At 44.5% G+C, this 71548-nt stretch overlaps 2 protein-coding genes and 2 long non-coding RNA genes across 7 annotated transcripts; 2 read left to right on the top strand and 2 right to left on the bottom strand.

Moving 5' to 3' along the window:
* Positions 1 to 21704: 21704 nt before the first annotated feature.
* On the bottom strand, positions 21705 to 37721 carry Thap12 (THAP domain containing 12). Of its 4 annotated transcripts, none has more exons than XM_042279978.2 (5): positions 37500 to 37721; positions 32479 to 32599; positions 29124 to 29231; positions 26478 to 26514; positions 21705 to 24656 (listed from the first exon to the last, which is right to left on the bottom strand). In XM_042279978.2, exons 1-5 carry the CDS (start codon positions 37586 to 37588, stop codon positions 22738 to 22740), a joined length of 2274 nt encoding a protein of 757 aa, XP_042135912.2. In that variant the 5' UTR covers positions 37589 to 37721; the 3' UTR covers positions 21705 to 22737. The 4 variants fall into 4 exon arrangements, with proteins under 4 accessions (XP_042135912.2, XP_076404075.1, XP_076404083.1 ...); XM_076547960.1 differs by having other exon boundaries at positions 26420 to 26514; positions 37500 to 37619; XM_076547968.1 differs by having other exon boundaries at positions 26420 to 26514; positions 37348 to 37501.
* Positions 37722 to 38084: 363 nt separating this feature from the next.
* Positions 38085 to 40889, top strand: Gvqw3 (GVQW motif containing 3). The gene is given in 4 exon segments (XM_016000672.3): positions 38085 to 38694; positions 38697 to 38915; positions 38918 to 38961; positions 38963 to 40889. Coding segments are annotated over 4 exon segments (624 nt in total). The 5' UTR covers positions 38085 to 38573; the 3' UTR covers positions 39203 to 40889.
* Positions 40890 to 45965: 5076 nt separating this feature from the next.
* On the bottom strand, positions 45966 to 70116 carry LOC143267826 (uncharacterized). Its single transcript, XR_013043394.1, has 3 exons — positions 69662 to 70116; positions 69399 to 69523; positions 45966 to 46399 (listed from the first exon to the last, which is right to left on the bottom strand). It is a non-coding gene; the product is annotated as an uncharacterized LOC143267826 (long non-coding RNA).
* Positions 65492 to 67640, top strand: LOC121830360 (uncharacterized). The gene is made up of 4 exons (XR_006073565.2): positions 65492 to 66203; positions 67005 to 67085; positions 67299 to 67407; positions 67514 to 67640. It is a non-coding gene; the product is annotated as an uncharacterized LOC121830360 (long non-coding RNA).
* Positions 70117 to 71548: the final 1432 nt, after the last annotated feature.

Raw genomic sequence — 71548 nt, 5'->3', positions numbered from 1 at the left:
CTCTGGAAATAAGCCCCATAAGCTCATTGGTTCCCCCAGGGTGCACTTCAGTGAAATAAAACTTTTTTTCATCATCTTAGAGGGATGGAGGGAGTAGACATAATTTATGGAATTCTAACAAGGACTCACATGGTAGAAGGAGAGAACAGAGTCTAAAAGTTGTCTTCTCACCCTCACTGGAGCCATGCTTTAGAAGAGATGAGCAAGTAACCCAAGGTAGAGGAAGATACAGCACTCAAGGAAGGATGCAGCCAGGAGAACAGGCAAAGGATGCCCGGGGCCAGTGTCCTTGCAATGGAAAGTAACTCATCCGGATGGCACAGGATAGAAGGCTGGGAGAGCCCTTCAGTGAAGTCACTGCCCACTGATACATGCTGAGACGACGACACTGTGGCTGCTGTGCAGGGAAGGAAAAGTGGCCACAGAACATTGTCGGCAGCGTTGACTTGATCTGGTGCTACAGGGACTTCTAGCCAAGGCTGTGAAGTAATCACGCGGAGAGGTGGGGAGACACAGACTGTACACATGGGGAGGGATGACACATCAGGAAGCAGCTGGGAGGGCAGGGACAGGGCAGCAGATCCCTGAGGCTCCCTGCTGGCCCGCCTAGCTTAACTGGTGCACTTCAGCTTCCCCTGAGAGATCCTATCTCAAGATGGACAGCTCCTGAGGAATAACACCCAGGAATAACGCCTCTCTCTCTCTTTCTCTACACACACACACACACACACCACGGTAACAAAATTATTTAAAGTTGAAAGCAGTTGTCTCCTTAGAATGAAAAAGGATGTTTTAAGGTTTCTAGACTTTCTAAAAGCTATGCATGCACAACAAAACTTAAAAAATTGCATGCCTACATGTCCCTAAGCTGGGGGGGGCATTAATGGCCTGGGGCCAGTCATTTTCAACTAAAGTCCTACATTAACACGGACCAACATCTCAATGGCAACAGGGGCACTGTGGAGGATTCGGGGAGCTAAGCCAACTAAGTGGATCACTTTTGAGATGCCTCCTGTGGTGCCTGCTACCTCTAGTGATGTTTCCTTCCCTCTCCCTGTATCAGCTCTTGTTACCTCTATGAGTGTGCAGTTTCAACTGCCTAGTAGATATTTATGGGGTCTCGTCTCTCCCACATCACAACTTTGGCTAGAAGAATTCTTTGCGGCCCCAGGTCAAGTCAACACTGCCGACGCAGCCGGGCAATGTTCTGTGGTTACTTTTCCTTCCCTGCACAGCAGTCTCAGCATGGGTCGGTGTGTACTGGCTGTTTACTGAAGGGCTCCCCCAGCCTCCCAGCCTGTGCTCTGAAGTCTTCTAAGGACAGTGACTTCAGCACAGATTAGCCACTCCTTTGTCCCATGTGTGAATGATCAGCAGCTACTGAGCACCAGGCACACACTTAAGGAACAATATGACCCTTGCTGCTTCTCCTTATCCAGAATGATGATTCTTAGTCTCGCCCTGCCTTGTGGTTCTGGTGCAAAGTAAATGCTCGATAAATCGTCCCATTTGTGTGCCTGAGGCTCCTACACTCCCAGTGTGCAGTAGGATTTGAACAACTCTCAGAACCTTCTAGCAAAGTGCCAAGATGTTCCCATGTATCAGTAGAGACGATATAACAGAGAATGGCCTCTGGGTCTGGGAATTGAGTGTGGGGAGAGAGGATGTGGTTATGGGGTCCTTGGCGGTGGCGGGGGGGAGGGGGCGGGGTTCATGGGTGTCCTGGAGGCCTACTGTAGGAGGGTGGGAGCAGGACGAGGTAGGGAATCAGGGTATCACAAAGCAGCTACAGAACAGCCTGGTTGGAGGAGTGACTCATCCTGGCTTGTCCCACCCAGAGCTGTCTAACTCACTGCCCCCTGGTCTAGCTTCCAGTGTCCAGCTTGCTCGTCTCCATCTGGAAAGACATTTGAGCCAGATTCTTCCCACGCCCTGGGATCGGGTGGGTGGGGTCCCAGGCCAGGCCTGCGTCCCTTGGCTGGTGTATCACTGAAGATGCTAGCTCAAGGACTCCAGAATGGGACATTAGATCATTTAACCCAGAAGGTGCCCAACTTTTATGGATTGGCAAATCCGAACTAAAGAGATGGCAACCAACATCAAGTTATCAATTTTTAAGGACATTCTAAGTTGGATAGTGGTGGCACACACCTTTTATCACAGCATTCAGGAGGCAGAGGCAGGCAGATCTCTGTGAGTTCGAAGCCAGCCTGGTCTACAGAGTGAGTTCCAAGGCAGCCAAAGCTGTTACACAGAGAAACCATGTCTCAAAAAAACAAACAACAAACAATCAAATAAAAAACAAACAAACAACAAACCCAAGAAACCATCTTTAAAAAAAATGTGTTTGTGCACCACATGAATGCGGAGACCAGAATAGGATATCGGATCCTCTGAAGCTGGAGTTAGAGGAGGCTTTGAGCAGCTAGACATGGGTGCTGGGAATCTTTTTGTTTGTTCGTTTGTTTGTTTTTGTTTTTTTGTTTTTGAGACAGGGTTTCTCTGTGCAGTTTTGGTGCTTGTCCTGGATCTTGCTCTGTAGACCAGGCTGGCCTGGAACTCACAGAGATCTGCCTGGCTCTGCCTCCTGAGTGCTGGGATTAAAGGCGTGTGCCACCACCACCCGGCGGGTGCTGGGAATCTTAACAGCCATCTCCCTGGTATTTAAAAATAAATTTAAAGCCCAAATGCAAAGGTGGCTGGGACTTGGCCTGACTGGGGTGATGAGGAAATGAAGAACAGACATGTGTACAGAAAAGCTGGGGTCGGGTGGGCTGTGCGTGCTCCGATGGGGTTCCGCCTACTGTGCAACAACCCAGAACCTCAGCTTCTATGTACAGGGGCACAGGGGGCGGGGTTAGCTAGTCTTGGTAGGTTTCTGCCTGCCAGCCAGCTCAGGCTGTTCACCTCCAGAAGCTGCAGTTGCTAGGTGTTTGCATCCACAGGTCAACTGTATGTAGACATTTGCACTGGCATACACTGTAAGTTCATACTCAGAGCAGAGGAAGGCTTTGCCGTTCCTCTGAGCCTCACCCCAGTGGGTCTGAGGCATTGGGCACTTGGCACGGCTGTGCCCATGTCAAACAATACACAGTCACTCAAGGCTTCTTGGCTCCTCACATACGGGGAAGGCATGATCTGAAGGACACTCTAGTCATCCTAAAAAACGGTACACTAGTAAAGCACTGATAGCTTACTTCATATGTGTAATAGCGAAACCACTTCCAGGGAAAAACGGGCAACCCCCCACCCCCTTCACAGTTTCCCCTCACACCCTGGCTTTGAAATTCAGCACAGCAATTTCACATCCAACCCGAGCTTCCCGAGCTGACACCACTGAGGAAAATCCAGAGCCTCTTGGTTATCTGGGAGGGGAAGCCACACCCAGGATACCTCCACTGAATGTGCACTGTTCTTAAACTGCTTAAGCTGCTGAGAGAGAGGCTGAGAGTCCATTGTCAGCCCTGCAACTCTCCTGCCCCGAAGGCCAGGCCATGTGGAGAGGACTCAGCTGTCACATGCCTTAATCACACGGCAGAATGATCGGAACATGCTCTGAAAGGAATGCTGTAGACCCTGGTCAGTCCCTCCATTGGCAAGCTCCCTTGTGTGAAAACCGAGACCTGGAGAGGGGGTTGGCTCACTCAAAGTCACACAGCCATCGGGGGAAGAACCTGGGCCCTGGGGCCAGCCAGCCCTCTACCATCTACCCCGGGGCTGAAAGGTCCGTTGGTAACCCTCGCCTGGCCCTGAGAGCTGCTCACAGGCCCCACCATGAGACTCTAAACCCTTCAGACAGCCAGGGCTGGTGCTGGGCTGAGGGGAAGGTTTGAGTTACTTGCGTGGAGACTTCCCCTCAGAAGCCAGACAGCACTCTCTGCTTGGCAGGAATACAGCTCAGCGGGGCTGGGCTCCTGCAAGAGGCCGGAGTCGCTACAATGGAGGGCTTCAGCCACCCAACACCTCTTCAGGGTTCCTGTCACCAAGCTTAAGCTGACACCCTGGCTCTGGTAAGGAATGGGTGGGGGCAGAAGGGGCGGTCAGGAAGGCTCTGCCAGGTGGGTTAGGGAGGGATATTTGGCCTCTGCAAAACTGATCTCTTTCCATCTGGAGAGCTTTGCTCAGCTGGCCTCCTCCTTGCTTCTCTCTCCTCAGCCATGCCCAGGCTCCGCTGACTGCATAAAGCCTCTTTGATTAACGAGGCCATGAAGAAGCTGCTTCAGGTTCTGGCCCTCACCACCCAATCTGTAAAATGGCTGGCTATAAGTGATAATCTTTTAAAAAGGATTTGTTTTATTATTTTAAATTGTGTGCATGCATGCGTGTGCGTGTGCGTGTGCGTGTGCGTGTGCGTGTGTGTGTGTGTGTGTGTGTGTGTACAGTGTCCATGGAAGCCAGAAGCAGGTGTCAGATCCCTTGGAGCTGGAGTTACAGGGGGTTGTGAGTTGCCTGTATGGGTGCTGGGAACTGAACTTGAGTCCTCTGGAAGAGCAGTAAGCGCTCTTAAGGGCAGAGCCATCTCTCCAGTCCTATAAGGGATCATCTTCAAGGAGTCCATTGACACCTACCCTGAGTGCCGGGGAGTCTGTCTGCTGGCCCTACCTGCCCTGAGTAGAGGGTCATGACCTTTAAGTCTTTTCACACACACAACAGAGTCTCAAACCAGGAAGATGATCTGCTAGCTACAGGTTCCAGGCATCTTGAAGTTGTAATATTTGTTGAATATATGGAAGAATAATTAAGTTCATCTTAAGATAATTTTATTTTTGTTTTAGAGCACAGGAGGTACAGGCAAGGCAGGCATTTCCACTATCAGCCACACACACACACACACACACACACACACACACACACACACACACACATGCACGCGCGCGCGTGCGCGCGCGCGCTCTGTTTAATATTCTCTTAAACAGGGGATGGAAAGATGATTCAGTGGTTAAGAACACTTGCTGTTCTTGCTTAGGACCTAGGTTTGGTTCCCAGCACCCATATGGTGATTGGCAACTAACTGTAACTCCAGTTCCAGGGGATCTGATATCAGCAGGTACCTGATTGTGCAGGTACCGGCCATACATACGGTATACATAAATACAAGCAGGCAAAATTCATATTCATAAAATAAAAAAAGGATCTTTAAAAATTGCCTTTAGCAAAGAAGCCATTGCCTCAGCAAACCAGAGTCCTACTCTTCCAGCCTGGCTCTGACAGAGAGGGAAGTAAGGCCGGTACAGGGCCCGTCTTGCTGAGGTCACAGGGACTGCACATGGGGACCAGGCATCCTGAGCTTACGGTGTCAGACAGCTACATGCCTGGTGGCTGAGAATCTGCCCCTGACCCGGGCTAGGAACACACGTGTAGCTTCTTCCCATGACATTCGAAGCCTTCAGCTGCTCGAAGATTCCCGTGGTCTAGCCGGTGAGCCCACTCTTCACTGAATTTCTTTTGGTTTTCCTGATGCCCGTGGCCAGCTGTGAGGCTTCAGGAAGCTGCTAAGCCTCTCAAATCTCGAGCCTCCTCTTCAAGAATTTGAGAGGAGCATGACCGACCCCACAGAGCTGCTGTGTGGCTCATGGCTCCAGTCAAGATCCTGCATGGTAAGTCAACCCTGTGTGCCGTGCACACAAGACCCGGGGCCAGTTCCTACCGGAAACAGGGATGCTGAGCTCAGGTTCAGAGGTGGCACGGGTGGCAGCTATAAGGACAATCCTTGCAGCCCTCCAGGACATGGTCCTCTGTCAAGGACCAGTAACTAGTACTTAGGCTTGAGGTCCATATGCTCCCCACCATGATGCTGTGTAGCTCGGTGAGCCAGAGATGAGCATGCTGGATGTGTCCGAGTGTGGCTAGTAAAACCTTATTAAATGTCACACACTTAAAGACACATTTGAGGCGGTGTTTCAGTCTGGCCTTAAGTTCTCTGTGTCGGTGAGGAGGACCTTGAACCCCCGGTCCTTCTGCCTCTCTTTCCTGAGTGCTGGAGCTATAGGTATTCATCACCCGGCCTAGGTCATGGGGTGCTGGGGACTGAAGTCAGGCTTTTCATGAAGGCTAGGCAGGTACACTACCAACTGAGCCACATCCTCCAACTAAAATCCTTTTAAAGCCTAAAAGTCTCCTAGCTTGAGGGCCATACCATCAATCAATCAATCAATAAATAAATAAATAAAATGGATCCAGGGCTAGATTTGACCAAAGCATACCCCACTGCTCTGTTTGAAATTGATTCAAACCATAAGTGCATGACAACTTCCCCAAAACCTGATCCCTTGTTCCCTGTGATGATTTACATTGCCAACTCAACAACGTCTAGAATCACCTAGAAGCCAAACCCCCAGGCACACCAGTGAGAGTGTCTGGATGAGGCTACCTGAGGTGGGAGGACCCTCTCTAAAAGTGGGTAGTACGAATTCCTGGGCTTGGGCCCCAGGCTGCATAAAAAGAAGAAAGCTGGCCAGGTTGGGTAGGACACTTAGTCCCAGCACTCAGGAGACAGATGTAGGAGGATTTTTATAAGTTTGAGGTAGCCTGGTCTACATAGTTTCAGAGAGAGAGAGAGAGAGAGAGAGAGAGAGAGAGAGAGAGAGAGAGAGAGAGAGAGAGAGAGAGAGAGAAGCCAAGCACTACATTAGTCCTTTTCTGCTTTCTCACTGTGAGTGCAAAGTGACGAGCTGTCCCAATCTTCTGCCATCAGCTCTCACCATGATGGACTGTGCCCTCAAACCGTGAGCCAATAGGAACTCCTCCCCCTTAAGATGTCAGGGAAGTCTATCACAGCCACAGGAAAGGAAACGAAGGCGCACATAATGTACCTTATATTGGAGATTTTCACGTGTTGTTTGATCTCACTCTGAAGCTGATTCTGGGAGCAGAGTTACCCCTTCTCCATTTCAGACCCAATTGTGGTTGTCTCAGTGCCCTCTAAGGTCTGGGGATGTGCTGGCCTCTCTAACTGTGATAGGGATGGGACAAAGCTAAAAACAGCCCAAGAGTAAGAGCATTGCGATCCCGAGAGCAGTCAGAACCTAACAGGGTTACTACTGCTTCTCTCCGGGCATTAATGTGTCTGTGGTGGGAAGTCCAGCCCTGGACAGAAAGCTCAGGTGGGAACTTGGTGACTGTCTCCACTTCCCTGTGGGAGTCTGCTGGATGTCTGTACGGCTCCAATTGGATGATGGCACTTTTCTACTGCTATTTGTTTTTTCTTGGAAGTGTCACCTGAGGGGACAGTCTGCTCACCACTGTTAGGAACTCCAGCTGGCTGTCCTGAAAGGGCCTTTTTCAGTCAGTCTCTGCTGGATGATTTGGGTCTCAATGTGGTGATGTTTTGTGCTCTCTTACTCTCTCAAGCCCTCATTCTTTCTGTATTTATTTATTTATTTATTTATTTATTTATTTATTTATTTATTTATTTATTTATTTATTTATTTATTTTCCTTAATAAACTCACTCATTCCAAACCAAAACTATAGCCATCATTCTCTGGACTGTATAAAACACCTCTTCCAAATAAAGATGTTCCTTGAAACAGGAGGATTTACATTAAAATCATTTTGACAATGTCTTAGCTAGGGTTTCTATTGCTGTGATGAAATGCTATGACCAAAAGTAATCTGGGGAGGAAAGGGTTTATTTTGCTTACACCTCCATGTAACTGTTCATCATAAAAGGAAGTCAGGACAGGAACTCAAACAAGGCAGGAACCTGGAAGCAGGAGCTGATGCAGAGACCATGGAGGAGCTCTGCTATGGGCTTGCTCATTATGACTTGCTCTGTCTGCTTTCTTATATACCCAGTACCACCAGCCCAGGGTGACATCGCCCACAATGGGCTGGGTTCTCCCCACAGGCTTGCCTACAGCCCGATCTTATGGAGGAATTTCCTCAATTAAGGCTTCCCGCTCTCTGGTGACTCTAGCTGTGTCAAGTTGACATAAAAATTAGCCAGCACAGATGTGTCCTGGTGCTTTGCGGCACAGTTGGGGCTGTAGTGGCCTTTGCCATGGCCTCTCCACCTTGTGAACCCACTAAAATATCGGTGCTCTCAAGTTTGTTACTGGAGCCATCCTTCCAGGCAGCATCTCTGAGGACTAGCATTCTGTGGAATGGGGTGGAGTCACTGCCTCTAGGAAACCACACATGCCTCCACTCCTGCACACACACACCCTATTCGATGTCACTTTCTGAAGTGCGCCCCTCAGGTCACTGACCCTGGGAGACACTCTGCGGCAGGAAATACTGCTCCACGGAATGGATGACAGAGCGTCCTCACGTCTCCACCTTGCTCAGACTGTTCCTTCCAACGGGACTGCTTTTTTGGATCCCAGTTCTCAGTTCTATCTCGTACAGCCAAGTGTTGGTCTCACGCTTTCTGCACCAAGACTAAGGCCTCTAGAGCTGCTTGACAGGTGCCCCCAGAGTCACCAGAAGCAGGACATTAGCAAGCAGAAGCTGGGGAATGACTGGAGGCACAAGGAAGGGACAAGGGGATGCGGGGTAGGAGGATGCCTGAGACTGGATTCACGAGTAGAGCGTGCAGAATGTTAGACCCATCTCCAGTCCCACTCATGCAGACACTTGAATCTTGCAGGTCTGAGGGCAGTCCCCAGGGACAGATCCTTCTGTCCTAAGGTCCTTCTCTCCTAAGCTCTCCCTTGGGCCCTCACTCCTATCTGAAGCTTCACCCAGAAGACCGCTCACTTCTCTCTGGATGTGGATCTGGAAGCACCTTACCTGGTCTTGACTTTTAGATCATCCCCTTGGGCACGATGGAAGCACCACGTGAGTTGGACTGACCATAGCAACTGGCAGGACTCTGTGGAAAGTGAACTGTCTATGCTTGCACCCAGAGTCAGGGGACACCCAGCACTGCCATCTTCCCCAGCCCCTCAAGGGTGGTGTGGATGTAAAATGACAAGAGGCCAGTTGACATGTGTGACCCGGAGTTTCCTCAGAAGCCATTTCCTACCGGCTAATTGCCTCCCTCTTCCTTACCTCTACAACAAGGGCACCAACCTCTCTGGTTACTTTGGGTGTGGAATTAAATAACACAGGAAGTGCTGGCATGTGGTAGGCACTCCGCAGCATGCTCCTGTCTCCTTTCCCGCCAGTACTGATTTCTGAGCTGCTAGAGAGAAAATATTCCTTTATTTTCTGTTGTGTGGCATCAGGACACTAGATGGAGAAGAAATTGGGAGGGAAGCTGTGGCTCAGCCCACACAAAACCTAGACCCGCCCCTCCAGGGCAGCCTGAACCCCAAGAGTGGCTTTGCTAACCCTTCCCCTCCGAGGTTGGCTTTGACCTTGATGGTCTGGAACTAGCCAGTTCTTACCAGTCTGCCTTCCCCCACCTCTCCGGCAGACACTGAGCCCCTCACATCAAGTGCTAGGATGTCTCAGCCCTGTGTCGTCAAGCCCGTCAAGGGCTTGACCCAGAGTGGGGTGGCCTGATAGGATTATGAGCAGGCTGTTATCTAGAGTTGTTGATGACATGCCCTTGAAGAGCAGCTTCTCTTGCCTCTGAGAGGGTGTCAAGCTCTTGGCAAGAGTGAACGGGCATTGGGAAGCCAGGCACAGGGAGGGGAGGCCTGAGAGGCAGGGATGCACGGAGCTCAGATGAACATGCTAGCTTATCATTTCGCCTTGGCATTCATTCATCAAACTCCACAAGCATTAAGCGCCTAGGCTTGCCAGGCACTTTGGCTTGGGTGCTGCTGGGTGTCTCAGCTGAGAGTGCCATACATCTGGTGCTACACGTTCTTGGGTAAATTATTTAAGGTCTCTGAGCCCTGGTGACATCAACCCACACTCATAATATCCAATGTTCCATAGGGTTGTTTGGTGGAGTACACAGATTCATTTGTATAAATTTCTCGGCACAGTCCTTGCTAAATACATGCTTATTACCATAGTCTAGAGACAGCATTCTTCTTCCCCCCAGAAGGTTAGAGCAGGCACTGGGGTCCTGTCTCCTAATCCAGCATCTTTATCCGATGGTTGAGAAAACTGAGGCTGGAGCAAGGCACTAAGGCACTGCTTTTCCCTGAGTGTATAGAGAGCACATGCTGGCCGACTTCCCAGGCGCTCCTTTGGGGAAAGTGGTATGTGCACAGCAAAGCACAGTTCACATGAGACAGTACAGCCTGGGTGACTCCTAGACACACAGCTGAGGATGTACTTAAGAACAGAACACGATGGACCTGCAGCATGCTGCTGAGAACCCTACCTCTCCCTCGCATCCCTGCTGCTGAGTTACAGCCTGGCCCAGGAGAGAACTGCTTCACTCCAGAACATTCTCTTATAGGACTGAGTCGGAGGTGATCAGAGTGATACAGTGTATTAGAAAGACTTTCAAGTGTTTCCATGGTGCTAGCACACCCTTGATTTCATGGGATCCTCACAGAACTTTTTAAAAATACATTGTGTGTGTGTGTGTGTGTAGTGTGTGTGTGTGTGTGTGTGTGTGTGTGTGTGTGTGTGTGTGTGTATGTGCGCACGCGCACGCAGGAGCACACGTGAGCATGAACACTTGCGTGTGCCATAGCATGCATGTGAGGTCAGAGGATAACCCTTGGGAGTGGGTTCTCTCTTTCCATCATATGGGTCCTGGGGATCAAACTCAGGCTGTCAGGCTTGGCTGCAAGTACATTCACAGTCGGAGCCATCTTGACAGCCCTCTTTTTTTTTTTTTTTTCCAACACACCACAGCTCTATTGTCAGTCCTCTCAACAAAGGCCACTGAGGAACAGAGGTCAAGGAAACAACCCCAAGATACAAAGGCCGGGTCCAATCTGGGCACCTGGGTTCTAGTCTGTCCTCCTTGTTTTAACCCCAGCCTGTACATTTGAGGCTCCCCTGCATTGTAGGATACATTGCTGCCCTCCCGACCCATTCCCTCGTGGTGGTTCTTGTGCCGTTGATGCTGGGAGTCCCCTCCTCTCCATAGTTGTGAGAGCCAAAAATGCCTCCAGACACTGGCCAATACAACAGGAGGGGCAAACCAGCCCCGGGTGAGAGTCCCTGCTCTCCTGCTCTCCTGACAAAAAGCATGGAGTTGTTTTGCAGACACAGCAGCTTCTAATTAGATGAATACTGTTTCTGCAGATCTCTTTCCAAAAGGAAGGGACACTGAGATTCAAATCAGCCTTCACTGCTCACCCAAGCATTTAACCGACCATCATGAGGATGAGCTGGTCAGCGCAATCAAGTTTCCTGCTGCAATAACAAAGCTGGTCTGTGGAAGAGCGGGAAGTGGAATGCTGGCCTTGAATTCCATATTTCTAACTCTAAAGCGACAGATCATTATTCTCTCTGTTCTAAGATACACATTCTCCTTTGATTTAATGGTCTTGGACTTGAGATGCAACTGAAAACCAGTGCAGGTGTAGAAGTGCCTTTTAGTTCCCCTGAAGACTATTATTCAATCAAAAAGGTGTCTCAACTGTTTCTTAGAATCCAGAGTCGGGACACCAGCCATGAGGATTGCAGGCAGGAAAGGAGGAAGACCGGCAGGAGACCAGTGATAGCTTTCCCTGCTCCAAGCTCTGGTGCCTCCCCACCATGCTGTCCACCTCAGCCAGCATCCTGACCTGCTGATGACATCTAGGAAGACTTCCGGGTATCGTGAACCTCATCTTTTCTAATTCCTTCCAGAAGTTTCTGCCAGTGTTTCAATTAAGTACTAGAGTGTTATGAGTGACTGGGCATTTTCTCCTTCATCATGGGGGACGCGCACCCCTGCTTTACAGACAAACAGACTGGGGTCCAGAGAGGGGTTAGCAGTCAGGCTAGCCACATGCTGAGATGATTCACGCAAGGCTCCAGTCTCTAGCATGGTTGAGCTCTAAGTGCCCTACAAAAGCTCATGCATTAAAGGCTTGATCCCAGCAAAACAATACAAAAACTTGATCCCCAGTGTATTGATCCATCTATGACTAGACCTTAGCCTACCAGGCTACTGGGAGGTGGCCAAAACTTGGAGGTAGAAGGAAGTCACTGGGGCCGTGGCCCTGAAGGGGATATTCTACACACAGCGCCTTGCACTCCCCCTGCTTCAGGCCCCCTTATGGGGGGCAGCTTTGCTGCTCCACCCTCTCTGCTACCCTGTCTTCCTTGTCACAGCCCAGGAATGACAGAGCCAGCCAGCCACAGGCTGCAACCTTTGAAACTCGAGCCAAGATCAATCTGTCCTTTATTTTCTCACGGAGTTTTCACAGGAAGGAAAACTGACTAACAGCCCCTCGAGTTAGCACTCAGCCCGGGCTTCATCTAAACTCCTGCTTTCTCCTGTGGCTGTCTTACCCTGACCCTCTCACGAAAGCTCCCAGGCCTGCCTCTGTTCTTCTCAGCAGAAAGGGTCAGCAACCTCTTCCCCGCCTCCCCAAGGATGAGGAGCCTCACAGAGGGCACAGGCCTGTTGTTCCCACATGCTCTACCAGTGCCTCCAAATCTCCAGAGCTACACTTAGACCCCTCCAACCAGCACAGTGGCGTGCAAAGGGCCCTGGTGAGAAAGCCACAGGGACAGAGGAAAGAGACGTGAGGCCAAGTCTCTCAGGGACACTGCCTCCAGCTGAGAAGCTATTATGAGGACTGAGCAGGTATAAGGTCTGTGGTGCACTTTCAAGACCCTTAATGGGGCCGAGGCTGGCCACACAGTAGTGCAGACCATGGCCTCTGGCTTTGCACAGATGCTAGGCCTTAGGTAAATGACCTCTTTGAAATTTGGTTGACTTGTAGGGACAATACATCAACCTCATCGAATTGTGGGCCTCAAATGAGATGATATACCCAACTCATCTCACACTGCCTGGCAAAGAGGAGGCATTTGATAAACATTCTGTCCCTCCTAAATGTGAGCATTGAACATACAAAGGACAGAAGCTGATTATAACTGCTGTGGGATGTGGCTTAGTGGGAGAACACTTAACCAGCCGCACAAAGAATTCAATCCCAGGTTTCTATTATTTAAGCACATGGATAAATCCCATGCTATGCAGAGGAAATTTAACCTTGAGTATCGCCATTGCTAGAGATCTTAAATTTGAATTAATTATCTCTCTTCCCAGCAATGCCAAAGCAAGAAAAGGAGCTGTTATCCTGGGGGAAATGCCATTGTGTGGTAGATAATTTAGAGGACACAGCTTTTCACTCACCTATTTCAGGTCTGTTACGCTTCTCTGCTAAAAGGCAGGAGCTCAGGCAGAGGCCTGCTGTAAAGAGGGCAAAGAAAACTATATGGGCTGTGGTTCGAGAAGGGAAGCAAAGGCCAAGGCAGGGGATACTTGACTAGTAGAGGTAAGATGGTGGTACCTATGAAGCCATCCAATAGCAGGGGAGGGCGGTGAGTCCCATGTCAGGGTTGTTAGTGTGGTGGGGCCTAGGGGATTTGTCTCAAGATCTTGGAACCTTTTGGGAGAGACTTTACCAATCACAAACTTTATTAATGATCATGATGTTTGAGTTTGACTGTGTCTCTCACTAAATAGTCAGGAAACTGCAAGCCAGATGCTGCCGCATTCACCTTGTGTATGACAGTCACTGACCTTGACCAGTTCACACACTTTAGGACTCTAAGCTCAGCCTCTCTTGAATACCCCTTGACCAGAGAGACTGGTGGGCAGCACCTGAGCATGATTCCAAGGCTTTAGATTGGCTTCTGAAATTCTTCCTCTCTTCTAGTCCTCTAGTCCCTCCGAATTTCCCATCAGTCCTAAGACATCCTTTGCTCATTCACTAGAAAGGCACAGAGCAGCTGGTGCCTGCCTGGCTTGGCCTGACAGCTAGGGATACAACCACAGTGAACAGGAGCTGGGTCTAGAACCTGTAGAGAAGAGAAGCCATTTCTAGAGAAGGAAGCCTGGTTTTGGAAGCATCTAGCAGTGGTTCTTAACCTTCCTATTGCTACAACCCTTTAAGACAGCTCTGTTGTGGTGACTCTCCCCAACCACAAAATTATTTCATTGCTACTTCATAACTGTAATTTTGCTACTGTTATGAACTGTAATGTAAATATCTGATATGCAACCCCTAAGGGAATTGCAACCCACTGTGGTATTGTATTCCCCCAAATATTGTGCATGCTAATAAACTTATCTGGGGTCAGAGACAGAGCAGCCACAATATTAAACATAAAGGATAGGCAGTGGTAGCACGCGCCTTTAATCCTAGCATTCCAGATTAATCCATGTGTTCAACGATACAGACAGGCATGGTGACTCATCACGCCTTTAATCCCAGGGAGTGGTGGTAGAAAGCAGAAAGGTATATAAGGCATGAGGACCAGAAACTAGAAGCATTTGGCTGGTTAAGCTTTCAGGCTTCTAGCAGCACAGTTCAGCTGAGAGCCATTCTGGATGAGGACTCAGAGGCCTCCAGTCTGAGGAAGCAAGACCAGCTGAGGATCCAGCGAGGTGAGGTAGCTGTGGCTTGTTCTAGTTCTCTGATCTTCCAGTTCACCCCAATAACTGGCCTCAGGTTTGATTTTTATTAATAAGAACTTTTAAGATTCATGCTACAACCCACAGGCTGAGAACCATGGGAACCACTGACCTAGAGAAAACTCCTCTGTGGAGGTTAACTCAGACAGCAAAAAGGTGAATGATACAAGAAGCAAGCTAAGAGCAGGCGAGGCTGACAGCTCACAGACAGCGTTTGGATTTTATAATACTGGGTATTGAACTCGGGCCTCTTGTACAACAGGAAAGAGCTCTTCCGGCAGCTATCAAGGGGCGTCCTGAACATGCTTCTCTGTATAGACTGGGTGAAAGAGAGAAGCCCAAGGAAATCATTAAAGATGAGGCCATCGGTGGGCACGGAACAGTTGACTTTGGGCCCTCACTCATGATCAGTCGCCTCAGTGTGGAGGGGGAACACTTGTGCTCCAACCACACTGGAAAAGAAACGCAGATGGAAAGGTAAAGTGAAAGATGATGGCAGTTTGGACCAGGGTGGCAGCAGTTAGGGTGGTCACTAGGGGAAAGCGATAGAGAGTCGGCATCTGGGCTTGAAGAATGAGCACACTAGCATGTTGCCTCGAGGGTGGAGTCTTTGCAGACGAAACACCTAGCGTAACGGCTGGCACGGTGTATACTAAGGGCACCAAAATAACAAATATTCTTGAAGAAAAATGTTGTCATAAATAATATTGAAATTTCTCCTTTAGCGTGCTACTGGAGTCTAAGACAAGAAAAACATGGATTATAGAACATAGAGAGTTATAGAAAACATGTAAATGCACCCATACACAAGCATGCATGCACATGCACACTTTAAAAGAAATGCAATCAATATCAAGTATTTTTAGAGCAAACTTGTATGGTAACAAAACCCAGCAGTGTACCAAGCACTAACCCCAGACCCTGGCCTAATAAATCTCTCCCCTGTAAAGCTGACACCCATCCAGGATTACTGTTTACATTAGTAATAGTTGAAAGGGCAGACATTGCTCACCTGCCAAGACATGATTCAGTCTTTCTTCTGTGTGGCATGACAAAACACAGCACCCACAGGACACTTCTGCTCACCCCTGGCCTCTGCCACCTTCCAGTAGTGTGATTTGGAGAAAGCTTTTCCATTCAGTTAGTTCTCTGTAAAATGAATGGCTGTCTATGTAGCCTCCAAGATGCCTCCCAGCTCTCAATCTCTATATGATGGCTAATCTTGGTTGTCAACTTGACTACATCTGGAATCAACTAAAACCCAAACTGCTGGGTTTTCTTAATCAGATAATTTGGAGCAGGAAGATCCACACTAAATCTGGGCCCACCTGGTGCAGCCCAGATAAAGGACATGGAAGAAGGAAACAGTTGCTGTTGACTGCTTGCCCTCACTCTCACTGGCAAGATTATCTTGTTGCTGCAGCCAGAATTAAATTCACCTTTTTCAGGATTCCAAGATAGACTGAAAACCAGCATCTCTCCAGGAATCCTGAGACTCCAGCACCAGATTGGGACTGCTGAGACTTCCAGCTTTCAGGACTGAAAAACTACTGGGTTCTTGGTCTTTCCTTTGAGAGACAGCTGTTATTGGACCATAGCCTGTAAACCACTAATAAATCCAACCCTCCCCCCCACACACACACCGGGTCTCTCTCTCTCTCTGTGTGTCTCTCTCTCTGTGTCTCTCTATCTCTCTCTGTCTCTGTCTCTCTCTCACACACACACACACCTAGTCTCTCTCTCTCACACACACACCAGGTCTCTCTCTCACCCCCCCACACCAGGTCTCTCTCTCTCTCTCTTTGTGTCTCTGTCTCTCTCCCTCACACACACACACCCCAGGTCGGTTCCTTTAGAGAACCCCAACTAACATACTCTCTACTATGCAGAATTCAATGTAACATGGATAATATTGATGTCAGGAAGCAGCATTACATACTCATGGACCTTGCATACAAGGTATCAGTTACCAACATTTTATCTCTTTGGGGGACGACTGTCAAAATAACAGCCCTGTTTTTGCCAGGAAGGAAACAAGAGAAACTTGAAAATATTTGGGGCCATTCAGTTACTTGGTAAACACCACTTTCAAAGGTCCACCTCTTAGCAAATGTTATTTCTCAGTGGCTTCAAACATGTTCCCTAGATCTGAATGCCTAAAATCCTCTTCTCACAACCTGGTTTCCTTAGAGAAGGTGATCTGAAAAGTTCTTCATTGCTCTGAAAAGTTCGTTCATGCTATCTTGAGAGTGTCCTTGCATTCTGAAATGTGCTCCAGTTAGGATGGCCGACTACAGTTATCTACCTGTAGCCCTGAGTGGTCCCCAGCTTGCATGTCTGGCTCCCCCACAAGACTGAGCTCACTGAAGACCTGGATTCCATCTTTTTTTTAATTTTATAATTTAATTTAATTTTACATATCAGCCACGGATTCCCTTGTTCTCCCCGCTCCCGCACCCCCACCCCATCCCCATCTCCTCCAGGGCAAAGACTCCCGTGAGGATTGAGTTCAACTTGATAGATTCAGTCCAGGCAGGTCCAGTCCCCTCCTCCCAGGCTGAGCCAAGTGTCCCTGTATATGCCCCAGGTTTCAAACAGCCAGCTCATGCACTAAGGACAGGTCCAGGTCCCACTGCCTGGATGCCTCCCAAACAGATCAAGCCAATCAACTATCTCACTTATCCAGAGGGCCTGATCCAGTTGGGGGATCCTCAGCTATTGGTTCATAGTTCATGTGTTTCCATTCATTTGGCTATTTGTACCTGTGCTTTTTCCAACCTCGGTCTCAACAATTCTCACTCATACAAACCCTCCTCTTTCTCGCCAATTGGACTCCTGGAGCTCCACCCCGGGCCTGGTCATGGATCTCTGCATCCGGTTCCCTCAGTCATTGGATGAGGTTTCTAGCACAACAGTTAGGGTGTTTGGCCATCCCATCACCAGAGTAGGTCAGTTCGGGCTTTCCCTCGACCATTGCCAGTAGTCTATTGTGGGGGTATCTTTGTGGATTTCTGTGGACCTCTCTAGCACTTTGCTTCTTCCTATTCTCATGTGGTCTTCATTTATCATGGTCTTTTATTCCTTGTTCTCCCTCTCTGTTCTTGATCCAGCTGGGATCTCCCGCTCCACTAAGCTCTCTTTCTTGCCCTTCATTACCCCCACTCACGTCCAGGTTGTTCATGTAGATCTCATCCATTTCTCTGTCATTGGGAAATCCCTGTGTCTTTCTTAGGATCCTGTTTTCTAGGTAGCCTCCCTGGAGTTGTGAGTAGCAGTCTAGTCATCTTGGTTTTACATCTAGTATCCTCCTATGAGTGAGTATACACCATGTTTGTCTTTCTGAGCCTGGATTCCATCTTATTCACCTTTGTATCCACAGCACAGGCGTTGCTCCACTCTCTGTGCCCATGATACTTAGCCTTGTGCCTGAGGCTAAATGGTTTGAGCACTGCAGCCATGCAATGTTAACATTCGAAATGAGGGTAAGTATTGAAGTCAACACATTAGATTTGCAAACCTTCACATCATGCAGGAACCCTGGTTCCATAGCTCACCTGGAAAGGGGGTACAAGAGGTTTCAACCAGATGGGCCAGGCAAACCGCCTCAGCACAGGCCTGGCATACACCAAAGCAGCTAGCAGAAGCTGCTACTGTGAACAGTAACTCTCCTGCTGCTGTAGGAAAACCCAACCGGCACCTCACAAGCATCCCACAGGGACTCCGTTAACTACATTAAATGAATGCTTAGTCTAGTGCTAGGTGTTGGCTGCAGACCAGACTCTTGGATTACAAGACCCATTAATCAAAATTACAATTTAGAAGTCAGAAGTTTTGATTTTTCTAAGAGCAGTTTTAATAATTCAAAAACCCCTCATTCTTATGTCCTTAAGAATAAAGCAGTAGATGAGAAAGGAAGCACCGCACACTCTATCCCAGATGTTAATTAGCAGCATTCAAACTCACCCCTCCTCTAACTGTCCTGTGAAAGCTACTCATGGAAGTCAACTTGGATGCTTGGGTCCAGCTCTTCTTTGCTGTCAGCCTCCTGTGCATAGTGATTAATGTACATAGAGAAAATAGAAAGCCCTGACTGAGTCAACGGTTTTCTTGATCCCTCAATTACAATATCCTCTTTTGCAGTATATCCCTGTTGAACATTTGGAACGAATTAGGGCTTTAAACTTCCAGATGTTCAAACTACTACTGTAAATTTAAACTCATTAAAAAGAGGGCAGATTTACTACCTCTACTTAGTTTTGAAGTCTGTTGTTCACTCTGTCCCAGTAATTTATGGACACAAATACAGTGGCATGTAGTGTGTTCTATTTATATAGCATTCATGGTGAGAAATAAGGGGCATAAAAACAGGTCTGGAAGTGAGCTGCCAACCTATAGATCAGACTTATTGTTCCTAAGTCAGTAATTATTTCCTGAAGCTGACCTAGGAGATATTTTTATGCTAATCTATACTAAAAATGACTTTGCTTTTCCTGGCCATAGAGAGCTGGCAAGAGCAGCCTCTGACGATGGCAAGGAGAAAGCTACACCCACTCGTGAAATAAATGGACCTGGACCCACAGCCCTCTGTGGTAGTGTCTTGGCAGCTGAACAAAGACGACAGCATTTCTACATCTAGTTTGTAAAGCCTCAGAAGTTGCAGGCTCCAACTTTCCCCCTCCTAGAAACCCATGTCAACTATAATGAGTGCATTTTCGATGTTGTGCTGAAAGCTGGCAATGGATGAAGCAAGAACATAAAAGAAGTCCGTGTCCAAGGCAAATATTTCCTTTACAAACCTTAAGAATGAAGTGGCTTTCATAATCAATTTTAAGATAAAATGCCTGGGCTGAAGTACCTGGTTCTGGCACTGGTTAGCTTTTTAATTTGGGACAATTAATTTACCTCTGTGCGTTTGCTTTCTCAACTAAAAAATGGGGCTAATACCTGCCCAAATTTCCCTGGGAAAGGAATGAGATAATGAAGGTGTTTTGTCAGCTCTGAAATATCATATAAATATTAACAAATACTGCAAGTACAATATTCCTCTGCCTGATGAATCACTTCACTTTACACAGCGTAAAGTGGCCAACCCCCAGAAGAAATGAAAATAAACCAGACCTGGCTAAATTATTACAGAGGGGTTGATCTCGAGAAGAGGGTTCTTCCAGCTCATACCACTACTGACCTTTCTAGAGTCCATCTAAGAATGCAATAGAAATGACACCAGCCTACAGTAGGATTCAACTGTGTAACTTTCTCCCCAGAAGCAAAAGTAAATGTCAAGAGCAAAAATTCCTGTAATTAGATGTTAATTCTTGAATATATTTTTCACATTTTGCAAGCTGTCTAGATAGACTTTTTCTTCAAAGTGCACAAGGCTTCTGTGGATATTTTTCCTTTGCTTTAATTTTAATAAATCTAATCTGCTGAAGTTGTATATTTTGTGTGTATGATTATTTAAAGTTACAATTGGGGGAGGGGCTAGAGAAATGGTTAGGTGGTTAAGAGAGTTTACTGCTCTTGTAGAAGACCAGGCAGTTCCCAGCACCCATGTCTGGCAGCTCACAACGATCTGTTAACTCCAGCTTCAGTGCCTCCAACCCTGAGGGCACCTGTACTCATAAACACACATACCCCCATACATACATACAATTTTAAACAAAAGAATTAATCTTTAAGAAAATACAGTTGTAGTCCACAGGCCAACTATAGGCTGTAAGTTCTTTAGGTAAATGTACTTGGTTATTGCCAATATTTAGTAGCAGAGCCTGGCATATTTGTGATATAACTAGCCACCACAGTTACCATTTTCTAATATCCTAATGTTTGTTTTTTGAGACAAGGTTTCCTCGGGTAGCCATGATTGTCCTGGAACTCGATCTGTAGACCAAGCTAGCCTGCCTCTGCCTTCCAAGAATTAAAGGCATGTGCCACCACTGCCCAGCTAATTACCTCATCTTTAGAAATAGAAATTCTCATCTGTGCAACTACCATGAACTCAAACCAGTATCAAGGATCTATCTGTAAAAATCCTTTTTCTGTCTATTGAAACAAGGTTTTCACTACTGTAACCTTGGCTGGTCAGAAACTCACAGAAATCCCCTGCTTTAGATCCTCATATATCACACCTGGCATGAAAACCTCTGAACAAATTAGGACTTTTGCCAGGGTGCAGCTCTGGCAGAATGCTTGCCTGGCATGCAGGAGGCCTTCACACTTTCCACAAAGCCCCAAATTAGAGAATGCCCATACCCAAAAGATGGCACCTTCAAATGCGTCTGGATACATGGTTGTGGTGGACTGAAAACAGGACCTATTTTCCCTACTGCTGTCTAAGGGAATTTATTTGCTCATCCCTTCCACCTAGGCTAGTCAAGTGACTTGCTTTGACAATATGTGGTATAAGGGATACTCCCTAAGTGCCCGAGTCCAGACTTTGAAGGTATCCTTGGCACCTTGGTACTCTAGGACCACAATGACATAAAAGAGCACATGGAGAGACCTGGCCATCCCACCCTGATCTCAACAGTTTTTCCAGCGAAAGGCAGAAGGCCCACATGACCCTTTCAAAGAATCATTTAGCCATCCTCAAAACTGTGAAAAGTGAAATTGTCTCTTTAAGCCATTAAGTGTGGGCAGCAACCGGGCATTAACAACAAATTACCTAATCCCCACAGCACCGCCTTACGGTGGAGGAAACAGACCGTGACAGTCACAACACTTGTAAGTGTCCCAAGAACTCGACACACAAACCATAGGCCAGGGCTGCTCTCCTTCACTGTCTCCCTGGATTGGTCAGCTCTCTCTGTTAAGGACAGAAACATGCAGAGTGCTAACAAAATAAAGTCGTTTCCTCTTTTATAACATGCATATGCAACGTGTTCTGATTTGACACATCCCGGGCCTGACCCAGTGCTGCAGCAAATCCATCCAGGTCTGCTGTCTGAGGCTCAAATAACACGAACTCACTTCAACACCAAACAGCCCAACAGCAATGATGAAATTCACCCACTGACACGCTAATCAGCAACAGTAACACAGCCCCAACGACCTACAGCAGGGGCCACAGCATATACTTAATAAATGAGAAAAACAATACAATTAATAATTTCTTACTTTTAATTATTTTCCTACACTTTAAACCACATACCAAAAAAGAAAAACTAGAAAGTACTTCATCTTGAATTGTAAATCATGAGGGTAATTATTAAATAATCATTTTAAGAAAATACACAAGAATGTGTTCTGACCCACCAAAAATACCTCAATTGAAATTTAAACAAAATTCACATTTTATTTAGATTGAAATAAACTGTACAAAATTGATCTTATTCACCAAAAATAACAGTAAAATTTTCTGTATTATTTAGATAAACCACAAAACATTTATTTTTGTAAGTTTTGCTTATAAATCAAGATGAGGCGGTAGACAGACATACTCATGTAAAAAGACAGAAGGAAACAGACAAGCCAGGAGCTGCCTGTATGGATGGCCTTTGTCTCTGTCTTCACCGTGAAGCAGAAGTGAATTTACCTGTGAAAAAGCTTATGAAAGTGTGGGTCCAACAAAGGAATGTAAACAGCAACAACCAAATGGGGAGCAACAGGGCCTGGCTCTGCCATTTACTTGGTCCTTTGGGGTCCTTCCATCCTGACAGAACTCCACTGAAACCTGCTGGCTGAGCTCATAAACCTCTGTAATTCCCGTGACTGTTCATCACAGTGGACTTTGTTGCTTTTGCAGTGCTGAGGCATGAGTTTACACATGCTAGACAAGTGCTCCACTAAGCTATACCTGAGCCCTTGTTTTTTTTGAGACAGAGTCTCACTATTATGCCAGGCTGGCCTAAAGCTTGTGCGTCTCATGCTTCTGCCTTTCAAGTGCTGCTACCACAAATTTTAAACACCCATAACTCCTACAAGTCAAAAGTCAATGATACACTTCATCGTAACACATTATAAAATGTATCTCTCATAAAATTCATTTTTCAAAGACCTGATAACTCAACAGCTGACAACTGGATCCACAATGATAAAGTTATATCTAAAATGACTTTAACTAAAGCAATTCCAGAGTGCCACTAGCAGGGAGGCATTCTGGCAATCCCAATGCCAACTTCTGCAAGAACAGATACTGAAAGCATGAGAGTTCAAACGGGGGCCATTTAACTATGTGGATTACCAACAGCTAATGATGCATTCAACTGGAGGTGTAGCCGCAAGGTACACAGTGATTAATTGGCCTACTATACCTTACGGCTTTTCTTCCAAACAGCAAACATAAGACATTTTAAAAATCTTTTAGGTATTTTCAATGGTTTCTGAATTATTTGTAGGAAGCTCTGGTTTATTTGTATAGAGTTTGATGTATGTGTCCACCATTAAATCCAGATCATGTTTTATATCAAAATTTATGTTAAGCAAAGCCAAATTACTTGACCTCTGGTCTGTCAAAGTGTTCCTCAAATATGCCTTGAGTCGCTTTCGCCCATTTTCATAGCGCGCTTTCTCAACTTTCATCACAGGGAGAATACATAGGACCTTCAGCAAGGCATAGACATTGGGAAAGAACTTGATGTCAGGAAGATGGAGGGCTTCATAAATAGTGGATGGGAGGTCGATGTCTTTCCCTCTGTGTTTCCACTTGATTCTCCAACAGTGAAGCTCGGCTGCAAGCGTGTCAGGGTTGGGTAGGTCGCTCCTGTACATTTCAGCATGGAGCTCTTCTGAGGTGTTGAATTTGAGCTGCCCCATGACTGAGGGTACCAGAGATAGGCATTTCAGAGCTTTGAGGTGCTGTTCGGAGAATATGTCTTTAAGTTCCTGAATAATGTGCTCCACTGTTGGAACACTGAGGGTGTCTTTATAGTAATTCTCCGAGGTTAGTTGAGGTTCCAGGTTACCTTGCTGGGACCTCCGGAATTTCCCTGGGAGTTTCATTTGAATGTCAAGTTTGGTTGCTAAATTTGTGGCTTCCTCAAACCAAAACTCATGATAAACTTCAATATTTTCCATCACTTCATTAAGTGAATGCAGTACTGCAGTCAAGCTGCCGGCTGCAAAGTAGACATCAGAAGTTTGTCCCTGGAGGTTCTTCCCAAAGGCCCTTGTAAAAGATAACACATTTTTAAGAACAACAACGGTAACAATGAAATCAAAATCTGTCACTGCACTACAGAGTACGAATGCTCGTCCGGCTATACAGTTATTCCACCTAATATTTGTGTCACTATTTATACCATCTAAACATAAAACAAGTGCTTGTAGGAGATCCACTAAGATTTCAAAGGCGTCATGTCTGCCTGTCCACTGGGAATGGCAAATTTCCTTCAGCTCTTTACCCCGCTCTTCACTGTTCTGAAAAAGAACAGAAATTACATTGTCAAGTTCTAAAAGCAGCTGTGGTGATCGGTGGAAAAAAGAACAAACTTCCTCAATCGTTCCTAAAGCCACGGACACCCCTATCACAGGGACAGACTTCGCCAACCACGAATTTAAGGCACAGGAAGAGCAGAGTGTGTAGATAGCCTGGGGGTATTTTTCTAAAAGTCTCGAAGCGACAACTTTCATTTTGGAAGAAAATCCACTGGACACAATGTAAGCCTGACCACGACAATACTCCATATTCAATCCCCATTTCTCAGTTATTGTAGTGTGAAACTTCACAGCCAAAATTTCTGCATCAGCTTCATAGGGCAGGAAGCCCACAAACTCTTCTCTCAGGTTATGAGCTTCATCGACAAACCTCACCAGCACAGGCAAGTGCTCTTCTCCTGCTATGTCCACCACATCATCTGTGATGATGGAAAAGAAGTGCGAGTCTCTCACTTCCCTGAGCGTCTCCTCCCGAATGCAGCTCTCACAGATCTCCAGCATCTGTCTCTGCTGGGCTTTGGAGCAGAATAACGTGTTCACCGCTGTGGTCTCAAAGCGCTTCCGCAGGACCTCCTCTCCAGAGTTGATTCGGCACTCCAGGAGCGCCTGAAAGTTATCTGGAGCAAAGAGGCCTTTTGGGATCTCATCTGCCTCGTGCCCATCCAAGGGTATGTTCTGCTTTCCCATGAGAATCAGAATCTCAAATAATGACTTGAGGTACTCTTTGTTCTCCTTCTCCTCAAGGGTCAAAGGTAACACATTTCCATCCTGCTGGTTCACTGCTTCTGCACTAGGGTTCTGAGCATTGCTATTAGTTTCCTGTTCTTGTTCAGAAGTTTCCTCAACTGGAAAACAAAGGGTTAGTTTTACAAACAGATTCATGAGGAACCCCAAAAGACAAACTAGGTTACACTTTTGATTGGCTACATGTTTAAAATCTACAAACTCACTCATTCACCATTAATAGACCATCAACAGAATACGGTACAGACTAAGTTAGTAAAAGGAGAGACAAATGCTGTGGGCAGATCTTTATAAACTTAAATGCTGTTATGAAGCAGGAACAAATTTTAATTAAATTACAAGGTATTTCACAAACTATTAACATGAATGACAGATAGTCCATACTGTGAGGAAAAAAAAGAAGATGAAAGAACAAGTATTTCCACAGGTATTTTTACATTTTACACATATCACATGACTTTCCTCAGGCAGATGGTGTTAATCCCACTTGACAAATGATAGTAAATAACTTGCCCAAGGCCACAGATAAAATTCCAGGGATAGAAATGAAATCCAAGATCCAAAGATGCCGCCTCTCTCTAAACATTAAGCTACACTTCTATATGGAAGACAGCTCTACAAAAAACAACATAATATAGATTCATACACCAGGGGCGGGGTTAATATTAATATTAGTATTAGCAAGCTCAGCCTAGTCTTTTCAAATCTGTATGGGGAAAGTGTCCTGTCTATAGTCATACAGGTCAATAATGGTCCCAGGAAAAAAGTTAAGATCTGAAGAATCATTTAAAATCCAGTTCTTAAAAGTCTAGGTCTAGCCTGGGCTACAGAGTAAGTTCCAGGAAAGGCTCCAAAGCTACATGGAGAAACCCTGTCTCAACCCACGCCCGCACCCCGCCACCCCCGAAAAAAAAAAAAAAAGACTAGGTCTATGAGAAAGCCACCAAAAATTGTACAGCATCACTGGGAGGGACAGAAAACACCTGAACAGGAAGTTGCATTAGATAATCACATGAGTACAGGAGACCTGGGCAAGGAAGGTACATCACGTGGCTGGCATACACACTCCAATTAAAGCACTAGGGTGGCTCTCAGAGCTCAGCACTGCTCAGTGAGGCCAGGGGAAATCCCTCCACAATCTTCCCCAGTGAACACGGTTCCTCCTCTATTACACATACCGCCGAGAAAGAAAGATTACCCTGGAGGTCTACCTTCCTTGCTGCCCCTACCTTCTCTCTGCCTCCTTTATTCCTTCACTTCGGATCAACAAGTATTAGTTCTACTATATTATTTCAAAAAGATGCTTATTAAAGCACAAAGAATATAAAGTGAAAACCCAGTCTCTCTCCTTCTGGACACCATTCTTTATGTGAATCTCCTACATACAAGTTCGTCCAGTTGTAGCTCTTCTGCCTACACAGTTGCCTTTCCTAGTCCAGAGTGCTCCATGGAAGCCTGGTCATGTTATCATCTAATTACAAACTCATCAGCGGTCCCTTTGATGGCACAGCTTACACATCAGCACCTATAAAGACTCTATCATCACTACAGCCAAAGTACCAACTGCCTTTATAGACAAGAAATAATTATGCTCTATAATTATGTGCATAGGTGGACTTGGACTGGCTGGCTTTACTGGAGCATCCCTTCCCTCCTGGGACACTCTGTGGCCTGCCACCCCTACCACACTGAGAGCACCTGGAGCGAGAAGGCTCTCTCTCTGTGCTCTGTACACAGCAATGTGAATAGCACAACAATCCTTTGCTGATACAGGATGAACTAAGACTGTAGTCTCCAACAACTCCAGGCCGCAGGACAAAGCCAAGCACACTTTTACATTCACACTCAATTTATTTGTTCTTACCAGGTCAAGGCCTTTTAAAAAGGCCTTCAGACGCTGAGTCATTAACACTATCACTTACTTTTTTTCTGTTTCAGTGACCTGATTTCATCTTCACTCTAAAAAAGAAGAAAATATTTAAGACAACCATCTCCAGTAAATCATCTTAGACTTTAAAAAGCCCGATTTGAGCTAAAAAAATTCTCATTTAAGAGTGTAAGGAGTCTTGTCACTGTTGTTTAAAGAAAGTGTCTTGTATATTCCAGGTGGTCTTGAACTAAGTAGCTGAGGGGGACCTTGAACTTCTGATCCTCTTGCCATCACTACTGATTTATGTAGTGCTAGGAATCAAAGCCAGGACTTCATGCATGTTATGCATGCATTCTATTCAACTAAGCTACATCCTTAGCTCCAAAGAGCATCAATTCTTCACATGGAATACATTCTTCAAACAGATGATAGGAAACCAAAACTATGTAATGTGCTCATGATTCCAAGTTTATAATAAAGTACTAGAAGAGAAAGCACATGTTATTTAAGCTACTTTCTCCCCGAAGTATCCTAACTGGACAAATGTGTACTGAGTGATAAATGGGATGAAGGTACACCACAGCACTTGGCATCAAACTCAAGAGAATACAATGGTTCTTCCCAACCTAACCCTAAAGATGTCACAAAACAAGGAGGCTGCTGAATCCTAGAACTTAGTGAAAGCTAATGAGAAGTGCGCGGGGAGCAAGTGACAGTGCCAGTTCAGAAGAGAAAGAAATAGAGTAGACTCTATGTACCCAAACCAACAATCACAGGTAGACTGAGAAAGAACTTCCAGATTTGTCTTTTATTGTCCCCTCAAGACTCTCTAGTGTTTTTACACAATCTACTACTATCTGCAGCAGGAAAACAGTGCCAATGAAAGCCAGAGACAGCAGGGCACCTGATAGGCATGGACACTGCTAACAAGACCATTAGCGGGCTGGTTAAGTTGACCAGTCGTTTCTCCCCCGCCTCAGTACAGGTAAAGGACAGCAAGTGTGGAAGTGTGCCTGCCATGAAAGGCAGAGGAGGGATACAACAGCTGGTGCAAAGGACTACTGCATTCATCTATGACAAACCCCAGAGAAGCAGAAAGGGAAAATGAGGAAGCAAAACTAAGTGCAAAAGATTAAGTCCTGAGAGGTGAAATTGTCACCAGACTAGACAATAAAGGCAATGAAAATACACCAGGGCACTTGGTTTTTGTTTTTAATTGTTTTGGTGGCACTTGGAACTGAACCCAGTGCCCTGCAAATGCCAGGCAAGCATTGTACCACTGACTATATCCCTCGTCCTGCTTAATAAAATGTAAATGTCCACAATAAAATACTCCAGAGAGCTTTCAGGAAGAACAGGGCATCACCTGAGGAAGTACCAGACTTCATGGACAATGGAGACACACACATAGGATCCTGTGGACTATTAGGTAGGTGCTCTCTGTGTACCACCTAACATTTGAAATAAACAACAAAAAGAGGTTTTCAAAATAAAACAATAATCTTAAAGAACTAAGGGAGATTACAAAATACTGCCAGCTAAGCATGGCAAGCATCATACCTCTAAACTGGCTTGGGACACACATGTGAGCCAAAACATTCAGGAAGCTAGAAAAAGTTAAAAAAAAAAAAAAAAAGTATACCCCCCAAACCAAGAGGAAACTAGTAAAACAATTCACAAGTATAGTGGTTGCTAATTAACTACTGACTCTGAAAACACTACTGAAGTAGCTTAGGGACAGAGAAAGTGAAACATTAAAAAATTCTAGATGGAGATCACAAACTTTAGGAAACATAATTAAACCACAAGAAGAGAAAATCAAGAAACTGGGCAGACAAAAAAAACCTCCTACCCATTCCAAGTCTAGAGGACTTCACTGAGTCCCACCTAACTTTCAGGAACAGTGTCTACAACTTGCAAATTTTTCTTCAAACAAAACAGCCTCTGAAGAGCTAACAGGAACTTGTCTTCAAAATTAAGAGGAGCTGAGCCAATAAGATGGCTTAACAGGCAATTGCATGAGCCTCATAAGCCTATTCCAGGCTCCCGAGGTAGGAGTAACCAATGCTAAAATTTGTTTTCTGGTGTCCACATGCATGCTGCCATTGCATGTGTGCCTAATAATAATTACATAATTGAAAAAAATTGAATAAAAGAAGTCTTGATAGAGGTAATGTGTAAATTATGGTGTTCGCCTAAGGTCAACAAAAGATAGGTAGGTTTCAGCTATCAGAGCTAAAGGTAGCAAAGGATTATAAAAGCACATATAAATAAATTATATGGTATTCTAAACTTTTTCTAGACTCCGTCAACAATAATAGTGAAATTCACATCTCTAAACAATCTCTAGATCTCAAATTCTAATACTTTCCTTTTCTTTATCCCTTTGCACTGAATTCCGGAAACATGCCAATTTCATTCTCCTTGCTACCAGTCCCAGGAAAGCAATGAGCTAGTGGCCTGTAATCAACAACACACTTTGTCCCAAGTCAACAACTTTCAACTGGCTATATCAACTGGCCTTTCCAATTTAAATAGAACTAAGACAGACTAACCGTCTTAATAAGCAAAGCATAGCGCTCACTTCCTAGCATGCTGGGAGACACAGGATAACTCAGATGAACTGTTAACAAATGCTTCCATACTTGATTTAATAGGATTGTGGAGAGATAGCAAAGCTGAAGAGCCAGAGACATACCAATTCTTTTATTCGTTTTCTGTGTCTGCTATGTGGATTGTTCAAATGACTGGTGAGATCAAATATTGTTGGTATTGCATTATCTCGAAGAACTGTACGATAAGGACTCTGAAAAAGAAAAAGTATCAATTCAGAGACGGTCCTTCAAAAAAAGGTAAATAAAATTCTACATTAGTGACTTCTCTAAAATGTATTTGCAAAATCCAATGCCCTTCTGGAGATCTTATCTGTTCTGTTCTTCCATTAGCTACCAAATCTATAGAAATCACAGGTCTCCCAAATTATCTATGCCTTTTTATGTTCAATTACAATGCTCCCTCCTTACCTGCCATTCACTCCACTGTTGTTGTTAGAACTGGGAAATATCGCCAGACAGTGGTGGCGCACGCCTTTAATCCCAGCACTCGGGAGGCAGAGCCAGGCGGATCTCTGTGAGTTCAAGGCCAGCCTGGGCTATCAAGTGAGTTCCAGGAAAAGACGCAAAGCTACATAGAGAAACCCTGTCTCGAAAAACCAAAAACCAAAAACCAAAAAAAAAAAAAAAAAAAAAAAAAAAAAAACTGGGAAATATCAAGACACAGTAAAACAGAGAACTGGGAAATATCAAGACACAGTAAAAACATTAACCTGACCAATGACTTTTTAGACTCCAGTTTCTTGTTCTAAATGGAGTCAGGTGTCAAGTAGATCAACGTCTTCCAAAATGAAATTATACATACTAAGGATAACACAATACATAATTTCAATTATGCATTTCTAAACTCCTTTTTTGTCCTAATGATCTTATCACTGAAGAAGCACCTTTCTCTGCCCTGCTTTGTGTCTTGCCAGAAGCTGGATCTAAACCTACATAGTGACAGTCTTCTACAGTGAGCCAAGAGGAAGCTGGGACAAGAAATTAATTAGGAGAGTAACTGATAAATAACTATTATTCCCACTAGCTAGTCCAAAGAGACAGTGACTTTGGTTTCTCCCTCCAGTTACAGAGAAACACACAAAGCATACTTTTGAGAGAACTTTCTTGGTAATAATGATTATTTCAAAGCTGACTTCTCTAAATTTTTTCACCTTGGTAAGGGAGGTTGGGAAGACAGGACAGGAAAATATATCTAAGTGGAACATACTCCTCGGATTCCATCCAAAGAGGTGCTGAATTACTAGTCAGAGTCAGTGTTTTCTAATTCAATCCCACATGTCACAGAAAATAAAAGAAAGTCTGATTTATTATTATTAATTACTATATTTAATTTTTTGGTATGTTGAGACATAGCCTCACCATATTGTTCAAGTGGGCTTCAACTGATGATCCTATCTACCTCTGCCTCTTGACTGCTGGAATTATAGGTGTAAGCCACCATACCAAGCAGAAATGTAATTTCTTTTCTTTTCAAGACAGGGTTTCTCTGTGTAGCTTTGGAGTCTGTACTGGAACTCGCTTTGTAGACCAGGCTGGCCTCAAACTCAAAAGATGTGCCTGCTTCTGCCTCTCAAGTGCTGGAATTAAAGGTGTGAGCCTTTAATGTAATTTCTTAGTACTTGGCTTCTATGCTGGACTAAGAACTCTGAGTCTACCAGGAAGTTTGGGTTGGGATTGGTATGGACAAAGCTACAGAGGAAAGCAAAACCTAGGATACCCTGAGTTTTTCATCTTTCTCACTAAGCTAAAGTCTCAAAATTAAGCACAGTCCACATCAAATAGGTGATTTTGGGAGGGATGAGACATTCTAGAGAATTAAAATTCAAATCTCGCAGACAAAGCGAAGATCAGAAAAAATAGAATGTGAATTAAAAAGATATTCTATATTCATTTATAAATACACATGTCAACAGATTATATCTAATTCATATGAACAATTCTAACTCTATATCACAATTTAATCTTCGCTAATTTAAAGGAACTACACTGATCTTACTCTACATCAAAGATAAAAGTTTTGGCTTTGGCAGAACTACTCATGTATGTTAACGAGATCTTAAATGTCAAACTAGTAAAGCCAACAAGCTTACATATTTCAATATTATCATGTAAGCCAGCTTTCAAGCTGCTTGCTCTACACATAAAGAAAGAACATTTCTCACATTTGGGTTAATTTACTCAAGGTGAAAGAATCATTTGGGAATTAAAAAAGTAAAACTAGCTAATCTTTCCATTCTAAACGCTGAATAAAGTCAGCTACATTGGTGAGCTATATTTTAAATTTCTCAAATTAATCAGGCTGGAATTATACAGTTAAAAGATGATATTTACTATACTAAAATAAAAAGTAAAAATGCATGGCTTGTGTATTTTAAAATAATTTGTGATATTTTAACTGAATGTCAGGAACACAAAAGTATTTTGCCTTTAAAACATATAAAATCTTTTGGCTGATCAGTATTAGTGCTTGTAACAAAGCAAGGTTAAAAAAACAAAACAAAACAAAAACTCCCTCAAATATTTGTGATTAAATTGTTGAACCGGAATTGGCTCACCTCCCAATAACTTCACAAGTATCTGATCCAATTAATATTGAGAAATAAAAAAACCCAATCATTCTTTAGTTTTCTGATGCCTCTGTAAAATGTATCTTGAAAAAATATCAAAATAAACTGCTGTATAATAATATATAGTATAGCTTCAAGTCAAGTTTATGTCTATCCCAAACCTAATACAAAACATTAGTTACACATAAAAAGAACACTGTGGATTTACCAAACTCTTATCAGTCTCTATAGTGGTTCATACATGTCAATCAAATCTGCCTGTTTCTGGTTTTTATGAATCATAGCAGTAACAGAATCCTAGAACATTAGAAATGTTAAGATTTTGGTCTGATCTCTTTAGAAATGGATCCAGAAGGGAAAGGTCTGGGTGTAAGAACATTTTTATGTTACTTGTATGATACAGATTCTTGTTCTAGCTAGCCCTTAAAAATTTAATAGTGGAAACAAAGTGCTGGTTATTAGGAGGACATTCAAATCATGAACATAAAGAGCATCATTCCTAGGTGAGACTGTCATTCACAAGAATGCTCTAGAGAGGGGCTGGGGCTAACTCAGTGGTAGAGCACTTATACAGTATACAAAAGGCTCTATCCATAGAACAACATTTAAAAACAACAACAAATAAAAAACTCTAGGAAAGTTGCTTGAAATGAACAGTATTATACACTTATATTTTCTGTAGGTTTAAAAGTTGTTACCTTTAGTGAGGGGGGAGTGGGGGAAAAAGTCAAGTTTTTGAGAACAAACAGATACTACTACTGAACTCCAAACCTATCTTCAACTTAAACAGTAGGGAATAGGTAGACATTCCAATAAGAATGTACACTGCACACCAATAGGAGAAAGAGAAAACACGCCGGCTATTACTTACGGTTCTACAGATCATAGAGGTCTCAAAGTGTTTGGCACATAGTCGATAATGTTTATTTAGTTGATCAGGTGTTTTATCTTCTAAGTCTGCTCTCCTACAATTCTCAACCCACTTCTGGCATCTATAAATAAAACCAAAATATAATTATGAAATATAAACCCAATGTTTAGATTTCAGCACTTGAGCTGGGCATAGTGACACATACCTATAATCTCGGTACTTGAGAGGTTAAGGTAGGAGGAATCTTTGAGTTTGAGACCAGCCTAAACTACATAGGAAAACTTGTCCCAAACCATAATTAATCTGAACCAGGTATGGTGTATATGCCTTAATCCCAGCAAAGAGGAACGCAGATCCTAATGCGTTTCAAGTAGACAAGGCCACATAGTTGAGACCTCAAAAATCAAACAAAAAATTAATTTAGTTTTAAGGCAAGTATGTATCACTAAGAATGGGTTCCTGATATACTCATTTTGAACACAATTAGGAGAAGTTTACTAACAATAAAAATCAAAGTTGTAATCATTTAGAACAAACCCTTCAACTACAAAGTTAGACGTAACTTGCTCAGTCAAGACATCTACGAATCAGTGAGAACTCCAGCAGCAGCAGTATACAGGGCGAGCACAGAACTCAACGCACAAGGCCAACAGCCAACATCTCCTTCACCCGAGCAAATCAAACACCACCAGCGCTGCAGAGGTAGCAAGTACATGTTCGACAAACAACTACAGTACCTCATCTAAGCATAAAGACATACTCGCTTGCCTTATTACAAACATGATGTAGTACACATAATGGTATACGTATAAGTGTAAAAGCAAGCTCCAAGAACAAAGAGATGGCATCTGCATAGTCTATTACATATAAAGTATTGAGGATGCTAATAAAGGTAAACACATGTGTTTAGTGCTTAAGATTTCAGAAAAACAAATGTTTACTAAGCATTTATTTATTAAGGGCTAGATACTGCTCCAACTCTTTTCAAAGGTGAGTACAGATGAAGAAATTAAGGATTAAGATGTTTAAGTAATTTCCTGACAGATTACAATTAGATTTTCCCCCCATTCCAAGTTAATAAAAACAAAAGTTCTGATATGGAGAAGTGTCACAAGTATGAAAGCAAATTCATGTCCTATCTGTATATTATACTGCATTATATCATGGATTTAATATTATTATGTTACAAGTATAATACATATTAATATACACACATATATATCCTCTTAGGTCTTTTATTTTTGTTTGTTTTTTTAGATAGGGTCTCACTATGTATCCCTGGTTGGCCTGGAACTGGATATATACACCAGACTGGTCTTGAACTCAGCGATCCAACTGCCTCTGCCTCCAGGAGTGCTGGGATTAAAGGCGTGCGCCACCACACCTGGCTACTCTTAGGTCTGACTACTTTAACCCTGATATAAGCCCTGACACTTAATTCTACTCTCAGTATATGAAACCACAGTGACTGTTATGATTTTCCTACCGAAACTAAAGCCATATACGTAATTTTTTTATCATTTCATTTAGCTAGGAAATATACCACTCAGTGACCATTCCTTAGGTATTCATTTTTTAATATTTTACAGTTGTAAATCATGTTCATAAACATTCTGTTTCAAAATACAAATATTAGGTGCAAAAATGTCTTACTATAAAAGTTTGCAAACTATGTTATATTTTTAAATTATTAATTTCTGGAGATCCTCCATACAGTTCACTGCTATCCACACTATCTGATTTAAGGTAAAATAGTTTTTTAATATCAACAGCAATTCAAGAACAAAGTAAGTATGAGACAGAAAAGTACAATTAGTTAACCCTATTCATTTCCATATGAAACATCTAGGAATAAATATTGTGGAAGATGCATAAAGTCTCATATTTCTCTCTCTCTCTCTCTTTTTTTTTTTTTTTTTTTTTTTTTTTTGAGACAGGGTTTCTCTGTGTAGCATTGGAGCCTTTTCTGGAACTCACTCTGTAGTCCAGGCTGGCCTCGAACTCACAGAGATCCACCTGCCTCTGCCTCCTGAGTGCTGGGATTAAAGGCGTCCACCACCACCGCCCAGCTCACATTTGTCTCTTAAAGAGAGACATACAAGTTCATGAAATATCTAATTCTAAGCAAATCATTCCCCCATATTGATTTACTGATTCAATTCAGTCCCAAAACAAAACCAAAATACTTTTAAAAAGCCAAACAAAAAACCCAAAGTAGCTTAGAACAGCAGAGTAGATGGATTTTTTTTCTTTACGTGCTGAGTAGGATATCCACATGAAGAAATTAAATCTTGACCAGTATTATCACAACATAAATAAAAATAAGTTACAAGTGACTGTAAGTCTAAATATTAAAAATAAAACAAGCTGGGCATAGTGGTTCATACCCATAATCCCAGCACTCAGGAAACTGAAGCAGGATTACAAATAGTTCAAGGCCTGCCTGGGTTATATAGTGAATTCTAAGCTAGAATGAGATCTTGTCTCCAATAAACAAACAAAATAAATATATTTGGAGTAGACAAAGATCTCTTTTAAAAGGCCACAGATGACATACCGAAGGTTAGTTAAAAATATATGAACATATTTATAAATAGACTTAAAACAGAAATCTATGCCAAGAGTGGTGGCACATGACTTTGATCCCAGCCCTCAGGAAGCAGAAGCAGGCAGATTTCTGAGTTCGAAGCCAGCCTGGGTCTACAGTGCAAGTTCCAGGACACTCAGGGCTACACAGAGAAACCCTGTCTTGAAAAAAAAAAAAAAAAAAAAAAGGTACTGACAACAATGTAGAAAAAGAGAAAGCAGCCATTTCAAATTCCTTTCTGTATGTAGTATAAAGATACCTATTTTCCCCTCAGTACAGGGGATAGAACCTAGGATCTCATGTATGCTAATCAAGGTCATTAGCACTGAACTCCATCCCCAGGCTGAAGACACCTTTGGAATGCCCACCAAGCCTGTCACAAGCCTGTTGTCAGATGTCACATTACAAAACAAACTTTTATTATCCCCCCAACAAACTGTATTTCCCAGACTTTCTTATGTCAGTAACTGTTTTATGTTTAAATTTCAGGAGTCTAGGAGACATGGCTCAATGGACGAGCGAAAGCACTTACTGTGCAAGCATGGGGATCTGAGAAAAGGCTGCGTCCCTACAGGGAGTGGTATGGGAGGGCTGCTGGGGCTTGCTGGCCACTAGCCTGGCTCGGGGTTCAGTCGGAGAGCCTATCTCAAGGGAATAAGGAGAGAAACAGCAGGACGCCTGCGTACCCATGCTATCCTCATACGCACACATAATCTCAGGAGTTACCCTTGACTCGGTTTTCTCTTATAACCCATACCCCAACTAGTAGATCCTGTTGGCTTTATCGCCAAACCTTATCTAAAATGCATCGTACCTCTTCCTCCTCTTCTACCGATCTGGATTATTGCAACAGTCTTTCATTGGTCTTCCTGCTTTCACTCTTGTTCCCTACATTCACAAGCAGCCAGTAATCCCTTTAAGAACCCTCTCAGCTCTAAGATCTCCCATTTCACTCAGATAAACGCCCGAGTGTTTTCCACCGACACCAACTTCCTAAACGAGTTGTGACTCCCATACACACCTCATCCCATACACACCTCATCAGCAAGCATGCCTTGACTCCACTCTTCCTGTTTCCAGATTTCCTAAGATATTTCATGGCTGTCCCCTGCCCTAATTCAACTCCTTGCTCAAACTCACTGTGGTGGGACTTTTTCCCCCCTCTGTTTAAAATAGCAATTGTGCCTCTCTTGTTACCATTTGTTTTTTGTTTTTGTTTTAATGGGTGACACAAGATCTCACAATCGTAGCCCCAAATGGCCTGGAACTTACTTTAACTCAGGCTGGCTTCAAATTCTCCCTGCCTCCTCAGAGCTGGGATTAGAGAACATGTCACCATGCTCAGCTCCCTGGCTGTACTTTTTAAAAATCTATTTACTTATTTGCATGAGTGTTTGACACTTTGAGCCTGTCTGGTACACACAAAGGCCAGAAGAGGTTGCGCATGAGATGATCCCCTGGAAATGGGAGTTGCAGGTGGTTAACCCTGATGTGGGTTCAGAAGCCAGGTCCTCTGCAAGCTCAGCAAGTTCTCTTTAGCGCTGAGCCATCTTTCCAGCTGCTCCCTGGCTACTTTTAAACCCTTCCAACCTCTGCTGTATTTTTCTTCAGGGTATTTTTCCATTATTGGGTACACTACTGTAAATATTTTACTTGCCAATTTCCCACCACTTGAACGTAACCTGAGAGCAGGGACTTTCAATGGTTCATCTGTTACCCACACCCTGCGCTCAGACCAATTTCTACCAACTGTAGGCTTTCAATATGTGTTCAACTAATAAATAACAAGCTACATCGCAAAGGCCTGTTGATAGATCTGCTCCCTCCATGGATGCGGCGCTTTCTGCAAAGGTCCATGACAGCACTCGCAGAGTCCCCAGCACCTGACACGAGTACTCCAAACATGGTTAAGCACCGACTTGAAATGAATGAACCAACACTAGAGCCCCGTGAAACCCACCTGCAGCCTATCACACTAAGTCCCCGTGTCTCTCAAAGTACGACCCAAAGTATGAGCTACCCCAAGGGAAAAGTGAAGTTTCAGTACCCATTCCCACGCCCTCACACACATCCTCTGAGTGTCCCCACCATAACCAGGGGAGACAATGAGTAACGGTCTGCATTTGAACCCCGCGATGACAAGTCCGCAGGAGGCAGCAGTTGTGACCCGATTTAAGATCCAAGACAGCGGCCCGACTCCAAACAGAAACACTGCCCTAGAAGAGACGGGTGACGCGGGGGGGAAGGCAGGGCCGCCAGGAACACAACCCTGGAGTCCTAACCTTTCTTTGACAGCTAAGGAAGAGAGCCGGACGACCGAAGGCGCTCAGCGCCCACTTCCTCCGCTTTCGCGCCCCCGGGGTGGCACCCTGGCGGCCAGGTCCCCGAGAGCGCACGTGCGCCGAGGTCCCCGCCGCCTCCGCGCCCCGCTTACCTGGCCGGGTCCCGAGGGAACCTGAAGAAGGCCAGGTCCGACTGCGTGCTCTTCCGTGTGCAGTTGGGGGCTGCGCAGAAGTTCGGCATGGTCGCCCGGCCAGCGGCCGGTCCAGCCCTCCCCTCCCCGCCTCGTCAGGGCAGCACGGCCGCCCCGCGGGGCCGGGGAGGGGAGCTGGGCCGGCCGGCCGGCTCCGCAAGGCCGCGCGCAGAGGAGGGGCTGACTCGCGAAGCCGCGAGGGGCAGGAGGGGCGCGCGGGCCGAGGCCGGGCTGGGGCCGCGGCTCCACAGTGCTGTGAGCGGCCGGGAGGATTTACCGCCGCCGCCACCGCTGCTGCACCTCCAGCCCGCCCGGGACGCTGCCGCCTCCTTCCCACAATGCACCCTGGCGCTCGAGGGTGCCCTCTCTTCTCTCAGCCCTCCTCCCCCGCCCTCCTCGCCGGCGACCTTTCCCGCGGGCGGGCATGCGCAGGCGAGCGCGGCTGGCCGGGTGTGGTGGGGAGGTGGCCGAGCCCGCCGCCGCCGCTGCCCCCGTGCGCAGGCGCACAACCCAACCCGAGCGAGGGAGGAATTGCGCATGCGGCCTAGCCTCCCGGAACTCGAGGACGGGACCCGGGGTTTCTTCAGTAGGTTTGTGGTGTGCGGGTGTCTACAGGTCTGGAGCGAGTTCGAACGTGACGCCACGACCGTGTCATCCCTGCTTGATTTAGTTGCCACTGTTTATGTGTCCATTGCATGAGTCGCCGTAGACTCTTAGGGCCACAGAATCGGGACGACCTTGGTGACTGCTTTGCAAACTCCACGCACGGGTTGGACGCAAACATGGATTGTAGAGGATTTAATTTTTTTCCAGCTTTGCCTCCCAGTTCCTCTATGACCCGGTTAGTTCGAGATTGCCAGCCCCATACCTCGGCTAGACGCTAAGGGCGAAAACTCAGAAAAGCACTGGCTTCCCTGGTGACTTCCAGAAGGGCAGGAACAGCGAAATGATTAGGCCAGTAGCACCCTAGAGATTGATTCCTCGGGCTTCTCACCGTCGTGGCCTGATAATGTCCCTGTATGGCTTAGTGCCAAAATGAGGGATCGCTATTTAGAACAAAAGATTAGTATCAAGTTTTGCGTGAAATTGAACAAATCTGCAAGTAAGACCCACCATCTTTTGAAAGCCTACGGTGATGAAGTGGTGTCCAGGGCTCGAGTTTTGACTGGCACAAAAGGTTTAAAGTAGGGCAGGGAGATGTCCGAGATGATGCACGAAGTGGTCGTCCAGTCACCCACAGGACGGATGAAAATATCCAGAAGTTCAAGGACTTGGTTTATTCAAACAGGCAGTTAACGGCGAGAACGATGGCTGAAGAATTAAATTTAGATAAAGGAACCGCTGGACTCATTCTGAAAGAAAACCTGACCATGAGAAAAAGTCTGCCAAGATTATAGCGAGTATTTTGAAGAATGAGCCTAAATTTAAAGGAATTTGTATTCCCATATGACCATTCAGAGGAAATTATGAAACCTAGCTTATATGTGAGGGAAAAGACAACAAATTCTGAAACGTGCAGTCATTTGCAGCAGAAAGCTGGTGGGGAAATTGTTCTGCCTCTGTCTAATCCCAGAATCCACCCTCTTGGCAGCCAGCTTCTCCAGGGGCCAATCTCAGCAAGCATTCCCACTAGGGTTGCTGGGAATTGGTTCACATCCTGGTGAAATGAACCTGAGGTAGCTAGAACCTGTCCTCATCGGTTTTTCATCTGGTTTCTGTCTTAGCTCTTCCTCCACACTTGGCAGGGTCCACCGGCAATATAGAACTATGGGGTTCTCTTCCTTGCTGTTCCCCACCATCTTAGAGGGCTTGTGACGGTTGACTTCCAGTTCTAGCTTGCTCTTCATTTCTTTAGCTTAACCTCGGGCTTAGGGCTATCCTGCACATCATGCTGTCCAGGGGATCATGCCAGTGAGAAGCAGGGGTAGGAGTCTATTTCTGTGCCCAGGGAGACATACTCTTCTGAGGGGACCCCCAGAGTCCTGCAGTTTCAGCCTGCTTCACAGTCAGGGCCCGAGAGGTATAATACAGAAGGCAGTGGCATGCTGATTTATTGAGTGGTGTGATCTAGTCCAAATGACTCAGGGTTGGCCTCCAACACTTACCTCACAGAGCTCCCCTCCCCTGACTGGAGAGCTAGGATTGTTTCATTCTCTGTGCTTTGGACCACCATTCTTTTGGGTGTTCCTTCTGCTAGAAGAGAAGGGTTTGGCCCGAGAACATTTAAGCCATGAGACCAAGGTGAAGACCATAATGTCACATGAAGAAGTCAAGTAATTCCTCAGGTCCTGCATTAAGGGGGTCTGGGATACGGTGCCGATTTACACCCTCCCACATTTATTTAGTAACTGAGGCCTAAACAGCTGAAGTCAGGTGTGTTTTGAGCATCAGCGGTGTGAAGCCCTGAAGTGAGATTGCTGAGGGTTGATGGGGTTTATGGGGGAGGTGTTTTTGTAACTACATCCGTGAAGAGGGAGACAAAGGGCCATGAGATGAGAGAAGGATACCCCAGAGGTGGTACAGCATGAGGCTTGGAAAAATGATGACACTTTTAGGGCTAAAATATTAAAGTCAGGGTGGTGGTGGTAATGGTGCTGCAGGTGAGTAATTTGAAACGTTAGGCTTCCTCTCTTCTGCGCTTAATTTTATGCTAGTAGTTTATAAATTGCTGCCTACCCCAGTGTCTGCAGGTAGTTTTATAATAACTCACTTGTTAGCATAGCTAATCGGACCCCCCCAAAGCAGGCTCTGTAAATTTAAACAGCCTCTTTGTACCTCCCTGCCAGAGTTCACGGAATGAAACTCGTGTCAAGTGCGTGGTAGCAAGTGCTCCATATAGACTGAGAGCATCTCGGAATGCCAACCAGGGAGCAGAGGACAGGGAGACAACAGCATCTCACAGCACCAGCCAGTGTCTGCCTTACCCAAGGGTTCTGATGTTAGTGACTGTGCTTACTAAGGAGTAAATAATACCGGTTGATAGTCGTGCCCAGCACTGTTCAACGTAGTTGTCTTTACTCTCTCTCCTGAAGTTTCAAGGCTGGGCGTCCCAGCACTTGGGAGAGGCAGAAGCAGTTAGATCTTCAGTTCTGAAGTTCCTTGGAAGCTAGATCTTGTCTCACAAAGACATTATCTAACAAAACTCTTAAAAGGGGACTGGAGAGATGGCTCAGCAGATAAGAGCTCTGGCTGTTTTTCCAGAGGACCTGGGGTTCAATTCCCAGCACCCACTTGGCAGCTCACTCACCACTGTAGCTTCAATGATAAAGAATCCAACATCCTCACACAGACACATGCAGGCAAAACACCAATTCAATCTGAATGAAATAAAAATGAAATATATATATATATATATATATATATATATATATATATATAAATTAAAAACTCTTAAAACAAGTAGCAGCTTACAGACTTCCACGTGCTTAGTAGTTCCATGATGTCCCACATCTAGATCATTAAGTCTCCCTATGAGATGAAGTTCTGGTTCCTCTGTGCTTGCCACCAAGGACAATGCATCTTAGAATGAAGTTCCTACTATTGCAATATTTTTGATAAACTTATTCATCTTTGCTCTGGTCTTCCCTGTAATCATTGCAGAGTAGTGTGTCTGTGGGCACAGACCAGGATTCCAAAACCACCACTTTTGAGCCTTATCTCCACCTTATTTTATTTTACTTTATTTGGTTTTTTGAGACGGGCTCTCTGTGTAGCCCTGGAACTCACAGAGATCCACGTACCTTAGCCTCCCAAGTGCTAGGATTAAAGGTGTGTGCCACCACTCCTTGCTCTCACACAGGATCTAAACACAGATCCTGAGAGAAGTTATTTCTGGGTTTATTTCATCCTGTAAATAGGGTTAGAATGAACCTTGCAGTGATCCTGGACTGAGACCCATATTGAAATACAAGGTGCCAGAAGTAAAATGGTTCCAGTTAGGGTTTAGACACAGAATACTCAGGAGCAGGTAATTAGGAATGTGAACTCAGATTGTTCCAAGTGGTTTCCAAAAAAGGGGACTTAATTTATTACCTGAAGTCAAGTCCCATATAGTAGTCAGATTGAACTACCATTTCAGCCCATTTTTCCTTTGCCCATTTCCCAGAAATACTCGGCAGTGGCAGGATGTCTCAGATTTGGGGGAAGTAAAATTACTGCCATAACTTTAGTCCAGAGCACTTTCTTATGGCTGTGCAGCATCACTGAACCCGACGGTAGAGCGCGGGCTCCTAGGTGACAGGAGAGTTCCTTCCTAGCTGTGCTCTTTAAGTGCCTACCATTGCTGACCCAAGTTTTGTCCTGGCCTGCACTGTACTGCCCAGGCAGCTTGGGGTCCTGGTCCTGTAGACTCAGATCCAGCCATGACCCCACACCTCAGTGTTTCCTCCTTGTCCCTTTATTCTCACTTTATTCTCTTCTAGTTTGCTATCGATTCTCTGATTCCCTGTTGTTTCTTTCCTGATTCTGGGCCACACCTCTAGGTGTGGCTGCTTTGGGCCTTTGGTGTGAAGATCCTTGAATTTTTGGTAGGCTTTTCCACTCACATTACTCTCCTTTCTGATCTCTGGACCCTCCTTCCTCCTCCTGACTTCAGCTGTAGTCCAAGTGGAGCAGGCAGTTTCTGCTTCAGCCTTGGCTCCGAATTGTCTTCCTCCACTCCAGGAGTGGGATGGGGGGGACGATATAGGGGTTAGTGGCCAAGCCCTCCCACCCTTAGCAATCACAATACAACTGGTGTTACCAGTTTCTTAAGGATTGGTTACTTCGGGTCCCTAGAGTCCTGAAGCCTTTTCAGAGTGGTAATTAGTCCCATTCTCCCAGCAACGGTATTTTTCCCTGGCAGGAGGTCAAGCCTGGCTTTGTGACTGTCAAGAGCGCTGCAAGGTCTGCATACCTTGACTTGTTCTCAGGCTCACTAGTGTGAGTCTCCAGGTGATTTTACTCCCTGCTCTTACCTTCACGCCTGTTCTGAGTCAGAGCATTCTGTGCTACTGCATTCTGTGTCACTGCCTACAGTTCAAGAGGAACAGGTACCTTCTAGGGAGGCACCATCCCACCACTGATTTTTGTCTACTTTTCTAAATCTCTCATCACTCCATCTTGCTTCCTATCCCACCCAAAGTAATGAAATAAGTCATCATATATATATATATATATATATATATATATATATATATATATACATTTTAAATTTTGGTTTGTTTCTGTGTGTAAGAGCCCTGTAAGAGCCCTGACTGTCCTGGAACTTTCTTTGTAGACCAGGCTGGCCCCGAACTACTAGAGATCCATCTGCCTCTGCTTCCCAACCCCTGGGATTAAAGGCATGTACCACCACTGGCCAGTTTATTTTTTTTAGTAACATTTTAAAACAATTTTTACAACATTTTTGATCAAATGTTTACCAAATCTTTGACTTGAAAAAGAACCATGAGGATGGTGTAGCCAGAGGCTTTTCTACATCCCACCTGGTCCACAGTCACTTATAAAATAATCACCTCAGAGGCTTATATTAATTATAAACACTTGACCTATTGTTCAGGTTTATTACTAACTTGCTCTTACAACTTAAATTAACCCATCTCTATTAATCAGTATTTTGCCACATGGCTGTGGTGTTACTGGTCTGCTGGCATCTTGCTCCTTGGGTGGCTGGATGGTGTCTGTGCCTAACTCCGCCCTTCTTCTCCCTGCATCTCTGCTTGAATTTCCTGCCTGGCTATATTCTGCCCTGCCATAGACCAAAGCAGCTTTATTCATCAATCAATAAAAGCAACTCGTATTCACAGCGTACAGAAGGACATCCCGCACCATTTCCCCTTTTCTGTCTAGTTAAAAAGGAAGATTTTTAACTTTAAGATTGTAAAATTACATTTAACAAAACAGGTATCAAACAAGAATTGCAGTTATGGTATTTAGTCATTTGTATTTGGCAAAAATTAAAGAAAATACTCTATTTTGTGAATCTAAAGTTTTATATCTAATTTATCTTTTATCATAACTAATCTGGTCTTCAACTTCATCAAAGACCCCAGAAGGATATAATATTACCTGAGTAAACAGGAAGTACTTTGTAAGCAACTTCCAAAATTCTAGAAATGACAGAGACATCAGGCTGCTGGACAGTCATCCAAAGTTCTTCTGTAATATTGGGGCATCTATCTTCAGCCTATAGAACTGGAGTGTCTAGCAGATTTTTCAGTGCAGCAGGAAATTTGAAGGACTGTCCCACCTATTTTGGCAAAATTCATCAGTCACTTTCTTCTGTGTCCTGCAGAATGTCTGCCAGACTCTTTCATGAAGCAGGAACCTGAAGGACTGTCCCACCTTGTTTTGGCAAGTTCAGCAGTCATGTTCCTTTGGGTCCTGCATGTCCAGTTTATACAGGATATTGTTAAGCAGTCCAGGTAAGAGCAGTTTCTTGCCCACATGGCTAGCTTTTGCCATAAAGAAAACAAATTCCGGGCTGGAGAGATGGCTCAGAGGTTAAGAGCACTGACTGCTCTTCCAGAGGTCCTGAGTTCAATTCCCAGCAACCACATGGTGGCTCACAACCATCTATAATAAGATCTGGTGCCCTCTTCTGACCTGCAGTCATACATGTTGTATACTAAATAAATAAATCTTTAAGAAAAAAAAAAAAGAAAAGAAAACAAACTCCATAGGGAGTTTCTTCAATGCCCATCATCTTCTCTGAAGTAGATTGGTGCTGCCATGAGCAGACATGTCTCATTGTCATAAAAGTCCAAGTTATTAAAACACTTTAAATGCCATTTATTCTGTAGGTCTTTGAAGTGTTTGAAGATTACCTGTCTACCTGCAATATATCTCTGTATACCTAGAAAATCTAACTAACATGGCTATAAGTTTGAATATTATAGATGACTATTAATCTGTATTTTTAATTATACATTACATTTTTAATGAGTTGCATAAACATAATATCTTAAACAAGATTAGATATACATATAGTATAACAAAATTGACCTTAAATTTATATCAACAAACCAAAATCCCTATCAATGTAAAATATTTTGAAGAATAATAGTTTTTTGGATTAGAGTGGATTCAATAATCTACCTCTTTTTTATTACCATACTAATCTACCCTTTTCCCCATTATTTATATATCATATCCCCTTTCTTCTTTAGAAAGAGATTGACTATGACCATTAACCATTTATAATCAACTCCCTTTAAATGAAAACAAACATTCATAAATAATATTTTGGGAATTTGGATGTAGTTTTCTATACTACTTCCTGCTGATTGAGGGCACTGGTAATCTTATGGGGATCCTGAGAAAATTTGTAATTATGGTCAAGTCCTGACTGGAGTATTTTGTGTAGTTGGTCCATCTCAGCCAGTAGCCTTGAAGCTGTTGTGGATATTGGATCATCTGGGCCACTCTTCTCATCAGAGACCTTTCAGGGGGTCTTGCTCAATCAAACCATATTAACCTGGAAACTATCCACAGGTTCTCATCTTCTGTGGAAACAAAAGCAGAAACTTCTCTCCAAAGCAACATATCCTTAGACCCAAATTTTGATACCTGTAAAATATATATGATGATTTAAATTAGTAGCATCCAAAATCAAATGTCTCTCTGCAGTTAGCTCATTAACAGTCCAAAAATTCAAAGAAAACACAATAGTATACATAATCCAGACTCTGTGTATTTTCCGTCTTTACATGGCTTGTTTCTTTAATATTATTTTAATGTCTCTTTAAAGACTTTATTTTTTAAAACTATTATTTCTTTCTATAACTGCCTATATTCTTTTTCCTCTCTCTTCCAAGCCTATGTACATTTTTTAAACACACGGTGACCTGTTTAGAGGTTTCTTTTTGTCTGAATCTATCTTTATTGTGTATCTGTAATCGTTTTCTGATCAATGCTTTAAACTGCTAAGTGGGCATGGCTAGGACCAAAGTGGCGGCTTGGGCCGCTGGCTCCACCCCGTTAAGCTTTCCGACATATGGGAGGTACCCAGGAGAATCACACTTACCCCCCAAGGGGTCCATGCTGTCACCTGGTGGTGTACAGCTGGCCCACAAACCTTTTTTGTCCGTATGAATAAAAGCTATATCCACCATGCAGTGCACTGGGTGGCTTGGAGACACCTCTGTGTACCATGGCGGGAATCCACCATACTGTACTCAAGCCCAAACGCTGTGGCATCTGTGTACCACAGCCCTCATGAGCATGAGAGACACAACTAGGAAGCTGCTTTTGGCTCCATTTATGTCTTATAGAACCCTCTCCCCCACCCCTTTTTTAAGCTTTCTCAGGTCTTAAGTAGAAATTCCTGCCCCACGTGGGTTGGGTGCCAAATGTAGCGGGAGGCTTTTCTGCATCTCACCTGGTCCGCAGCCGCTTATAAAATAGTCACTCAGAGGCTTATATTAATTATTGTTATATTAACTATTGTTCAGGCTTATTACTAAGTAGCTCTTACAACTTAAATTAACCCACTTCTGTTAATCTGTATTTTGCCATATGGCTGTGGCATTACCATTCTGCTGGCACCTTGCTCCTTGGGCAGCTGGATGGCATCTGCGCCTGACTCGGTCCATCTCCCTGCATCTCTGCTTGGATTTCCTGCCTGGCTATATTCTGTCCTGCCATAGGCCAAAGCAGCTTTATTCATCAACCAATAAAAGCAACGTGTATTCGCAGCGTGCAGAAGGACATCCCACATCAGGGTGGTTCTGTAGCCCCCTGAATTCTGTTCCTGGCTGTGAGTCAGTGAAATGGTAGCATCAAGATGAACGTAGTAGGGCACACCTGCAATCCCAGCACTGGGGGGCCTGAAGCAGGAAAAATGTGGGTTCAAATCCAGTCTGGGCAGCATAGCACAGACCCTGTCTCAAAAAGAAAAAAAAAAGAAAATTCATTTAAGAAGAAAGGTTGTGGACCCACGTCCTGTTTTCTGGAGTGTTCCTTTCGGATCCATTTCTTGTTCTTAGTCCTTACTTGCTGCGGAGAAGCCTGAAAGAATCTGGACGGGAAATGACTCGAAGACGCTCAGTAAAGGAGTAGAGTGCTGTTGGGGAGTTGCCGCCGCCCTGCACACACTGCTCAGTGTGCCTGCTCTGTCCTCATCCCGCTAGTTGCCAGCATGTGGCTCCAGGCTTTGGGGGCCGCCTGCCAGCATGTGGCTCCAGGCTTTGGGGGCCGTGTTCCACCAGGTCGCAGGTTGCTCAGTTAGCAAGCCTCTCTCAGCCTTGCACTGTGTGGCTGCTCACTCTGTCGCCTCCAGACGATGCGTCAGCGTGGTCAGCCCTCCTCGATTTTCTAGGCTTTTGCATCTTATCCCAGGCGGCCATGCACTGGTGTTCTGTGCTCTCCGCCTTATTGGATCCTAGTAGTTATGGTGCAAGTTGTATCACACTTCATCCCATGATACTGTCTGCAAACATCTGACGGGGACTTGGGCCCAGTACAGCAGACCGTGCGGGAAACATACTACACTTCGTGAGCCATCCCGTCTCCTAGTGCAAAGCAGACGTAGCTCGTATGGAAACAGAGGAGTGTGGCTGTGTTCCAGGGAAACTCTATAAATGAATCTTGGAATTGGAACTTCATAGTTTTCATAAAATATTTTAATTTTTCTCCCCCAGTCATTTTAAATGAAAAAAAAAATAAAAATAAAATAAATAAAAATAAAAATTTTAAATAGGGACCAGAGAAAAACACGTGGTAAGCCACATTGGCCTGTGGGCCATAGATTGCCCGACCCAGTCTAGTGTACATAAAGTATGAATATAAAAATGCCAGGTGATTAATTATTTTTAATAATTTTGCTCATGCCAAGTCAGTCTGGCATCGTCTTACAACTTACTCTCTAGAAAATGTGGCATATGGGAAAGAATATGAGACGAGGAAAGTGAGCCCAGGCTGGACCACATTCTGACTCACAAAATGAATTGTATTCTGGTTTTCACTAAAAATGGTATTAAACAAACTCCCATCTACGTTACCCCCGTGTTCTATCTCAAACCCTATTGGCAGTGCTGAAAATGATGTCAAATGGCAGTGAGCAGCAAGAAAGTGCATTTAGTCATTCCAAAAATGCCTTGGCCGTGAGCAGCACTGAGTCCATTTATGTCATCACTTACTAAGGGATGTGCTCTGGAGGTGACAGATTTCACCAGACCGGTTTTTGTTTGTTTGTTTTTTGTTTTTTGCATGCTTATTAAAAAAAAAAAAACTATGTATAGATACTTGTGACTGGTGCTGGGGTGTGTCCTTTCAGGTGAGTCTGATTTTATTTATCCTAAATGGATCATTACTATGTTGCCTTCATTGAAACTGCTTTTCCGGTGCTATGGTAGAGTTTCAAGATTGAGCAGACCTTTACAAGAGTGCTTGACCAGTGTTTCCCAGGAACCAGAAGTGACCGAACCCTGCGGCAGCCATCTGAAAGAAGAGTCTGTGTTAACTCACTCAACAGATGTGTACTGAGTGGTACGTGTGCCAGGAACTGTCCTGCGAGCTGGAATACAGCAAGGGACAAAAGCAATCCAAGCCTTGGATTTGGCCGTCCGAAAACTGTGTCACTCTCCACTGCTGAAAACCGCTGTCACGTGTGCTCACACTAAGTCACTGTTAACTGCATACCTGGAAATAGGGGTGGCCTTTGCCATTGGCCCCTGTGCCAGAAGTCACTGTGCCTCTCCAACGTCATTAATAACCCAAGGACTGTATGTTCCACTTAAATTTTATTATCCTTCACACAGATCCATATTGGTAGAAAAAAACACGCTGGCAATGTTGGAAGTGTAAATTGGCAACAGCTTTCTGAAAGGCAATTTGGCAGTTTCTGTGGGGAGGTTTGGAAATGTTTGTATCCCCCGATCCTCTAAGTCCACTTCTGGGAATCTGTCCTAAGGAAACAGTCTAAAATATGGGCAAAATTTATGCTTAATAATCTGAAAGTCTAACAGTAGAAATTGGTTAAATAAATTGTAGTCTGACTATAATAGGCTAGTATGCAGCCGTGCTAATGAAGAGCATTTAACAGCATAGTGGAAATGCTTGTGATGTTTTAAAAGAAACAAGGAATTATTTGCATACATCAAAAAATTTTAAATGACTGGAAAGGATTTGTTAACTTTTGAGTTAGTTGTTGAAGTTTGATTTTTTTTTTTTGGTTTAAATACTTTTAATAGATATTTCTTTAAAATGAGTACAACAATTAAAAAATAGCCTCAAAAGTTGGCAGTGGAGAGATTGGGGCTCCACCACTGATTTGATCCAGGAATATTAACTGGCTTGGTCACATGGAGGCTTCATGGTATTGTGTTGGCAGCCAGAGTGGGACAGAAAGAAAAAGGATCGCCACCCCCACCCTGAAGGAGTGTGACCAGAACCCCTACAAAATGCCAAGGTGGTTATGAAGACACAAGGGGCACACTTCTAGATGTGGCCCTAGGTAGGAAAAAGGGACTTTCTGCAGAGTCCTTGAGCCTCCCATAGAATTCTTTAGTGCTGATAATAGCTTTCAATGTGCTAATAAGTCTATCTCCACCCACAGTGGGGCACACAAGCATCATGGCTGTGGGCTGTAATATCTATTCTGCAATGAGAAAACAACATGCAAATCATGAGACATTTAACATTGTAACTTAAAGAACTCTTGAGGTTCAGAAATGTTACTTTATTGCTGTCTGGAATACATAATGTGTATTCCAGATATACATACAATAATACAAATGTGTCCTGTACATAATTGTGTTCTGGTATTTTTAAAGATTTAATTCTAAGTATTTGGAGGTGAGTGTGTCAATATGAATATGGGTGCCAGCATCAGGGGAGGGTGCAGAAGAGGGCATCAGATCCACTGAAGCTGGAGTTACAGGTGGTTGTGAACTGCCTGCAAAGGGTGATGGAAACTGAACTCAGGCTCTCTACAAGAACAGTAGGCACTCTTAACCAGGGAGCCATCTCTTCAGCCTCTATACTGTAGGATTTTAAGTGACAAACTATGTAGCCTATGTCTACAACAGATGAAATTAAATCATGCGCTTTAGTAAAATATAAAAAAACGTTATCACCTTAGTAAAATTTGCAGCCTTCAAAGGAGCAAAGTAAAAAGCTACGATTTAAGAGATGTAGAGGTCATAGAGGCCTTGAACTGCATGAGTTCCTCAGGACCTAAGTGTTTATCCCTCTGTGTATAGAAAGAATACGATTGGGGCTCAGGCTTCGAGTCTGTCTCTTCAGCTGGCGGTGGCACTGGGCAGTTCATCTACACCCAGTGCCTCCGTTACTCATCTGTAAGAGGGAAAGAATACCATGTATCTTATGGTATTGTTCATTTCTCTAATTCAACAAATACTCAGTGCTTATATGTGCCTGACACTGTTCTAGGCAGAGCATATGGTAACACACAGACACAGACCAAAAAAAAAAAAAAATCTGTGTGGGCATACATCTAAGTGAGGGAAATGAGTCAAGATGTAGCATCTCTGTGGTGATTAGACATGGCTCTTATGCTGAATAACAGGAGGTGCAGGGCAGAAGACCTGGCGTGATGTGCTCCATTGTCTTCTGGCAACTCCTCAATACTCTACACAATGTGGGGAAGCGGCAAAAAGTGGGACCATTTACTACCGCATTCTGTCTCTGCCTAGTTAATACCTAAGCCAGATTTGCTTAAGACAAATTCTTACACATCCTGTGATTCTTACAGCGTACTTCCAGAGCGACAGATTAATAAAGGGTGACCTTTTCTGGAGCTGGTTATTAGGCATTCTTGCATGGGACTAGATGGCAGGTGTTAGGTCCACAAATAGTGTTGTTTACCCTTTAAGCACAACATATACGATCATTTTAATGGTTATTGCTCTTCAAGAAAACCTGTACTCTAGGTCCACACCAGACACTGGAGAAGCAAGCAGTGTTCACAGTGTTAGAAGACTTGGCTACTGTGTTATTTACGGGAGACAAGGGTGTTGGCAGAAAGCTGGGGAAGAGGCTTTAACACGTGGTTTGTTGATATTTTTGCTTGTGGAAAATTTAGAAAGTTGAGAGATGCTTATAAAAGCAGCCAGAAGTTTACTGCTGGCACTGGAAGCCTTAACCAGCCCCATCCCTTCCTCAGATTCCTCACCCCCAAAATATCTAGCAAAGAGCCATTTACTGAATTTCTTCAGGCCTGGCCTGTGCTGGACAGAAGCTGTAGTCCTTGTCCTTAACCACTACCTGGCTCTGTGGGGTGGAGGGAAAGGACCAAATGTGGAATGTACCCCCTGGGCTCTTGCCTTAGAAGACTAATCTTTCCCAGAACACAGTTAGAAGAATAATGCACATGGAGTTAACTTTTATTGTTGCAAAAGTTAGCCACTGGACAACAAAGTATCCTTGAATCAACTGCTGACAAACAGGACAAAATGGACAGACAGGACACGAAACAAAGGACTACCGATTCTTGCCAAGACAAGTGTGGTTGTGGCTTTGTCAAAAGGCATCTTCTGAGGCCACAATATTGCACCATCCCTGAAGTGGCCTTTCCAATCCGGAAAAGGTACAGTGCCCTTTTCTTCGAAGGCTGCTGAACAGGCAGTGGACTGATGGCTTCTGATGTGCAGTGGAACAGCAGCTGAAACATTTATTCTTGAAGAGTAAGCTCACACCTCTCAATGGTAGATTGGCATTTAATAGAAGGATGTGGAGAAGAATGGGATGCCGAGATGAAGCCACACACACACACAGCCAAGAAGAATGGACAGCTGAATTCAAAAAACATCAACAATTTCCAGAATTTAAAATCCTGAATCATGACATGACATTAGTGGAATTAAGGTGTTTCTGGTACGTGGACTGCTCTCACCCAATGTGAAGTCGAACTGTTGACCTTGTGTACATCCTACTTCACAAATGAGTCTGTCAGATATGCTAAGCCTATAGAATGAAGATGATGCCCCAATACTATGGAGAAACCTCGGGTGACTGCCCAGGCAGCTGGCTGTTTCTGTCAACTCACAGTTTTTTTTTTTTTTTTTTTGGAAGCTGCTTGCGTGCACTTCCTGTTTTTATTTTTTATTAGGTAATATTATTTCCTTCTTGGGTCTCTGAGGGAGTTGAAGATTAGTTAGTTAGAGTTGAAGATTAGATAGTTATAGTTTTCCTTGTTAAGAATTTTAGAAAAGAAACTCACTAAAGAGTAAGTGTATAAATTTGAAAGACGTTATAAAACAGTTCTGTTAGTAATATGTTAGGATAGAAAGTGAATCAGGTACATTTTGGACTTACCAAAATAGGCTAAATAATGGAATTATTTTCTCTGAATTTGTCAAATGCAAATGGACTAGACACTGTTTAGGTATTTATTGCTTATATATACGGTATATAGTTATTGTACTTTTGTATATAGTTTTTCTTATATTAGTTATAACTTTTTTCCTTTTTTCTTTTTATTAAAATAGAAAAAGGGAAATATGGTGATATTTTATTTGTACTGAAATGTGATTTTATTTGTATGTTAATAAATAAAGTTGCCTGGGGGGTCAGAGCTATTAGCAAGCCATAGCAGAAGCCTGGTGGTGGTGGCGCACACCTTTAATCCCGATCACATGACAGGCAGATCTCTGTGTGTTCAAGGATACAGCCAACATGGAGACACACACTTTTAATCTCAATACCAACCATAGAAGACCTGGAGGTCTGTATAGACAGGTCGTGACGAGGAGGTCATGTGGTGGTTGGGTTTACAACCAATGAGAAGGCAGAACAGAAAGTCAATTAAAAAGACAGATACACAGGAAGTAGGTCTCTTGCTGAGGGGAAGGACAGCAGCGGCAGGAAGAGTAAGAAAGCAGTTTTAAGTCTCAGCTCTCAGCTATTGTTCTGACCTCTTGGGCTTTTAACTCTGCATTTGGCTCTGTGTTTCTTATTTAATAAGACTGTTCATCTACACCCAGCTTTTATAAAGAAAACAAAAAGTTGGAATTGTCACATTTAAAGTAATTGTACAATTGAGCAAATGGATGTGAAGGAGCAAAGTACACAGTGGGATGATTACTGTTAAGCTCATGCCGTCACTAGTTCCTCTACAAGGGCCCTCAAGCGCTGTCCACAAGGAGCTGCTTTGAAATCTTATCTCCTGGAAGAAACTGGACATAACCCTCACTTTAAGGACTAGTAAGTGGGGCTTACTAGGTAAAGGGGCCTGTTGCCAAGCCTGATGACCTGAGTTCAATTCCTGGGACCTGTATGATGGAAGTAAAGTTGGTACTCCCACAACTTGTCTTCTGACCTCAACATGTGGCCCATGGCACAAACATGTCCCTGCACACACACACACACACACACACACACACACACACACACACACACACACACACCACATGCACATGTGTGTACACAGAGTAAATAAAAATGTAATAAATAAAAGAATCTAATAAGTAACCAATCAGAATTAAAGCCCAAATTAGGTGAGGAATAGGTACAGTGAGGTCGGACAGCTTCTTGAGTCACACATCTGCTTGATTGCAGAGCTGGGACAATAACAAAGGACCCTGGACTCATCCAAGCCAGTCAGGCGTTTTTTTCCCCTATGGTTTCCTTGGTAATAATTTCTTTGACCAACATGTTTGTTCTTAAGGTATCTTGCTTTTGACAAATGTCTAATAAGAGTGATTTATAGGCAGTTTTTAAGGAGTATGGTCAAAACACAGAACATGGTACAGAGGTTTCCCACATTCCCCTGAGGGGCCCAGGCCCCCAGTCCTCTCACAGATGTGTATCTATGAGGACATGCTGGCATCCTGTCATTCGCCTTTTCCAGACGTTCTTCCCAAGTTATATGTTGCGTTTTTGTGTTTTTTAAGAATTTCTCATGGCCCTGTTTAATGCCCATGAGAAATTTAAAACCTGGGCACATAAATCTTGATAAAGTACCTTGCTATCTCCTTGGTGCTGGCTCAAATTTCTGTGTTTGTGTTTATGACACATTGTATGAAGTCATGGATTCTGTCACATAATTTGGACTTGTATCCCCTAAACTCCACCACTGCATTTCTGCAGGTTCTAAAAATTCTTAACACTTCACTTATAAGCCCCACTCTATCATGCCGCAGCGTTTCCACAGTAACAGGTTTCAAACAGAAAAACAGGAAGCCCGAGCAGGAAGGATGGTTTCAAGTAGAGAGAAAGGGAAGAACAGGGAAAGGAGAGCGGAAATCATTAGATGTGGTGTGAGGCGCACAGTGAGGCGAGTGAATACTCTCTAGTTAGAAGTCTCCTGAGTGGAGTGACCTGCCTGCTTACCACAGCATGCAGAGGTCAGTGTTGGGTGGCTTCCTCCATCACTACCTTGTTTTTTGAGACAGGGTCTCTCACTGAACCTGAAGGTGGCTGATTAGCTCCTGGAGAGTGGCACTTGCCTTGACTGTCCTTGAACTCACTATGTGGATCAGGCTGGTCTCGAACTCAGAGATCTGCCTGCCTCTTCCCCTCTGAATGCTGGGCTTAAAGGTGTGTGCCACCATACCTGGCTTACACACTGTCTTTGAAATTACATTTGTTGTGTGTACATCCCACAGTGTTCATGAGAAGGGCAGAGGACAACTTGTAGAAGTTGGTTCTCTTCCTTCACCATGTGATTCCTGGAGACCCAACTCATGTCATCAGATTTGACAACAAGCACCTCTACCCACAGAGCCAGCCATCTAGCTCACCCTATTATGCTATTTCTTTATTTTATTACATATAAATATATGTAGTATATTTATATGTTTTTAAAATTATAAGTTTTTGCATAATGAACACTAAGATTACTTTTTAAAGAAAGAAAAAAAATACACAATTTTATGGCCGGAAAGTGATCTGCCCCCAAGGAGCTGATGACTTAATGGGAGGCGTGAGATACATACACACATAAGTTTCTTACAAGGCAGTAAGGACGATAGTGGAAATTTTACCGAGTGTGGGTGGAAGGATCAACTCTGCCTGGGAGAGCTGTCCTTTGGTAAAAAGAGGTGACAGTTGCACAAGGTCATAAAGATGAATAGAGTTCTCTAGGGCTTTGTAAATTGTTAAGCACTGTATAAATGTAAGTTAGTCCTTGGCCATTATTATTGCTGTCAAGGCTTACCTCATAGAAAGCTTTCTTTCTTGTCTCTTTCCCATGCTCTCCAAAGCCCAGGCTCCCTAGGCCAGGAAGCAGCCGTAGTTAAGCAGTCACACATCAGTGCTGCAGCCAGTGAACTGAGATGCATCCAGAAGATGCAGATTCAGGACCAGAGACATGAAATCATCCGGGAGCCGAGCCAGGAAGGTTTGAGTGGGAAGCAGTTGCCTCCCCCCACCCCCATTGCCACCCTGTGGAAAGGCCAGCTTCTCTGGGGCCTCCGCCCTGATTGATGTGGATGTCTCTACCTGGGGGATGGTGAGAACTAAGAGCAAGTACCACACATCAGTCTGATTTACTATGACAGGAAATGATGGGTTAGATGTCTTATTGCCTCCAGACAGGGCAGAGTAGAGAGCAGGGTGTGAGCCAGGGGACAGGATGGGTGGCAACAGATGATCTATTCTAGAATAATGTTTTCTGATTTAATTCTCCTGGTCCCCTCCCTGGGGTCCTCATCACTTTGTCACACTTCCCTAACTTCAGGGTGGGGATTAGAGTCCTTCTAATACCTCTTACTTCAATTCTTCTATGGAAAAATAGTCAAAGCTTGCTCAGGGCCAGCACAGGACTTGTATTGGTCCCTTAATCGCAATGTGCCCTCCTGTGGCTGCTCTTATTTATTTACTCACTTAACAAACATATACTGGACACTAACAATATGTTCCAGATGCAAAATAATGGAGGAAAAGACAGCTAAGACTTCAGACTCCCATAGACTGAGCATTTTATTTTATTTACTTTCTTTTTCCCAAGACAGGATTTCTTTATGTAGCCCTGGCTATCCTGGAACTCACTCTGTAGACCAGGCTGGCCTCTAACTCAAGAGATGTGTCTGCTTCTGTCTCCCCAGTACTGAGATTAAATATGTGTGTAGGTGGAATTTTCTATCCTGCCAGCTGCTCCCCAAATAACCACACAGAAACTTCTTATTAATTATAAATGCTCAGCCGATAGCTCAGATTTATTATTAACTAGCTCTTACAACTTAAACCAACCCATTTCTATTAATCTATGTGCTGCCCCAAGGCTCATGGTTTTTACCTCTCCTGCAGGTCCTGTTTCCTTTCTATCTGGCTGGCGACTCCTCTGACTCTGCCCTTCTTCTTCCCAGCATTCTCTCTGCCCCGATAATCCTGCCTACCTATTTACAAATCAGCTTTTTATTAACAGTGAGAGCAGCACATTTTCATAGTGTACAGAAGGATTATGCTACAGCATTTTCCCCTTTTTGTCTAAATAAAAAAGGAAGGTTTTAACTTTAACATGTATATACACAACAAAAACAGTTATCAAGTAAGAATTACAGTTACAACATCCAGTCCATTTGTATTTGGCAAAGTTAGAGAAGATACTCTATTATCTATCTTATCTTTGTGAGTCTAAAGTTTTATACCTGTTACCTTTTATCTTTTTTTTTTCTTTTTTTTTTTTTGGGGGGGTGTTTAGAGACAGGGTTTCTCTGTGTTGCTTTGGTGCCTGTCCTGGATCTCGCTCTGTAGACCAGGCTGGCCTTGAACTCACAGAGATCCGCCTGGCTCTGCCTCCAGAGTGCTGGGATTAAAGGCATGCGCCACCACTGCCCAGCATTATCAAAACTAAGGAAAACTATAAAATTAACTATTTAGTCTTTAACTCCATTAAAGACCCCACAAGGGTAATGTTACCTAAGGACAGGGACATCTGGCTGCCTGGACAGTCACCCAAAGTTCTTCTGTAATGTTGGGGCACCCAACGTTGGCTTACAGGCCTAGTATATCTGACAGACATTTTTGAGAGGTAGGAAATTTTAATGGACTGTCCTACCTTGTCATGGCAAAGTTTGGCAGTCACTTTTTTTTTGTGTCCTGTTGGTCCAGTTTGAACAGTATACTGTCAGAAATTGAGGCAAGAGCAGTTTGCTCAAATGGCTAGCTTGGCTATAAAAAATACAAACTCCATACTGAGTTTTTTTGATGCCTATCATCTTCTTTTGAAGCAAATTGGTGCTTTCAGGAACAGACATGTCTCACTGTCATGAAAAGCCTTAGGTTATTAAACATATTAAATGCCATATTCTGTAGGTCTTTGAAGTGTTTGTAGACCATTTATCTAAATATATCTGTGTATGACCTTGAAAACATACCTAACATGACTATAAGTTTGACTATTATAGATGACTATTAATCTGTATTTTTTAATTATACAATACATTTTTTTTGTTTTTTTTGAGACAGGATTTCTCTGTGTAGCTTTGTGCCTTTCCTGAATCTCGCTCTGTAGACCAGGCTGGCCTCGAACTCACAAAGATCCACCTGCCTCTGCCTCCCAAATGCTGGGATTAAAGGCATGTGCCACCACCGCCCGGCTACAATACATTTTTAAGTGATCTGCATAAACACAATATGCCAAACAAGAGTAGAAACATATATATAGTACAGCAAAACCCCTCAAATTTCTATCAATATATAAAAATCCATACCAATGTAAAATATTTAAGACTAGTGGTTGCTTTTTTGTTTTAAAAGTAGATTCAGCCGGGCAGCAGTGATGCACACTTTTAATCCCAGCTCTTAGGAGGCAGAGCCAGATGGATCTCTGTGAGTTCAAGGCCAGCCTGGTCTACAGAGCGAGATCCAGGACAGGCACCAAAGCTACACAGAGAAACCCTGTCTTTAGGGGGAAAAAAGTAGATTCAATAATCTACCCTTTTATCCTATCATTTTTGTATTCCTCTTTTTCTTTTCAGTATGAGATCCCTAAATCTAATCTCCTTTATTCAGCTTTTTTTTGTTACCATTACCAACCCTTCTAAATGATGGCAAATATCCATAACCCACTGAATGACCAAAACCCACCAGTACCCCATCTCTTGAGAATGTGGGCATCATTCTCTAGAATACTTCCTGTTGTTTGTGGGTGCTGGTATCTTTGAGGAAATCTTGAGAAAACTGGGATAACTGTTAAATCTTGGCTGGAGTATTTTGTGAGGCTTGATCATCTCAGCCAGCAGCCTTGAAGCTGTTTTGGATGCAGAACTCACAAACTGGAACAGAGGCATTCTGAGATGTTGGATCACCTGGACCATCATTTTTTATTGGTGTCTGGTCTATGGTGGTATTCTATTTGTACTGAAATGTGATTTTAATTGTATGTTAATAAATAAAGTTGCCCGGGTGTCAGAGCTATTAGAGCCATAGAAAGAGTGTGGCGGCGGCGGCGCAAGCCCTTAATCCCATAGATCTCTGAGTGTTCAGGGATACAGCCAGCATTGGAGACATACGACTTTAAGACCTGGAGGGCTGTACTTACAGGCAGTGACGAGGCAGTCATGTGTTTGGGTTTACAACCAATGAGAAGGCAGAACAGAAAGACTATTTAAAGACATACACACAGGAAGTAGCTCTCTTTCGGGGAGGTAGGAGCACCGCAGGAAGGGTAAGGTTTTAGCTCTGAGCTCTGACCTCTTGGCTTTCTCTTTTATATTGGTTCTGTGTTTCTTATTTAATAAGATGGTTGGTTACATCTACACTGGTCCCTTTGTTATGAAATTACATAAACTTTTAAAGGTAAAATGCATTACAAGTAGGGAATACGTGGTGTGTACAAGTCAGTTAAAGATTTTTTTGTTGTTGTTGTTTTATGTTTGAGCAGGTAAAATATACATTACATGTTTTGTAGTTTTTTTAGGCTTATTTCTTTATGTCTGAAGACAGGATTTCAGGGAGTCTGCCCTGATCAAGCCTGACCCGTATCAACCTAGAATGACTCCACAGCCTCTCATCTCTTCCCCAAAGTAACATATCTTTTGACTTGCATGTTGAAGTCAAGATATTTTAAAAACATATAAGTTGGTTTAATCTAGCAGTTTTCATAATCCAATATGTTTTAGCAGCTGTCATTTCTTTATTAGCAATCTGAAAATCTAAAGACAACACAGTAACATATAGTATCCAGACTCTCTGTGTATTTCCCATCTTTACATGGCTTATTATATATATTTTTTACTCTTCCTTTTTTAAGGGCTTTAATATTTTTAAACTATTTATTAATCTATAACTGTCTCTACCCTTTCTCTTTTCTCTCCTAAACCTATGTATATTTTTAAACATACTGTAACCTGTGGGGGTTCCAAAACAGCTTGACCACACAGCTGTCATGACAGCTTTAGGGGCCCAGACACAGATACCATGACAGGCTTACTGGCAGGCAACACCCAGATCCAGAAAAAGCCGTAAACTTACACCACCCTGGCACCACCCAGGAACAGGCCAGCATCTAAGGGGAAGCACCTGACATTCCAAACATTCCAACTGTTAGATAAGATTAGATAAGATCCCCAACATCCCTGAGACTAGCACACACCTATTCCCCTTTTTCCAAGATATCCCTAGACAAATGTCAGCCAATCAGGATCCTGAACCCTGGAATTCCCTCACCCCAACCTCTGCTGTGATAAAAACTCTACCCCACCCTGACTTGGTGCTCTCCCATGGTACCACTTTGTTGGACATATGGAGGGTCCAGGCTCAAGCTTGAATAAAAGCTCTTTGCTTTTACATACAGGATTTGGTCTCCATCGTGGTCTTTTGGGGTATCTGTGATCTGGGCATAACAAAACCCATTTAGAGTTTTTTTTTTTTCCCCCCAATCCGGATCTGTCTTTACTGAGCATCTTTATTGTTTTTTGATTGCATGAGATGAATCTTAAACTGCTATGTCGGCCGCTGCAGTGTACCTTAGTTTAGTGCATGGCAGTAGTGTGTGGTGCCTGGCAGCTGGCTCTTCCCGAAGTCAGCTGCTGGGAGAAGCATCTTGGTACTGATGAGTTTTGGATCCCCAGTTATTGGGTATCCTCTGCTGCCAATGCAATAAGCCAATCAAGCCAAATTAATAAATCCAGGTTTAATCTGAGCAGAGCAAAAACACCTCCCAGGTGGCTCTCGGGAAGCCAGGGGAGAGAGCACAAGAACACAGGGCAGGTATGGCAACCAGTTCTTAAGTAGCCTGTAGGCGTGGTCTTGAGCAGCCCCAGGGAGGGGCTGACTCTTGGTGGGCTTTCCTAGGTGTGGGTCTGGGGAGAGAGAGGTAGGGCTTACACCTAATCATCTCAGACTCCTTGAGTATAGGGGCACCAGTTCAAGTCTGGCTACTTCCTGCAGGCATGGGACAAAGTGGAGAGAAGGGAGTCAGGAGTTTGTGGGGTCACACTCAGTGGGAGGTATGGGTTTAGAAGCATTTGGTTAATTGTGTAAGTGAATCCATGAGAGTCTGTTAAAAGGGTGTCAAGGATTTATTAAGATATAAAATGGGGAAAAATACACTCACAGATAAAGAACCAAGTAAATAGCAGTCATTGACTTCTATTCTGCCCAGGAGCTATTGGTGGCACGAATACCCACAACACTTCCCCTTTCTGTCTAAATAAGAAGGTTCTAAACCTAATACAAACTATATACAATAAGAACAATTATCAAGTATTGGCCAGGAGAAAGAAAGGCTAACAACATCAAGTAAGAAACATAAACTAAATGTCCAGACATAGGTAAATGGCAAATTACAAAGATTTCTCCAATAGCTGTCCTATCCTGAAGAATCTAAATCTAGCTAAGATACCAGAGGAATGTAACTGTAATTGTCTAGTCTTCCACCCCATCAAAGACCAGAGAAGGAAAATAATATTATCTGAGTGAACAGGAAGTGCAAGCAGGCAACTTCTGAAAAATGAAAGAAATGACAGAGACAGCTGGCTGCCTGGACAGTCACCCAATGTTTCTCTGCAACAATGGGGCAACCACTTTTGTGTACAGGCCTAGAATATCTGACAGACCATTTTCAAAAGCAGGGAAATTTGAAAGACTGTCCTACCCTGTCTTGGCAAGGTTTAGCAGTTGCTTTTCCTTGTGTACTGCTCATCAGGATCGGACAGCATGCTTACTGTCAGCAGTTGAGGCAAGGGCAGTTCTTTGCCCAACAGGCCACTTTTGCCAAGTAGAAGACAAGCTCCATATCGAATGGAGTGTCTTCATTGCCCATCATTCTCTCGGGAGTAGATTGGTGCTGCCAGGAGCAATCGTGTCTCACATCAACAGAATTCTAAGTTATTAACACATTTAAATGCCATATTCTCTAGGTCTATGAAGTGTTTGAAGATTACCTATCCATCTGACATAACTGCCATTCTGGAGACCTCAGGCATCTGTTTCTTGAGAAGGTGGAGAAGACAGGTTGCTAGGAGAAAAACCAGATTATTAACACCGGCCCTATGAATGTGGCTAGCTGTGGGAAAAAGAATGAAAGGGGAATGTGCCCTGGTTATACAGAAGAGGCAAGGGTGAATGAGCCAGACAAAAGAGAAGATATGCCCTTGAGTCTGGAGAGGTGGTACCAGTACTGATATTCCAGGAGCTTGCATGTGGGTGAAATCGACCTGTCAGTACTCGCCCCGTTGGTGTCCTTGGAGCTGGTACAGGGGCTGGCATATGTGGATTGGCCTTGGCATAAGGAGAGGAGTGGCTCTGTGCAGGAACCTGCAGGTGTCTGTAAAACACCTGGAATAGATGTACATCATGGTGCCATAGCAAAAGGCTATGGCTTTGGGTTAAAAGGTATGAACGTTTTTCCTAGGGCCTCGTTTCAGCCTGATGAAACAAACCCTTAAGTCTATAACCAGAGGAAACTTACTGAATGAAAGCAGTTGAGTGAATGGTGGTGGTGGTGGTGGTGGTGGTTGTGGAGGAGGAGGAGGAGGAGGAGGAGGAGGAGGAGGAGGAGGAGGAGGAGGAGGAGGCTTCCATACCCTCTTATGCTAACCTGTCTCTAAAAGCTGGGACCAGTAAAATCCACAGAAATTTAAGGACTCCTGTAAACTGTCCGTAGTCAGCACTCCCATGAAGCCTGTGAATGAGGCACATCTGTCTGTACCTTTAACAGGAAACTTAACTAATTAACTACCAAGGTGCTTGTAGCCTTGGGGTCGGGGTCAGGGGGAGCTGTTAAACTGGCAAATCTATTAGTACTTGGTCATCCAATGCCATCAGATGTGAGAAGGATAAATAAGCAGAAATGAGACAGCTTTCCAACTACCTAGGCAATCCCAGGTTTCTCTTCAGTGGAATGGAGGGGGTCCCACCCACCTCATGACAGAAATTGGTGAGGGAACTGAGGAACCCAAGCAAGAGATTGAAACAGGTACTGAGGCCAGCATGAGAGACACGAGTCTAGGAAGCCAAGTTTGCCTCCATTTTTGTGTGTTTAGAACCTTTTTAAAGCTTTCTTAGGTTTTATGTGGATGTAGGTGCTGGACATTTGAGTGCCATTTGTAGGCAGACTTTTCTATCCCACCAGCCACTCCCCAAATAACCACACAGAAACTTATTATTAATTATAAATGCTCAGCTGATCACTCAGGCTTATTACTAACTAGCTCTTGCAACTTAAATTAACCCATTTCTATTAATCCATGTGCTGCCCTAAGGCTCGTGGCTTTTACCTCTCCCGAAGGTCCTGCTTCTTTTCCATCTGGCTGGCGACTCCTCTGACTCTACCCTTCCCAGCATTCTCTCTGCCCAGAAAATTCTGCTAGCTATCAGCCATCAGATTTTTATTAACAATGAGAGCAACACACTTTCACAGAGTACAGAAGGATCATTCCACAGCAGGTGTGCACCAACATGCCCAGCTTATTTATTTATTTTAAAATAGAGTCTCATGTTGCCTGGGATGGCCTCAAATTTGCTGATAGCTGAGATTGATCTTTATTTTTTTCCCATTAAAAAATGTATGTGTATATTTGCCTACACGTACATATGTGCACCATGTGCTTGCCTGGTTCTGTGGAAGCCAGAAGAAGGCATCAGATCCCCTGGAACTAGAGTTGCAGATGGTCGTGAGCTGTCATGTGGGTTCATGGAACTGATCCAGCTCCTCTGCAAGAGCAGCGCTTGCTCTTAACTGCTGAGCCCTCTCTCCAGCCCCCGAACTACTGATCTCTTGATACTCCTGCCTCTGCCTCCCAAGTTCTGGGATTACTGACATGCACCACTAAGCCTAGCTGGATCAATTATTTTTGTCATGGGAAACATAGAATTAAATTAAAAAATAAGAAAATATCGGCTTGAGACAGGAGAGGGTGGCCCACACCTTTAATCCCAGCACTTGGGAGATAGAGGCAGGCAGATCTCTGTGAGTTTTAGGCCAGCCTGGTCTACAGAGCAAGTTCCAGGACAGCCAGGGCTACACAGAGAAACCCTGTCTCAAAAAACAAAAAAACAAACAAAAAAGGAAAAGAAAAAGGAAAGGAAAGAAAGAGAAAAAGAAAAGAAAGAGCAGAACAGCTACAGAGACCCACAGTCAAACATTAGGTGGAGCCAAGGGAGCCCCGCAGAAGAGGGGAGGGATTGTAGGAGCCAGAGAGTAGCGGACACCATGAGAACTCAGAATCGACTAAGCCGGGCGTATAGGGGCTCACAGAATCTGAAGTGACATACCGGAAATGTGTATGTATCTGAGCTAGGTCCTCGGCATTTATGTTATGGTGATTAGCTTGGTGGTCTTGTGGAACTCCCAACAGTGGGAGTCGGGGTGTCTCTGATTCTTTTGCCTGCGCTTGGGACTCTTTTCCTCCTACTGGGTTGCCACATCCAGCCCTGTTATGAAGGTTTGTGCTCACTCTTACTGTATCTTGTTAGGCCACATTTGGTAGATATCCATGGGAGGCCTGCTCTTTTTTCTGTTTCTTTTGAGGGAAAACTGAGAAGGAGTTTATCTAGGGGGGAGGGGAGGTGGAGGGAAAGACTGGGAGGAGTGGAGGGAGGGGAACCTTCAGCTGGGATATAATATATGAGAGAAAAATACAAGTTAAAAAAAAAAAAGAAAATACCAGTTCCTAAGTACCAATAAGGAGACAATAGTCTACCTTCTTTATTTCTATGCTAGGGTTCAAACCCAGGACCTTAGGGCATGCTAAACAAAAACTCCTGGTATTTGAGCCCCTAGTCCCACCTCTTAAAGGTGTACCACGTCTAAACACTACCACACTAAGGGCTAAGCTTCTAGCACAAGAACCTTTGGGGACCCAAAACATCCAGCCATAGCAGAAGGAAACTGTGCTGTCATGCTTGGGCACCTTTCTTTCTTTGAAATAAAATATTCTCATATATCAGGCTTAGCTGAAGCATCGCCTCTTCAGGAAAGTCTACCCTGGTTCCCCAGGTGAAATGGCCACTGTCTCTTTTCCTCCTTGTTGACCCTCTGTAGACTTGTGTCAGTGGGCCTCTGATTTGCCATTGTTTTTACTGATTGATTCTGAGACAGAGTCTTGGTGTTTCACTTAGGCTGGTCTTAAACCTGCTTCATGTTGGCCTTGAACTTGAATCTTCCTGTCTCCGTGCTGGGATCACAGGCACTACTACCACGCTCAGCTTGCTTTACTCTACTTACCATGCTGGATCACCATTACTCTCCCATTGGCAGCGGTCTCATCCAAGGGTGGCCTGAGCTTCCCATATAAATCTCTAGCATCCAGAGCAGAGGCTAGCATAGGGGCTGTGATCAGTACTCATTCGTTTCAGGAACGTAAGATTCCTCTCACAGAACTCCTAGCAGAACTTTACTGTGGGTGCTTTTTAGATTTATTGATTTTATATGCATGAGTGTTTTGCCTCGTGCATATATGTGTACCACACGTGTGTCTGGTACCCACAGAGGTCAGAAGAGAGCACCAGATCTACTGGAACTGGAGTTATGGATGTTTGTGAGCCATCATGTGGATGCTGGGAACTGAACTCAGGTTCTTTGCAAGAGCAGCAAGTGTTCTTGACTACTGAGCCATCTCTCCAGCTCCCTGAGGGAGCTTATTTAGACCTGGCAGATCTGTTGCTCAGTGCTCAGCCTTCTGCTGTGTACTTTCCAGCCTGCTAACTCACATGGGCCTCACAATGGCCATGTGCAGGGCCGTGTAATATACTACAATTAAAACTCAGACCAAAGAATGCCAAATATAGAAATATAGATGAGAGCTAAGATATTTTTCTTTTTTGTCTTTATTTATTTTTATTTTATGTGAATGAATAATGAGTGTGTGCCTGAATGTATATGTGCACTACACATGTGTTGTGCCTGCAGAGAATCAGACCCCCTAGAAGTGGAGTTACAGATGGTTATGAGCTGCCATTTGGGTGCTGGGAATCAAACCCAGGTCTTCTAGAAGAGTAGCAGTGCTCTTAAATGCTATGCCATCCCTCTAGCCTCCTGAGATTTTTTTTTAACAAGTAAGCAATTTTAACATGTTTTTAAAAAATTTTAATTATGTGTATGCATATCTGTCTCTGTGTGCACACATATGTGCAGGTGCCCAAGGAGGCCAGAAGAGGGCAGTAGATCCCCTGGAACTGGAGCTATGGTGGTTGCGAGATTCCCAGTGTGGGCTCTGGGGATGGAACTCAGGTCCTCTGCAAGAGCAGCAAGTAGCAAATGCTTTTTCTTGGAACTTGCTTTGCAGACCAGGCTGGCCTCGAACTCACAGAGATCTGCCTGCCTTTTTCTCACAAGTGCTGGGATTGAAGGCATGTGCCACCATGCCCAGCAAGTACTCTTAACTGCCGAGCCATCTCCCCAGCCTCTGGAAGCCGAGATCCCAAATCCTCCTGAAACCATACCCTGATACTTCAACTTCTCTATGATGTGATGTCACTGGTCACATGTCAGCTCATCTTGTGGACCCACCCTCTTTCCTCCTAGATCACCGTTTCCTGGGGGAAGCTCTCTGTTTGATTCCATTCCCTAGTTTCTATGGTAACAGAACAGTGCTTGTCGTGTAGTACACAAAGTATGTGTCTGTTTTTGAGACAGGCTGATCTGAAACTAACTTTGTAGACCAGGCTGGCCTTAAATTCATTGAGGTCTGCCTGCTTCTGCTTCTGGAGTGCTGGGATTAAAGTCATTCACCACAATACCAGGAGGCAGGCAGTTTTCTGTGAGTTAGAGGCCAGCCTGGTCTACATAGTGAGTTCCAGGACAGCTAGTGATACATTGTGAGATCTCATCTTTAAAAAAATAACAACACCAGGCAGTGGTGGCACATGCCTTTAAGCACTTGGGAGGCAGAGGCAATTGGATCTCAGTGAGTTCAAGGCCAGCCTTGTCTACAAAGAGAGGTCCAGGACAGCCAGGACTGTTGCACAGAGACACCCTGTCTTGAAAAGGCAAAAAAGAAAAGAAAAAAATAACAACACACACATACATTTTTTTTTTTTTAAAGACAGTGTCTCTCTGGGTACTGAGATTAAAGGCATGTACCACCATGCCCAGCTCACTCTCCATGTCTTACTTATATCTCCAAGGACTAGAAAAGAATGAATACTTCTTCTGTAGATCAGGCTGGCCTCCAACTCACAGAGATCCGCCTTCCTCTGCCTCCCGAGCACTGGGATTAAAGGGGTGCGCCACCAAACCTTTAATCCCAGCCTTTGATCACCACTGCCAGTAAGAATGAACACTTCTGACATCAGTTCATAAGACGGTGTTAGGCTGGAGGCAGGACGTTTTTGAGGGTAGGTACCTTCCCAGTGACCTCCAGGCATCTTCCTCAGGAAGGTTGGAGGGAACTGAGGCGACTCCCAATGCTACAGCACTTTCAGAACTCATACCTTTTGCTTAGCGCTACATCTCAGCAGACAGGCAGGTGGGCAGGTCAGGCAGAGGGGAACAGGCATGGTTTCCAGTGAGCTGGGAAAATAAGGTTAGGTTTGGATTCAGATAATTATTTGTGTTTTCTGGGTCTGCATGGTCGATAAATGTTCAACGAACAGTGATTCTGTCCCTCATCTTTCATGGCTTTATGGGACTGCAGGGAACGAAAGCATAACATCCTGCTTTCCCATAAGTTCCCTCGCCGCTACCCTGGCACCGATTAAAGGCATGTCTATGTGATTAATCAAAAGCCGATGTGGAAGCACTCTGGCGCTGCTCCTCTGATGCGCTGCCTGCTTTATATACAGTAGTTCCTCAGCAACGGCGGCGGCAGCGGCGGAGCCAGCACACAGGGGCTTTTGACGAACTGGCTGTGCTTGCCCCAAATGTTAACTATGCCGTCTGACGTGACTAATGAGGCTCCGGATTTGATCTGGGCCGAGCGGTCCTGCTGTCTAGAGGAGGCTCACGTTCCGCAGCCGACCTGGGAAGAGGCTGCACTGTTGGGCTGTACACTCCGTCATGTCAGCTGGAGTCTGGGAGGCCTCTAGTGTTGGAGCTGGGAGTTGTCTACCAGGAGGGTGAGGGAAATTCGTGCTAGGTTCTGTGCTAGGCCTGAAGTAAATGGGACCCAGTTAAACTAGCTCAGCCTCTTTTTATAGAAATGAAAACCAAGATCCAGTAAAAGTGCGGGACTGGCAGGAGCCTGAGCTTTGGAGAGAGAAATAAAGGCGTGGACACAGGTAAATATATAGGACGTTAATGACTGGGGCCCAGGGTAAACACACCTTATGAAGGGTTCGACTCTGGCCTGCCGACTTTCCTCAGCAAAATATTGTCAAAAGGTGAGGTAGACAGAGCCCCTGTCACCCCTGTAGTCCCAGAGAAAGGGGTGTGGAGCCCACAGAGCTGGGGTTGAGACAGTCTAATCTTCAGCAAATCTTCATTTTCCCAAGCTCTGGTTTCCTCGACTGCAACAGCCAAATACGGCCCACTTGGCTACTTCCTAGAGCCTTGTGAGACCTGGCGGAGTCAGTGAGTGTGAAGGAGCAAGAGTCTGCGTGTGTGAGTTCCTACTTCCGTTATTGCCCTCTCTCAGGAGCTCGGGCTCAGCCCTGGAGTGTGGGTCCACAGATGTCTTTAACTCTCTTCTTCTGCCTTCTTCTTCTAGAATGCACAGGAATGCAAGGGACGTCAAAGCAACTGGTCACCTATAATCCCAACAGCTTTCCCAGGAGGCCCATGACATATAAAGAGGAAGAACACACTCGTTGTTGTTGTTGTGTTTGTTTGTTTGTTTGTTTGAGACAGGGTTTCTCTGTGTAGCTTTGCGCCTTTCCTGGAACTCACTTGGTAGCCCAGGCTGGCCTCGAACTCACAGAGATCCGCCTGCCTCTGCCTCCCGAGTGCTGGGATTAAAGGCGTGCACCACCACCGCCCGGCTTCATTGTTGTTTAATGTCGTTCCACACAGTGACTGAACACATACCATATGCCAGACATTGGCCAAGCTGTGTGGGGGATCAGAGTCAGATAAAACATGTTCCATGGCCACCTTGAGAAGCTCACCATTTAGTGGAGGAACCAGACATGGACATAAATCATTATAATGTATGGCAGAAGAAACATAATTACCTTAGGAAAAATACAAATCAAGGGTTTTCGGAGAAAGAAGAGGGGGTGATTCATTCCCCAAAAGGAGGCTGGAGAAAGGAGTGTGGACTCTCTGGCACAGAGGCTAAGGGTGGAGCCCTGATGGTAATGCTCACCCAGCACTCATGGAACCCTGGTTTCTACCCAAAGTTCTGCATAGGCTGGTTATGGTGGTGAACACCTGTAGCCCAAGTACTCTTGGATGGAAGCAGGAAAATTGGGAGTTCAAGGCAGGGTAGCATAAGACCCTTTGAATAAATAAATAAATAAATAAACAAACAAACAAAGAAGTCAAAGGAGGTGGCATTATAGTACAGGCAGAGGTTAGCTACGTCAGGAACCATGAGAAAGAACATCCCAGGCAGATGGGCAGATTCTGGAAAGTATTCACAACTAAAAGGAGAGAATAAAAATCAAGATACTTCAGTGGCTGGTTCCGTTTCAATGTCTCCTGGCTGAGGTCACCTTGACCTCTATCCTTCAGTCTGAAGCTTACACAGGCCCTTCCTCTAGCAGGGCCAGACTGGTACTCCCGCCAGGAAGAGCCAACAACAAATGACCAGGGAACAGCAATCACCATCAGAACCAAAACCTCCTAGGTCGAGGAGGCGCCAGGTCACTGCCATACCTCCCGGCCCGGGTAAGAACTGCACACTGGCTGGGGCATCCACTCCAACATTAGAGCATGGCAGCAGACAACCAGGACCTCAGCCTGGCCACATGGTAACTTTGTCTCCTCTCTTTTGCCTAGAAAGAGCTAGCTTCTTCAGAAGTGCTGCTGCCAGGGCGGCCCTGGAAGACCCAGGGCTAGAGCTGCACTTCAGACATGCCACGAAGCACTAGGGACTCCTGTCTTCCCCGTCTTTCCACCCTTCCTCGGGAATTGTTCTAATTGCACAAATAGCACAGTGATAAGAAAGGAAACTCAAACACTAAGAGAGAGAAGAAAGAACAGCCGCTTTCACGTCGCATCCTCGTTCCCTCCCCTCCACTGGCGGGAACAGCCTTTGCTTTTCCGCTGTGGCACTGATACAACCATACATCCTATTCTTACTGCTAGGCGCCGCGTAAACGTGGCTTTTCCTGCTTTCCCACCCACTGCTGTCCGCACAGGCTCATTCTCCTGAGACTGAACTAAAATGTCAGGACCGGGCATGGTGGTGGTACATTTTTATAATCCTACCATTTGAGAGACTGAAGCAGGGGGGTGGCTAGGTTGAGGCCAGCCTGGGCTACATAGTGGGGCCCTGTCTCGAAACATAAAATGAAACAAGAGGATACGAAACTAGAAGAGGGATATGGAGGAGTGGTCCAGAGGCATCTGGGGTAGTTATAAAAACATATTATATGTATGAAATTCTCCACAAATGAACAAAATTAAACCTTTAAATTAAAGAGACTTACCATAGATGCATGTTGTGGTTTGGATGTGATGTGGTCATACACCCCCCTAAAAAGCTAATTAATTGAATGATTGGTCTAGCTGGTAGTCCTATTTTGACAGGTGCCGGAAACTTCAGGAAGGTGACCTAGATAAAAGAAAAAGGTCAGTATGCAAGGTTCCTTGGGGGATCTTGGCCATGGCCTCTTATCTCCGCTTCCTGTCCATCGGGAAGTGAACAGTTTCCTCCTTCATATGTTCCCATGGTCATGATGTTTGGCCTCACCTCAGCTCCTAAGTTGACCACAGACTGAAAACAGCTGATTCCTGTCTTGACACTGTTCTCTGAGGTATTTTGGTAACAGTCACGGGAAGCTCACTGACACAGTGATAACAGCATCATGTCACAGAGGCAAAACACTGCTCTGCCTCCACAGTAGCTCCAGGGGGCGTCTCAGCTCCTCTCTGAAGGGAAGTGCTGGGGCAGGAGCGGCGGCTCAGTGGTTCAGAGCAATTACTACTCTCGGAGAGGACCCCACTTCAGTTCCCTGAACCCAGTTCCCACATCTGGCAGCTCACTATGATCTCCAAGTCCATCTCCAGAGAATCCAACGCCCTCTCTTGGCCTCCATCAGTACTGCACTCATATTCGCACATACACATAATAAAAAAAAAAAGGCCCCCCCTCTGCCCAGGTGCTCCTTGAGCAAGTGGCAAACTCACTGTCTTCTCTCCAGTCTCAGCCAGTGGCCTGCCTGAAGCCCATTGTGGTCATGCTGGCTGCTGGCCTCCCTTACTGCATCACAGCCCTGCATCACAGCCGCAGGCTTCTGAGTTTCCTGCATACCACCTCTACCTCAAAGCTCTGCCTCTGCTCTCCAATCAGCTTGCTGCTGTTCTCATAGGTCACATAAAACAGATGCATTTGATGCTAGCTGGGTGACACCTAGATAAGCCAGACAGATGTCTGGGGATTGAACAAGGACTGAATGTACTTGTTGGCTATGATCTGGTTCCCAAGTCCAAATAATGACCATTGATGATACTCTGCGGGCATTATGACAATATAATGACTTTGATAGTGCTGTTTGCATCCTGAAGTTTGTTATGGACAAATAGGAACTCACAAGGAAATCTACCACTGTGTGGAACTGGGCCTCCACACGGTGAAACTCCCCTTGGTGGGCTTCCTAAACATTCACTGCTGTTGCTACCAGATGGAAGCAATCACTTGGAAATGTTTTATTTCAACAAAGTTGCCTTTGAGAATCAACCATGTAATAGCAACTTGGACTTTAATAAAAGGAAAATGAGTTTGAACTGAAAAAAACAAAACAAAACAGTAAATGGGAACTCTCCTTGGTGGGACTGAGTGAGAGTCCTCCCCTTGATGGGACTGAGTGAGAGTCCTCCCCTTGGTGGGACTGAGTGAGAGTCCTCCCCTTGGTGGGACTGAGTGAGAGTCCTCCCCTTGGTGGGACTGAGTGAGAGTCCTCCCCTTGGTGGGACTGAGTGAGAGTCCTCCCCTTGGTGGGACTGAGTGAGAGTCCTCCCCTTGGTGGGACTGAGTGAGAGTCCTCCCCTTGGTGGGACTGAGTGAGAGTCCTCCCCTTAGTGGGTCTGAGTGAGAGTCCTCCCAGGTTTTTCCTCTTGCCTGGCTTGGACTTTCTTCTCACCACTAGGTTCAGCAGATCTGGTGAGTCTGCCTAAATCCCGCCTGGCTTACCGTCCATAGTCATTGGGTCAATCACTGGAGTGTTCTTTGATGGGGATTTTGTTGTTTCTCAGTTTTTTAGTGTTTCTAATAATGATGCAAGTAACAAATGCCCTCGTGTGGCTGGTAACCTGGCCCAGCAGTTAAGAGTGTTTACTGTTCTTACACAGAACATCGTTTTTTTGGTTCCCATCACCCCTGCTGGGCAGCTCACAACTTCCTGTAACTAGTTCTAGATCTGATGTTCTCTTCCAGACTCCACGGGCACTCACATGGACGTGCCACCCGCCAACACTATACACGGAATTTAAAATGTTTAAATATTTTAAATATTCCTTTTAAAAAGGAGTATCTTAAGCCCGGTCATTGCTAGGGACTCCAGAACTCTGCCCATGAGGCCAGCATCTGCTTAGACGTCAGCCTCTGTGGTCCTCAGCCTCGAGTCTCTTTTGGGACTCT

This window comes from Peromyscus maniculatus, chromosome 1 (genome assembly GCF_049852395.1).
Source record: "Peromyscus maniculatus bairdii isolate BWxNUB_F1_BW_parent chromosome 1, HU_Pman_BW_mat_3.1, whole genome shotgun sequence".
In the NCBI taxonomy this organism is placed as follows: domain Eukaryota; kingdom Metazoa; phylum Chordata; class Mammalia; order Rodentia; family Cricetidae; genus Peromyscus; species Peromyscus maniculatus.
The sequence above is the reverse complement of the archived record's forward strand: the minus strand, read 5'-3'. Positions and strand labels throughout refer to the sequence as shown.

Coding starts and splice junctions, on each gene's coding strand:
- Thap12 (XM_042279978.2), bottom strand. CDS start 37,588: ATGCCGAACTTCTGCGCAGCCCCCAACTGCACACGGAAGAGCACGCAG. Junction 32,600..37,499: donor TTCCCTCGGGACCCGGCCAG/GTAAGCGGGGCG, acceptor TTTTATTTATAG/ATGCCAGAAGTGGGTTGAGA. Junction 26,515..29,123: donor GAAAACGAATAAAAGAATTG/GTATGTCTCTGG, acceptor CTTCTTTTTTAG/AGTGAAGATGAAATCAGGTC.